Below are 72089 nucleotides of genomic sequence, written 5' to 3' on the forward strand. Positions count from 1 at the left end.
TGACTCACTGCATTTTGGGACAACATTTTACAGCATTGGACAGTTCTACTCACCCAAAAGTCCTTTCTTATTTTGAACTTATATTTGCCTCCTGTGATTTCTGTTTACCAAGGAGATATTAAAGATGGTGAAGTAAGAAAAAAATGGGAGCATTGACCACGTGACAGCAGGCCACCGTGGAAGCCAAAGAGAGGCTGTGTGTCTGAGGCATACAGGAAATAAGCACAGGAAGCTGTTCTATTTTCTCCTCCTAAAATTGAATTTTCACTCTCTGATGGTGTGCAGGGTGGCAGTGTTTTAAGACTGGGGTGTTCTCTTATCCAGTCAGCAGGGGGAGCCCTGAACTTGAAGTGCCGCAGGGAGAGAAGGGCCATCCACTCTGCACAGTGGTTTGTAAGTAGGTGCTCTTATCCTGCCTGGCATTAATAGATTCCAATTACAAAAAATATTTCTTTTTTTCCATGCTGTTTACAGTTAATTAAGACACTGGACACCAAGAACAAGGCTGCACTAGGAAAACATACTCACCATAGTGGCCAAGTGCATTCTGTGTTTATGAATTTTTTTAAATATGTAGTGAATCGCAGCTTTAAGGATATCTTTCTAGAATCCATTAGGATTGTTAATTCTGGTCAAAATGATTTTTATATCTTGGGCTCAGAATAATAGCTCTGCTCTGCTTGGAAGCAGTTGGATGAGGAGATGACATTTGGTTCTATGAGGTGATTTGAGGGTCCCTGAAAAACATGTCCCAATTTTTGTCCTTTGACCCTTTTATGGTGACAGGAATTGCAATCCTTTTTATGTTAAAAGTTCTTTTTAAATATATATATATAACTAAATTATGCATATTTTACCCAAAAGAACCAACTCATGAATCGATCTCCCTTATTAAGTTGGTTCTTATTTGGAAAGGCTCTGGGCAGGTGCACGTTGATTGTGCGAGTGCAAGGCTGGCTCACCAAGTATCTGCACTGCCCTGTTACAGGATCAGACAGAGGCCCCATGGCAGGGAAGTGAGAGAATGAGAGACAAACCCCTTCAATCAGGGCTGGTGCTGGTTGGTTCTCCCAGGTCTTAGGCCAGGAGAAACAGCATATTCAGAGAAAATACTCAAGTCATAGCTCAGAAAAGTCCAGAGTTTAATGAAGTGGGTAATACTTTTTTAGGTTAGTAGCTCATAACATTATTATTTTTTTTTTTGGTCATGGACTTCTTGGAATGTCTGAAGAAAGTTGTGAGTCCTTTTCCAAGAAAAATGCACATATGCACAACACTTAACACTCTATCTCAGGACTTTGTTGATGTTCCGCCCTCCCCAGAAGTCCCTCACAAGTGGTCATTTAAGCAGCAGTCTCTAAAATAGGGGGTGGGGGGTACATGTGCCCCGGGTGTGTGCAAAATGATCCACTGGAGTATGGAATTTTCTATTGTATTTACTTTTTGCCTTGTGAAGTTTTTATCCCATGTAGGTTTTATAGTGTACATAGTGTGTTAGTACCATAGCACACACACAACATTTATATATAGATAGATCAACAAAATTAGTTGTAAGAGCTCACATTTTTACTGATAGGACAACACAACTCAAAACTGATAGACTACCAATTTAGAGAGTGGTATTAAATAAATTTAAATTATAGCCTCCTCTTTTCTTAAATTGGAGGACAGGGATAGAACTAATCAAGAGGTGACTATCAGTGGCTGGGAATTTTTGACCTTATGATGACAAGTAACATCCATCCACACTTCACTTAGGGCTTTCACACCTGTCCCATTCGATCCTCCCGCTGTGAGATAGGTACAGTAGGCATGCTAAGGGAAATCTCTGAGAGCAGGTATGTCAACCAAATTCTCAGATACCTTACAACACTTTCCAAGGGCCCTTGGCTAGCCAGCGGTGGAGATGGTGCCCATAACATTGGCTGCTGACCACAAATTATGTGCTTGTTTCACTGAACCGCAGGGATAAGTCAATCATAACGGGCTGTCTATGGCCCCTTTGCTGCAGTTACTGGTGCTCCCTGAGGACACTGAGTTGTCGAATCCCTGGCTGACCCAGGCGCCAGGATAGAAAACATATTTTAGCTACTTGATCAGAGGGCCAGGAAGCTGAGCTAACAATTCAGCATTAGCTCCCTCCTGTTGGTACTGTAATACCAACATATTTCAAAACAGATAGAGGGCTCTGGAAGGGTTTAGATGCATCTATGTACTAAAAAGATTTATAATGGGCTATTAAATGGGAGTTTTGAGGCTGGCTTCACGGGAAGTGCCAACCACTCTTTCTCTCAAATTTCCCCCGGTGCCACTGTCAAAGGCAAAGTACTCATCTAGATGAATTGTTGTTCTGACCCAAAATGACATTTCCAACTTTTCTTATATATAATCCAATTTCTGAACTTCCTTTTCAGTGATATTAAGTGGAATAGCATAAAAAAGACTTTTGGCATTAACGATAACAAATGTGTTCCACATTGCTCAGGTGTCTCTGCTCTTTGCCAGTGCATTAGCTGTATTGATTTTAGAATTTTAAATGACTCTTTTACCAGATTTGATTAATATCTCCTCCTTTCTTCTGGCTACCTTGCTCCTTCCCTTTCTCAGGCATGATCTTCCACAGCACACTGGCACAACTTAGAGACCCTTGGTTCACATAACCAAGGGTCAGGAGAGGTTGTGAAGAGGGTGTCTCAGGCCTGGTGATTAGCCCCTAAAGGGGGGGATGGCCATGTAAGGATGAAGCTTTCAGTACATTGCCCAGGCCCTGGGAACACTCCCAGGGTACCCCCTGGCTTGGTAAGCACTAGACTTCTGATACGTGGCTTCCAGAAGAAAAGCATTTAGCCAGACAGAGGGCTTGAAGTTGAAATGAGGTCTCTGGCAAGAGCTAGCTAGCTCCATCCAAATACCACTGTTGCTGCACAAGGCTCAGGCCAATTTCCTGAGCTTCCTTCACATTAATCAATAGTGTCCTCTGCCATCCTCAGAGAACGCCTTGTTTAAAATTGTGCACACGCATTATTTTATTCTCTCTGCTACAGAACTGTGAGGTCCCTGCGGATGCTGCTGCCCCTGAGGAGGTACAGCTTTGCACACCCCTCCCCAGGGTCCCCAGAGTGGTTGGGACGTGGTGAATGATGACTGTTTGGCTGGGGTTTTCCTTCTTTTTTAGAAAATGGGCGGGTGGGGATCGATGAACTGTTACCTGGAGCTTCCACTCCTCCACCAGGGTTGTTTTAATTTGTTGACTGCTTATTTCTTTTCATAATATTTTAAGAGTCAACTTGTTGTAAATGATAAAAGTGATATGACTACACTATACTTGGAAAATTTAGGCATGAGAATTATTCTTATTACCTACTCTAGCATTTTTATATGGGTTTTAATATATTTCTGAAAGTACACTTGAATATTATAGAGATTGTAACATTCCATTATAGGCATTTTTCTTTAGTTTAATCATCCTCACAAATGTAATTGGGGTACCAAAATGTATTTCACTATTTTTCGATTATTAGCTGTTAGATATACCATTGCTTATTCTCACTGGTGTATTTACTGGATGTACCATCACTTGTCTCTTCTTTGTTACCTACCGGATATACAGTTATTCACTTATCTATTTTCTCTCAGTCTCATACCAAAGATCAAGTGGCTTAAGAAGTCTACCCATTCAGATTCAGTTTGACAAATGTTATTATTATGGTCTTTTAGTGCAGTGTTTGTCTCATAGTTGGTATTCAATAAATGTTGGTTTTCTTCCTTCTTATCTCTCTCCCCTCTTCGTACAAACCTTATGGTTGTGTATTGTACTATGAGCTTGGGGGCATAGCATATGTTTAATCCCAAGATTTCTAACTGGTTATCATGTAAGTTCACCTTGGCTATTGTTAATGACTAATATATGGGGAGTTACTAGTATTCTGATCTCAGAGGTTTAATTTTCTTTATATTGTTTGGTCAAGTATATTGATTCAGTCTTACCAGACATAGAGTATGACAGCTATAAGATTGTGGAAATCACCATAACCAAAGGTTTTCCAATTACTGCACATCAGAATTTTGCAAGGTGCTCTTAGAACACCGATTCCTTGCAGGACTGACTTTGGTGGATGAGGACTGAGGTTCTGCATTTTACTCAACATCACAGCATTTGGTTCAGGTAGCAGAAGTACCATCATTTGAAGTTATAATTTGGTTTGTAGACCTTGCTAACTTCTTAGAGTTAATGTTAGATTTCCATCATGTTCAGTCTTTTGCCTTTAAAACTAATTGAATCTTGAGATGACTTATAACAGGAGGCAAATATTACAATCACAATTATGTTCTGCAACAGGAAATAAGCTCTAAATGAATCTTAACATTTTACTTGACACATCACTGTATTTAAGTGTATTGAAGATGTCACAGAAAGGTACAGGGAAGGAAAAGGAAATTGATTTGGCAGGTAGGTGTTCATGGTACTGTTACCCACAACTGTCTATGCTGATTGACAGCACACACATTACCTCTTTACAGGCATTGCACTCATTTGCATCAGATTTAAGTGTATGTCATTTTTACTGAATATTTGCAACTGTTTTAGTTAATAGGATTAATTGTGCATAGACCAAGTTTCAGCCACTGTTTCAAAGTGCTTAATGGAGAATAAACTAAAAGATTCTACGGCTCCCTGCTTGGAACTTTGGTCAACAATGCCATGTTGCTTAGGAATTATGCATTTTGAGTCAGAGAAGGCGTCTCCCCCACGTTATAGATACAGAAACTGAAACTCAGAAAGGCAGCGTGCTCAAGGTCAGTCAAAAGGAGCAGACTCAGCATTGGCACTCTGGTCTCTTGGGTCCTTGTTCTCTACTCTTTCTACCAAACCAAGTCTCTCATTTTGCACAGTCTCTCTAATGGGAAACACTTGGTCTAATGGCTGGTAGAGATGGCATAATCTATATTCATACTGCAAAGGGCATCAAAACAAGGAATTTTACTCAATATTTTCTTTTGGAAAACCAAACATGCTTTATTTCATTTTTTCACAATTTATTTAAACATCTCACATATACAAAATAGGTACAATTTAATTTTCCTGCTTGTCTGAGAAACAAGGCTTCTTTGGAACCATGGGAGAGGATGAAAATGAGACTGGCAGAGAACAAATGCTGAATTTAAAGAAGACGGCAATGTTGGGCAAAGGATCTGCATACTTTATTCAGGGATAAGATGTAAAATACTGATGCAAAATCAAATGAAAAAAAAACAATACAATTCAATAGAGAGGAGGATCTCTCTTCAAATTCTTCTAGCACCATCAACATTCTTCAAGTATCTGAAATACTATTAATTAGCACCTTTGTATTTTGAACAAAACAAAATAAGTACCTCAGCTCATGTCTGTCTGGTTCAGCACCTAATGGAATGGGTCACACTCACAGGAAAGTGTTTTGAGGTAGTTTAAACCATTGGAAGTTTGGGTTTTAAACTTCCCTCTGTGGAAGATATTCAAAAGCCACAAGTGGTGCAAATGTTCATGGTTTTTATTTTTCAATTTTTATTTTGGTTTTCTTACAGAGGTTGACATTTTCCACAACAGGTGTAAGAGTGTTGGAAAAAATTCCAAATCTTTTGGGGAGGGGAAAAGGGAGAGGGAATTAATTAAACCATATTGCACAATGCTCTGATCACCCTTCTCTTTTGCCCAAAATTTAAGCAAGTAGATGTGCAGAAGAAATGGAAAGATTCAGCTTTTAGTTAAAAAGAAGAAAAAGAAATGGCAAAGAGAGAAAGTTTTTTTTAGATTTCCTTTCTTTTAATTTAGGTTGAGTTCATTTATTTGAAACAGACTGGGCCAATGTCCAAACTGAATTCTTGGTCAGCACCACCGATGTCCAAAATTGCAATATCAAGGAAAGGCAGGCGAGATGGCTTGTTTGTTTTGTACTCAATGATTGTCTTTCCCCATTCATTTGTCTTTTTCTGTTTAAAAAAGAGAAGAAGAAATATACATAAAGCATCACTATTTTGGAATCTAACATCATCTGAACCTTAGATATTGTAAGAACTGCTCTTTGGCTTATGTCATTCTAAAGACATGTGTCCTGGATCCGCAAGTTCATCTTTGAAAGCGCAGCATCGAGGGTATCTTTAGGGGGAGAGGCTTCCTACCAGTATCATTAAAAAGATTATTGCAATACATGTTCCAAGTGATTTATAGCTACATTATCATTTTCAGAATGTGTACATATGTGTGTCTGATGGGGGGGGAGAGTTGGAGGGTATGCTGGATTGCTACCAGTGCGTTGAAATTTTCCTTCCATTTATAGCATGTGGTAGAGAAAGCATGAAGAAAAATTAAAGGTAGCCCATACTAATAAGTAAAATAAAATACATGTAATCATAAACTACAGCTTGGGTCCTTTTAACCTCAAGTAATTTTAAGTTATGGCCACCTATTACTATTTAAGAAGAGAAATGAAACTAATATAAAAGAAAAAGGGCTGTTAAATGAAAAACAACTAATATATGGACAGTATACATTTTAGTATTTTAGAAGGCAAGATCTGATAAGAATACTCTGAATTTACCACCTGAATTTAAATAAATCCATTCATGAAACAAGATTGGATAAGTTAGGTCACTCACTTATCTGTTCATTAACTGGTCTAAACTAGGACATGCCACCCCCAAGTAAGTGCTATTTCCATATTTCACCATTACTTACAGAGCAGCCGTCTACAAGAACACTGTAAGTGAACCTGCTGTTGCCCTCAGAAACAAGTTCAACATCATTGGAACCTTGCAGGATGACAGACTTTTTCAGGTTGCCAGTTTCATCATCCATGTATGCAATGCTGTTCTTGCAGTGGTAGGTGATGTTTTGAGAGGCATGGTTGGCCAGCAGGCGCATGAAGGCAAGCTGGGTAGCCATTTCCTTTGTAGTTACTCCTTCAACATTATATTCAAACTACAGAGAATAAGATAGGCATTGCAGTTAAGTGGAGAAGAACTTAGATACTGAGTCAAATGAAAAGAAAAAATCTGGTATAGGGCAAAATGATGGAGTCAGATCTGAACCTTAAGAAGAGGGTGCTTTTAAAAGAAACAAAATTCACTTGCCTTTGAAGTATTAGTTACCTAGAGGGGACATAGGAATGACCAGGCTGAGGCAAGGTCATCTCAAAAAGATACCTTTTCCAGGTAAGCCTTTTTGTGTGTATTTCTTATTTAGAATAAAGAAAGTAAGGAGATAGGAAATTTGGACCTATTTCTTTCCTTGTAATTCCCACCAGTAGGCATTCAATAAAGTTGGTGAGAAAGTTGACTAAACATTTAGAAAAGCTCATGTTCTGAAAATACATATGCATGGCAATACTCCTTCATGCTGATGACATTAGTCAGCTTCTCCAGTGATTATCAGTTAAGTCAAATTTGAATAATAACTTTGAGTTTTATGGATATGTCCAATCAACCCATCTTTAAAGTATAATCCAGTATAGAACCAGAACCCATTAAAAGAGCAGGTTCTTTTAATAAGCCTATTTAGATAAAGGATTAAAAAACCAACAATCCTAACAAAATATTGCCTATTAAGGGAGGGAATGTTTGTAGGATTCCTCCTCACCTGGGTACCACCATTGATAGTTTCTCCCAACCAGACGTGCTTCTTGGTCTTGGAACTTCTATACCAGTTCTTGGCTGGGATGTTTTCAGGTTGAGCCCGGATGCAGGTTTCACCAGTAGAGAAATCACAGTATACTTTGATAGCATCCATAGTGCATCCTTGGTTAGGGTCAATCCAGTAGTAACCTTTTATGAAAACAAGATCCCAACCATAAAAACCTCTCATTGAGTAGACTGTAAGTTCTAATAATTCCTAGTCAATGATTTTGATTCTTGTAAGTATCATTTTTGATTGCAGTGTTGTATTATCTACACCACATTTAACAGGCAGAAGGAGAGGATTACACAGAATTTTGAAGATTACACAATTCCTCCTTCCCTCTCCATGAAAAATCAAATCAGAGTATATATTAACATGAAAAGGGAAATATATATATGCATATATATATATTAAGAGAAGTTTGAAAATGGATAATGGCTGGGAGAAAAAAATGCTTCATTAATTGTGTATGCTTCACATAGTGAAGATTTTACCCAAAAACTTTTCACTCCAACTGTCAGGGGGAACTGATTTTGAAAAGCCCAATTTATGAGACAGGTCAGACCAGCCTGGACATCTTGACCTACCACTGCTCCACTCTGGGTGGCTGAGTCTCAAGTCACGGCATGTGCGAGCTGGGTTCTTCCTAGAGCCTTCAGGAGTAAGAAGGGTCTCAATCTGGTTGTTGAGAGATTTCAGAGTAGCATCAACTTCATAATCCTTGGGTCTGAGAGAAGGTGGTGAACGAGGCTGGTCAGCTCGGTAGAAGTCTCCATCAAAACCGAAGTCATAACCACCACCACTTATGCCGGGAGGCCCAGGGGGGCCAGGGGGACCAGGAGGGCCCTGCAAAGGTGAAAGTGAGAAAGAGGAAGCTTTGTATTTGGTGACACTGGGAGACATCAATGACAGCAGGTCTTCAGATGGGCATCACACAAAAGCATGTTTTAATAAGTAAAAAAGGATCAAGCTTCTATAAATAAAAAGCTTGCTCCCAGGCATACTTGCAGGGATGGGCTTAAGCAACTCATTATATAGAGAGAAGCCATGTTTACATATTGTAGAAAGCATGAGGAAGCAGGGGACCACTTTAATGTATTGCCATGATTCTCTTGGTTTAGTCTGAAGAAAACATTCCTTAGGTCAGTGATGCTCTTTATTCGTTCCCCAAATAATACTTACAGCAGGGCCTTGGCTACCCTGAGAGCCACGAAGGCCAGCAGGTCCAACTGTTCCAGGATGTCCGCTGCGACCATCTTTGCCGGGAGGGCCACTAGGACCAGCAGGGCCCTAGGGAAGAAGGACTGTGTGAACCAGAGAAAGTCTCATAAGGGAGAAGAGGCTGGGGGCTCACCGCCTGCTATAGGCTCTATCTCAGAGGCAAGCATCTTTGGGGCCCACCTACCCTAGGGCCAGCAGGACCCACGGGGCCAGAAGCACCTTGGTCGCCGTGATGACCCTTCAAAGAGAAAACAGGAAAATTACATTTTCAGAACGTGTGTCAAAAAGTAGATTTTTAAAAATTGAATGGAAAACTTCATTTTCAATAACTCTGGATTGAGAAAATTGGAACTGTAAAATGGGGCTCTTTTGTCCCATTATGTCTATTATATTCAATTATGTTTTTTCCTGCAAGCTACTTCAGCAATGCAGTATTAGTCATTCCTCTAATTATATTTATTTTAAATGGGGTTGAAGGACATTGTTACCAGGAGATTTTAATATATATGTATATTTTTTATCTCCCTTAACCCTCACCTTTTCTTGTTGAGATGAAATAGCATTATCTCCAAGAAATGAAGTTAGTCAGAAAATGGGAAATGAATAAGATATAGGACATTGTGGAACAATAGCAGTGAAAATCTGAGGAAGATCATTTTGAGTTGAAGACCTTTAAGATCTGCATATATGCTGGGTGTCCACATTTTACTTACAGCAAGACCAGGAAGACCTTGTAATCCATTATGTCCCTTTAAGCCAGGAAGACCTCTGGGACCCTTATCACCAGGCTCTCCCTTATCACCTCGAATGCCTTGTGGGCCCTGCAAAGAAAGAGAAGGACATATAGGATGTTTACCTTTTTAGACAAGTGATATTTTCTTTTCAACAAATACTGTGTAACCTGTTTACAAAGGTAACCCAAGACATGCAAAGGTCTAAAAGTCATGTGCAGGCTACTCTCCTCTTGATCTGCTTTAGCTGAGCTGTCTCTAATGTTGGCTAGATCTTCTTGATTATCTGATACAAACAGGCAGAAGAGATTTGACATAGAAGAGATTTAAAAGCTATTTTTAGCAGTTCTCAATGTGGACTAAATAGTTAAAAATATATCTATATAGTCTAGCCTATGTAATATTTATTTTTCTTAGTGGGCAGTGTAGACTACTCCTAAATGTTAATTTGTAAAAAAAAGTCATCATATACATACACTAGGACCTCTTGGACCAACAGGACCGGTGGGACCCACAGAACCAGCAGGACCCTGTGTATTGGAAGAGAAGAACATCAGTCATCAGTACAGCCAATCTCTTCCTCGCAGGTGCTCGCAAGTTCTCAAGTGTGGGTAAGTCAGAAGTGAAGCCAATAGGGATGACAACATTAAGGGACTTATATTTATGACTTACAGGTTCACCACGGTTTCCATGTTTGCCAGTGGGACCCACGGGGCCATGAGGACCAGGAGCACCCACAGCGCCAACGGGACCAGCGTTGCCAGGGTAACCACGTTCTCCCTACCAAAGGCAAAATGAAGCTTAGCATTAATCTGGCCTGTAGTTTAGTCAGTTTTAAATCAGAGGAAGATGAAGAGGTATACCAACCTTGTGTCCAGGTTGACCATCGCGGCCTGGGGGACCATCATTCCCAGGGTTCCCCTGTGAAGACACCATGCCGGTAAAGACACTGTGAGGCTCCGTAGCCCACAGCCCCCGTAGTTCAGCTGCTCTGCCTTCATCACTCCCAGAGCTCAATAATGAATCCCCTTTCAGACTGTTAAAAATAGGAACTTGCCAACCTAGATAATTTTAGAGGTGTTTTTAATATTTTGGCCAACTTTGGGGTATGCTTTTAAAGACCTATCCCCCATCCCAAGTTAATTTCTTCTTATTTTTAATACTAGGGGTGGTCAGGATTTGTAGATATTATAGAGAAACAGATACCACCTTTAGAAACTTGGAATAAGTGAACCTCAACTCAGGGTATAAAGTTGCCCACAATGAACTATCATCGCCAGGTGGTTTTTACAGACCAAGTGTTAGACTCACATCACGACCGGCTTCACCAGGGGCACCGTTGACTCCGGGATTACCCACACCACCAGAGGGACCGCGGGCCCCGGGTGGACCCGAAATGCCGAGGGGACCAGGTTCACCCTAAAAAGACAGAGAAGACAGAACAGTATTGCTGTCATTGGACAGAGTGCCAATCTCACCTTCCCAGAAAAAAAACAAGTCAGGAGTTTTCGGTTTGAAGAAAAAATGAAATTGAATAGGCCACAAAACGGTTAAGTACTGTCATTGGTATCATCCCCACCCTCCCCTTACACACTTTGGGTGGTCAGCTTTACACAGTTTTGGAATGTTCTCTGTATCAAGTGAGCCTAGTTTTATCCGATAGCCCAAGGAAATGAATTCCTAAAGTTGAGAGAGTTTTTGGAGATGAGATGGTTTCAGGTTGCTGTCACATATGAGGTTTAATGGAATGATTCAGAACCTGCAGAGTTTCGTTCTTCCTACAGGATAAATGATGCCAGCATTTCATATTGCAGAAGAGTAAATGCAATTAGGGCTTTATCATTCTTAAGCATGCAAAAGGACAAAAACCATTCTGCATAATGTTAACTGTGCCTATTGCGTGTGTCTAAGTAAGGTGACATGAAAGCTTCTCAGATAAGTGACATGTGATCTGTACAAAGACAATGCCATGAATAAAAAATCTTAAGTGGAGTTATTCAGTGATCAATCTGTCACATTTGAAATGGCAGCTTTCTAAATTCTTTATTGTGTTAATGAGAAGAATGGTGTCAGACACTCACCACTGCTCCAGAAGCACCTGGTAGACCACGTTCGCCTCGAGAGCCTGGGAGACCCAGGATACCAGGAGCACCAAGAATACCCTGAGGACCTGGGGTGCCAGGAGGTCCCTGAACAAGATGAAAAATACTGAGTGTTACGGGTAAAGACCATGGGTGATAACACAGGTTGGCTTGAGGATTGTGAAAATGAGCTGTGCTCAGTTTAAACAGAACTCCTATTGGCAGGTCATATCTTTGGGTGTCTTTTCTCTGGTGATGACGGTGAATTTCCATCTTGGCGTGTATATGTGTGTGCCTAGTTCCCTCTTGAGACCAATGGAGCAACATTTAAAAATATGTGGTTGAAATTAATGAAGCCATCTGGGATTATGGAATAGAATTTACACAGAATCTATGCCAGGAAGCAAATTTTGACTGTGGTGTCTAACTGAACCAGGCCTAACAAAGGCACGCTTCAGAGTAGCAATAATACCGGACAACGCAGGTATAAAGAACTGGTAGCTCACTGAGATCAGTTAATGTATAGTGGGATGACCACTGCCATGTGATTCTGTTCACATCCCCATACCAGCAAGGTGCTCTCAACTGCTTAAAGGGCTGTTTTGGTAAAATGGTGAGTTTTCTCACTTATTGCCATGCCCATCTAGTGCTTTAGAAGCATCTGCTGAAGCTATGACACCCCAATATCTGTTAGACAGATTTCCTGGCTCAACTGAGCTCTGCTTGAGAGCCTGTAGCACTGGTCAACAAACACATACTCTTTAATGATTTATGCAAGGGCTTGCCTTTCACTCAACACGAAGGATTAAGAAAGAGGAGTTAAGATCACTTACAGCAGCACCAGTCTCTCCAGAAGGACCCTTTTCACCAGTAAATCCAGGGGGGCCACCTGCACCTGTTTCTCCAGTTCGGCCAACTGGACCTTGGTCACCACGAGGCCCACGAATTCCTTCTTTACCAGCAGCACCAGTGGGACCAGGAGGGCCAGTGATACCCTGTGGGCAAATGTACAAGGTCATTCCATTTTTGTTCCTCATCATGGGCCTGGAAGAGAGCAGCTGAGGTTCTTGATGTTAAGATGCAGGGTGAAGCAACAAAATAGTATCCTGGCCATGTGGGGGAAAGGTTTAGACTTTTTAACATTCTTTCTTATAGAAAGAAGCAACTCCCATCTTCCTTCTCCTGCGGCTGTAACAGTGAACAGAGGCAGAAGCTGAGGCAAATGTCTGTGAGGGAAGCACGGCTGTAGCACCAGCAGCCTGGCTGATGGGAACTGTGTGAAGTTCCAAAAGTTCGCTGTAAATGAACGGGACTTTGGAGGACTCCAGCCATTTCTTTCTGAAGAAAACTGATACTGGCATTTTGTTCATAAATGAGGAATCACATATGCTCTCAACTAGCTTTAATTAAATGCCTACAGGGAATGAAGGTTTTTCTGTTATGAACCTATAAAAGGATTCCAAGAAATCAACATCTTCGCTATTTTCCCCCCCTGAAACCTTAACCGGAAGACTTAAGCCTTGGTAATTAATTAAATTCTCTTGAGTCCTGACAGGAGAGCCTGAATCTGAATTAAATTAGAGGCCAAACCACCTTTAAATTCAGGAAAAATTATACCTTAACTATGAAGGCAGAATGTTGGCCATAAAGGGTAATTAGATAAAGAACTACCTGATACGTGAGTAAAACTGTTCTGTTTTTTTTTTGTTTTAATTTTTAACAAAAAAACCCCCATGCCCCTAAAAGAAGACTTGTGTTCATATGAATAAAATCCTCCTAAACTGTTATTATAAAATATAACTTGTGAAGATTTTGCTTTAATGGCTCAGAAAAACTGATTTCAGACAGGGAAGGTAGTAGCTAAACCTCTGTAGCATATTTTTACAGAGTTTTCCACCGTCCCCCGGCAGAGGCCAGGCGAGAGCACGTGGAGACCCCCTGGGAAGTGATTTACTTACGGCGGGTCCAGGAGGGCCAGTGCGTCCGGCAGCACCAGGGAAACCAGTCATGCCCTGAGGACCAAGGACATTAAAATTCCATATTAAAAGTCTACAATCAACACCAACTTCAGAGATTTCAGTAAAAATGGAAATTTCTCCTCTGACAAATCTCTAAAACATATGACAAGGGATGGACGAAGGGGGAGGCGGTGGCAGTGTCACATGGAGTGTTATTTCATGAGGACCCCAAGACCCTCCATCTCTTCCATCTTCCTCGCTGGCGTGCCCCCAGTTGCATTAAAGTTCTGAGGATCCTTTTCAAAATGTTAACATATCTGATGATTGTGAGAGCAAGAAGTTGACACACTATGCCACATTGCCTGTCAATTGTCACACATTGATGTGTGTGTATTAATAACAATCTTAACCATTTGGCTGAGTGCTTGGGGAATGGACACTGAACAAGTAATTTTGTTTACAGAGTAAGATACTACAAAAGACCGAGTATTAATTGTTGTCTGGTGAAAGAAGGAAGGCATCAATGGAGGTCGTTCTTGGGGAGCTCTGGGTCTCTGGGGAGGGGGTGGGCTAGCACCGGGTGCCAAGGGAAAGGACCTGGTCAGGCAAAGGAAGGGAGGCATCAACTGGGAGATAAAGGGTACCAAACATGTTTTACCCATTTCACAACTCAACTACCAGGGCTTAATATTGGTCATTACTTCAAGTGAGGTGGTAGTAATATACATGACACTGGGATTAAGTTCACATCCCATGAACCTGACCTTAACTTCAATATCAGAACTTCTCTGAATGAGCTGACTCAAATCTCAAGCATCTCCTTATTTTAGTCCAAATGTACCAAAAAATTCCAAACTTTCAAGTTGTCCCTATTGGATTTTGAAGAAATAAAAGTTATTAGAGTCCATTTTAAATACTCACAGGGGGGCCACCATCACCTCGACCTCCAGCAGGACCAGGGGCACCATTTGGACCCTACATGGAAACAGACAAACAAAAAGATAGGGTTAAATCACAAAACAATTCTTACAAATGTCTTTCTTTTCTTCAAAGGGATCATTCCCACATCTACTAGAAGCAAATCCAGGAATTAAAAATAATTATCTGCATCAAATAAAATAATCTAAATGTTCTTGCCTCAATATTACCACCCTATGGGATTATTGAAAAGGTAAGGTAATACAATGAGATTTTTACAAATTGTAAAGCCAGTATACAAACATTAATTCTTATTTTTAGAATCATCTTCTATCTGGCATATTCCCTGGTGTGTACAGTAGGCACTTGATTGATGTATGTGGAATTAGAATATTTCGGGGGCAGCTACACAGCCCATATTGACCACCAGGGAATCCAACTTACAGATGGTCCAGCAGCTCCAGCGGGGCCTGTGGGGCCGACAGGACCGTTTTCACCCTTGGGCCCTCTGGTTCCTCTCTCTCCTTTAGCACCAGGTTGACCAGCAGCGCCCTGGTGGAAAGGAACAGTTTTATCATTCAGGTGTTCCAACTCACTCACTTGCCAACTTGGGATCTTTTCAGATTAACCTTCATTATATAATACTCACAGCAGGGCCAGCAAATCCATTGGGACCGGCGGGACCAACCTCTCCACGTTCACCCTAGGTGGGAGGAGGGATTTAAAAATGTCTTAACAATCTTAGGTTCATCAATTCTATAAGTTATGAGTATCCAAAATGACCCAGGTTTCTACTTACAGGGCTACCACGAGGACCGGCAGGACCAGCAGGACCAGCAGCGCCAGCCTCTCCCTGTGATGGGACAGAAGAGGAATTAGTTAATGTGCCTCCCACAAGTGCTCACGGAGGTGGAAGGAGAGTAGCAAGGGTACAGCTGTTCCTCCTCAGAGCCTGCAGTTGCATCGGGAGAGATAACTAATGTACCTCTCTCTCGCAGAGTAAAATGAAGTGGATTCTTACTCTGCTTAATGTTTGTATTCGTCTGGGAGGTTGAGTGGATTCGGTCATACACTTGCAAAACCTCTATGATCAGTGCCTACAATACTAGGAGGAGGACTTCATAATTTTTAGATTAACACAGGGCCGATCCATTTGCTGAAGTCTGTGCAATACAGTAAATAAGGTCTGTTTTCAGAGTTCGATATGAAATGAGCACACTATGTATTTTATTCATTTTTAAAAAACAATTGAAGTCTTTGAGAAGGCTCAGTGCGTTAGAATATTTTTAATGGGCACAGAGTGAGACTTTAAAACAAATCCTAGGGATTAAGCGTAGATCGGATAGCTGGCCTATCCATAGGAAAGGAAAGAGAACTTTAAACACAGTGTTTGTTTCTGGCTGCCCCGTCACAACCTGTAAGTTTTTAAATCAGTGGGTTTAAAACCAAGCTGTAAAAAAGAATTGCTGGGACTTTGGAGGCTAAGGCAGGTAGGGAATTTTAGATATTGCTATTGGCTCAGGGAGTTGCAGCTTAGTGGAAAATGCATGCTTACCCGGTCACCAGTGGCTCCAGAAGGACCGGGGGCACCCACAGCACCAGGAGCACCCTAGTACCAAAAAGGAAACAAGTCTTAGTAATAACACTCCCATACCATCAAAAGTGACCCTTGCTCTTCCCTCTCGTTGTGCTTAAACAGTGACTGAGCACTTTCACTGCACACTCTGGGGGCATATCACCAAAGCCTTTGATGCATTTCAGTTCTAATTACCAAGACTATGAGAAGCCACTCTCAGGAGGAGAGTACTGCAGTGGTAAAGGTTATGGAAGAGTGTAAAGCATGGGCAGATTAGGAATTGGGGAGATCTGAACTCTCTGCTGTTGTTGAATCCCCTGGAGAGCAGTGGGTAGCCTTGTTTGGAACTGTTAGCACTGTGTGATTCAGAGAAAGGACTGTTATGAACGTGCCACAGCGAGTTACCAGCTCTGAGAGAGAGTGAAGAAGGGACCAAGGTAGCTTATGGCCTGGAAGAGCCACGATGCGATGCCGACACTGTGGGTGTGGTTGTTACACCTCTCTGGGATTATCTTTGGCAGCTCTATGGCACTGACAGCTAATCTTGGGCGCTGCTCTTTGAGTGATAACTTTTTAAGACAAACATGTAAACAAACAGGATCTTGTTAGGGATTCTGGCTTCTTAAGATGTATTTTTTCCCCCTAAAGCACTATAATAACTTCAGAAATCCTGTAAAGTTCCATTAACCCCAGAGTTTTGGGGTTGTAGTTTTTACTTGGTACAGTTAACAATGAAGAAGATAGAAAATTCAGGCTATGATTTTTAAAGGAGAAAGTCCTGTTGAATTTTTCTTCTGGAACATGTAAAATATCATCAATCATAGATCCAGGAAGGCATGCAATACTCTTTTACTAGACTTGAATCCTTTTGTCAGTTCTATTTTGGAAAGCTTCTCCACTGAGTGAGAGGTCAAGAGGTAGAAAAGAGATCATCTAAGTACAAACAGACACAAACAAAAGTTTACTCACACGAGCACCGTCTCTGCCTGCGCTCCCAATTTCACCTCTGAGGCCAGTTTCACCCTGAAAATAAGAAGCAGGAGCAACTTTTTGTTTTCTGACCGAACTTTTTAGTCAGAAGTGTTTTCCCAGAACATGCTACAATACTTCAGTCATTTAAAGTCTTCAGTAACGCCTTGATTCTCTACCATTCTACAGGATGTTGAATGAGGAATTTCAAACAAAGAAAAAATAATCAAGGACTTTTCTAGATTATCATTAGATATCCTTTTTATGTAATTTTTATAACCCCACTGAAGCATAATCAAGCAAAGTCCAAATGCATGTGGAGAGCATTTTAAGGCAATGCCACAATGGCTCTGGTGCCCAATCACTCCTGTGGCATAACTAATGCGGCCGCACGGTTGACAGCTGTTCAATATAGCTTCTTGCCATTAATTAGGGCAGGATGAGGCATTATTGTTCGTGGCATTAAAATGAGCCTCATGTATTACTCAACACCATCTGTTTGTGTGAAATTCCATGGTAGCAAGGAATTTTGCCAGATCAGTGAGTTTAGAAATGCGTGGGTGCTCGGTGGCAGAGGGGGACGCACAGACATAGGTTTCAGAGCGCTACCAGACCACCGGCCAAGGATTGTAAAAACTGGACAGCCCCGTGCAGTCTTCTTGCCAGAGTTCCTCAGCAACATGCATTAAAGTTCAACATGGAAAGGGGATACCTTTTCTCCTTTGCCCCCAGGCATGCCAGCAGCGCCCCTCTCTCCAGGGAGTCCACCAGGACCAGGTGCACCAGCCGTGCCCGGAGTACCGATGGCACCAGGTTCACCCTTGGATCAAACACATGTGAAATCAATTATTTCAGTGGCAAGAGAAGAAAATGAGAATGCAAACTCTTGAAGGATTCCAATGTGTTAGACATTTATTAGAACGTTTCTTAGAAAACATTTCTTAGAAAGCATCATTGCCTCCTCAGAGACACAAGGAGGACTCTGAAAGGAGAGAGAAGGTCACGGAGGAAGGTGCTGTTGTGACACGGTGACTGAGAGAAGAAGGTAGTGAGAGTGGCGCTGGGATTTTTCCGTCACCTGCTCCTCATCCTCTTAAAGGAGGCAGGCAGGGGAAGGGAAGGGACAGGATAATGGAAGGCAGACAGGGAAAAATACTTGCCCACCAATTTTTGAGAATGTCTCTTAGCCTAGAAGGAAATACGGAAAGAGACCTTAGGAACTGAGGATATGTTGACATTTTAATCTCCTTAAGCATGGGCACTATAGCTTCCATTTTTAACAGAAAGCTTTACAGTTCCACAGACTTGAAACCTGTTGACTAGCTTCTGAAGTACTACCTCACAGAACCAAGTTTACTTCTTGTTTTCTACTCTCTTTCTTAGCTGGTGTTTATTTTTTTTTTCCAAAATCCTTTCACACACCAAACTAGATTTTGCAGTAAATCTTTACATTTTTTTCCCTTAGAGGTAAGAATCAGAAGTAATATCAGTTACTTTCTCTTCATTGTGGTTGAAGTGATCTGTTTTTCAGAAATGTATCGTTTCACGTATTTTAAAATCTGAACCACAGATTCTATTTTGAAACACAAATTTTCAGGTTTATGTTTTTGAGGTGAGTATACTGTCCAATTAATTTTCATCATTATAAATTCTCTTATTAAAATTTAGACTACTTTTTGAAATTTTACTTTATGAGCAGGATAGTGAGAAGGTAAGAGTTTGTTCTCTAAAAATAGTGTCTAAATGTATCTGATTTTTCTAGATTAAAACAGAAGCATAAACAGTGTGATGAAAAAAGAGTGAAAACCCATAGTAATTCATTTGTGTGTGTAGACCACTGGGATTCCGTGTTTTAGAATAATTCAGGTCCCCTGGAATTGGGTTGTCAGACACTGAGATGGACATCATCATAGGACTGGAAATAAGTAAGTACTCTGAAAGAACAGTTAGTTTACTACTTAAAGGATCTACTTATTCTGGAGAATAGTGGGCCAAACCAGCAACATGTAACACAAAAGTTACCTTGTTTCCCTCAGGCCCTGGGGGTCCAGAAGCACCTCGGCTTCCAATAGGACCGGTGGGACCGACAGCACCACTTTCACCTGGAGGACCGCGCTCTCCCTGTGAAAGGGATCAGAAGAGGAGTTGCATTGTTTGTGCTTTTCAGAGACACTGTTTTACATACCAGAGTTCATACTTGCTCAGCTTTTGCATCCTGCTTCTGCCACTGATAAGCAAATTAGAACTATTGTTCTCTAATTTCTCCACTAGTAAAATGAAGGGATGGGATTACATAATCTTGAAAGTCTCATTCAGCTCTAGCATTCTGTGACTACAACTCCAAAACTTGTTGCTCCTAGAGTATAGAATTCAACCTTTGGAATTAATTTACTTTTTCTGTTTGTTTCCTTTTTTTTTTTTCTTCCTGGTCATGGATCCATAGGCAAAAAGAGATGCCAGGTATGCATAGCATTCAAAGGGAAATATTGTGTCATTTTAGGTGAATAACAATGGGAGGTGTAAAGAAGATTACATATTATCATATCTATGCTCCCTTTTTGCAATTGCATGCAATAAGGTGTAGCAGTTACAGTATTTAACAGAGGAGACATACATATGTACATGCATATGTATTTGTGTATATATCTATCTATTTAAATATCTCTCAATTTGCATGTAAATATCATTATGAAATAATATTCCACGGTCCAGAATATTTAACAGATAAGTCCACACTGCAATTGTTTCAAAGCCCCTTATTCTAACTTGGTCCTATGCTACGTTAATTCTATGATATTGAATTTGTTTGGATATCCTACATATGCAGCAACTAGTCACATAACAGGTCACTTTAGGGGCAAGCTAATCATTCCAGATATTCTAATGACCACAGACAAACTAAATGCACTTGTTTATTCCTTTATTTGTAAGAGTAAACTCATGATTTCAGCTTTAGACTTTGAATATCAGCACACACTGCAAAAATTGACTTTAAGTCTTAGTAAGATATTACTTTCCCTTGGCTAAGTGTGAGCCACTATCATAAATACATCATGTTTGTCTATATAAATTACTGAATATAATACATATATTAGTTCATTTATATTTCTTATAAGTGTGGTTTTTCAGTAGGAAATATGATCAATCAAATTTAAAAAATTTGTTGTCAATTTCCAAATCCAATGCTGTCTACAGATTACGTTTGACGACAGAAGAGGGTCAGGAACTTGTTGCAAGGCCATCAGTATTTTGCAGGAGAAAACAGTACTTGTTTTAAAGAAGCACACCCAGATGTTTATGAAAGGTTTGTTATGTAATACTTACTCTAGGGCCAGCAGGACCAGGGAGACCAAATTCACCAGGGAGACCCTAGCGAAACCAGAAAATAAATAAATCATGAGATTTATGTACGTTCTTTGAATCTACTTATGAATATGATATTTAGACATGTCATAATGAGTAAAATAAAACCAGATAGGCCCTACCTATATGAGTATGTAAGTACATGGGCTGTTAGAAAAAGTGAAACTCTCGCTGATCAAAGCTTTATTTATCCTAGAACTTGGTATCCGGAAATTTAAGTTTCTCATTATTTAGTTCATTGCTTTTAAAAAAGTGACCAAACAGACTCTCTGCTTTGGTAACATGATACATAATGATGAACAGTATCAGACATTGCCTACTTTTAGCTATATAACAGACTGTTTTTCTTAATTGAAATGACCGTATTATACACATTACCTAGTTAAATTGCATACCCAAGTGTATCTCCTTTATTATTGGCCAGCTGTCTCCTTAATGTGCCCCACTGTTGACAGAGGAGACCAGGCCACATAATGTAGCTGAACTGAGAAACATCCATCACAATCACAAAGAAAATGACTCAGAGCTCATGCTCTGACTGTGGATAGCAGCATCATGTGCGAATGCCAAGAAAAACATTAAACGTGATTTTTCAGGGTCTACTTTGATGAAAAATCAGTGCATTTACCGTTTCACTACAGAGAAGGACATAATTTATATTTTAACATTACCAAGAGCAACACAAAAAATAAGGCTATTAAGTGGAATGTTCATCGATTCATTTTATTTCCGTAGTGTGATGTTTCACTCAACCCTTAAAACAAAGTAATTTGATCAAAATTGGGTAACTTGGCTCATTCTCTTTATCAGTATTGACATATGCAGAACACTATCATTAACGTATGAAATATGAAGCTTCCTTTTGCATATTGCATATTATAATTATCCTGCAGTAGGGTACTAAACAGGGGTACTAAAGTACTAAAGTACAGGTACTAAAGTCCCGAGTTTAGGTGAATTTACTCTAGCTTGTTTACTCACCCTTTCTCCTGGCTTGCCAAGCTCACCAGCTGTACCTGCGGGGCCAGGCAGTCCCTAGAGGAAAGAAATACCACTTTCAATCTCATGGCTATCTTCAGGGGATGTGCTGATAATTAGGTTTCGGGGGAAACTATCTAATATCAATATGGTCACTAACTATTGTGTGTTATTAAAGCATTAGACAAAAGTTGGCCTTGAAAAAAATGCAGCTTCTTCGCGTTGGTTCTGAAATCATGTGCTCTGTGGTGGTGAAGAGCAGTGTGGAGATCTATGCTGGGGACTCTGACCCAAGGCAGTGTTCTGCAGGCCTTAGATGACTTACCTGGAAGCCTGGAGGACCAGCTGGGCCTTGTTCACCTTTTCCACCTTGGACACCCTGAAGTGATAGGAAAGACAGCATAAATAATGGTATGTGCCACCATGACTATCTAGTGACATTGCTTTTGGACTGGAAAAAGAAGATGGTTCTTTTGCAGGACTAGATTTATTTTAGGGAAGAAAAGAACAAGAGTGGGGGAAATACTCACTTGTAGTCCAGGAGGCCCCTGAGCACCATTGTTTCCATCAGGACCTGGAGCGCCCTAAAATGTTTAACAGAAGGGTTCAGAGTTACCCTGGAGTTGGGCACTTTAGGATGTCTCAAAGCTTCCCGCATCACTTGCTCAAAATAAAGCTTGTCATTTGGGCATGAACTAAACTCACGGTGGGTCCCCTGCCAAGGCCCAAATACCAGCTACTAACTTTTGATGTGGTTCATGGGAAGTCCACAGATGGAGGGCAATTAATGACAGCTAGGGAATGCATTAAATAAAATCTGAGTGCATCATCTTTTAGACTTAATATATTCTGTTTTGTTATAGCTCACTTCCTTCCGAGTGTGGTTTGAAAAGAAAAACATTCTTTTTAATGGTAACATCAGCCTGGGGGCTGTCACCTTGGAAAGAAAGTGACGGCCTCCCAGGGAGTGTTTCCTGGGTGAATACTATGTGAATAGATTGCTTGGAAGTTAGCACCTACCCGAGCACCAGGGAGACCAGCGTGTCCTTTTTCGCCAACTTTGCCAGGTTCACCCTATAATAAATATTTAAAAAATTATACATTTACTGTCAAATTAATCATGATAATTTTGAAATGTTAGTTTCTCGCTTTTTTTTTTTCCAGATGCTTAGGGTGTGAATTTTGCTATCTAACGTAGGAACCATCATTCTGTAGCTCCAAATACAACAAGGTGCAGCTGTGTCTGCAAAGCGTGACTCAGGAGATGGGTTTTCGGCAGTGTACAGTGCTACACCAGAGTTCAGCTTTTAATTTGGTCAGTGGCCTGCAATTTTCCCATGTTGGGAGGAACCCCCCTGAAGTGGGGCAAACTAAGACAAGGGAGAAATATTAGAGTTTTGGTGAAATGTGGCCAAAAAAAAAAGTGCCAAGGGAGAAGAGATTGTGGTGATTCTTACACTGGGGCCTTTGGGTCCAGGGAACCCGATGTTGCCAGGCTCTCCTCGTGCTCCAGCTGGGCCGATGGGTCCGGGCCTGCCGTCGATGCCAGGGAGGCCCTGAAACCAGAGTTTATTTAAATGTTACTCAGCATCAACAGGGTCTCACGACCTCGAGCTTGTGATGCTGCCATGGGATGAAGCAATAGATTTCTGAATGAATGGAACTTCCTGTATAAAGTGTCGATGAATTATGAATCCCTTTTCCTTTTCTAAATAGGAAGCCAGTACACACACAGCCAGTCAATTTCATATATACACAGTTCCCTCTCTCCTCTCTTTTCGAACCCTTGTCACCTGCTTCAATTTTCTCTGCCATGTTTTTCTTTTTCCTTTTCCCCTTTCAGCACTGCATTCATTTGGATTCAGTAATTATAATCCATTACTCTGTGTTCCCAGATGATGTATGTGGCTGATATTTATTTCCAACGTGTTCATGTATAAACAAGCCACAGAACAGACTTGATGAGAGTACAATGAGTGTCCTTGAAAATATAATGGCAAATGAATGACACTTACCACGGGACCTTCTTTACCAGCTGGGCCAACACTTCCAGGGGCACCGGGAAAACCCTATGAAGCAAATGGAGATGTTTTCATATTGACAATTTTATGCACACACTCCAATTAGTATGTGCATGAGGCTCCAATTAATTGTAATCTCACAAAAGCACTTCCCCCCACTTTTTGTTTGTTGTCTAGGGTAAATCATTAGGAGTATTAGCCACTAGCTGGGAAATATGTAAAGAGCCCTGAATTCATTTTCTCTCTATTTGTTTGTGCCTTTCCTTTTACTGAATTTTAGTACAACTGATCTGTTTGTAGATCTCTCAAGAAATTGTTAAGAACATATTATATGGGCAAAATATATCATGTTATTTGCCCATACTAGGAAAACAAATACTTTTAGTAAACCATTTTCAAGATGAATTTTTATTGCTGTACTTGGTGTCTTTATTACTTGTTTATGGAATAATTACAGTTGATATTTATCCATACGAGATAATGGAGGCAAAAAATCACTCTATTGCTATGGATTAGCGTGTCTACAGATCTAAAGGTCATTTCTTCACAGCAAGTGTGATGCTGAATACATTATAGCACTTTGTGATTGCTGGAAGAATGATTTCACTATGAATCACATAAAATGATAATGTATAGTCCTAATACGTTTCATGAACACCTTATATAAAACTCACAAATTGAGATAAAAGATTCATGCTGATAGAAGAACCAACCTAATTTGGATATATTAAAATAAATCTATTCTTCCCCAAACCTTATAGCCATTGTATCAAGTAATAAATAGGAAATTTTTAAGCTAACCAAATTTGTAAAAATATTTAGTAGGCTTTGATGAAGTTAAATTTAAAAAAAGCAACTATCAGCAAGCCTACTAATGAATTTACTTTTGTTTTTTTATTGTCTCCTGCAAATATTCATTTCTTTAAAGAAGGAAATAATGCCATGTGTGATTTGCTTGGAATCAATGTGACACTTACTCGGGGTCCCATGAGGCCAGGCTCTCCAGGGCGACCAGAATCTCCATTGGGACCTCGGGCACCAGCAGGACCGGATGGACCACGACTACCAGCAGGGCCCTATTAAAAAGAAGGGAGAGGGGCAGGGCTAAAGTGAATAACACACTACCACCAGAAGCTTCAAGTTCTTTCCCAGGAAACGAGTGATAGACTACCTACCATGACACCAGCTCTGCCATCAGCTCCAGGAAGACCACGACTACCGGGATTACCCTGTAAGAAAATACATGAAACAGAAGAGAATTGGAGACAATCCTTTAATAAGGTAGGACTTATTAAAACATGGCATGATGCAAAAAAGCTAGATTCCCTTAAGGGGGGGATATGAACACAGACCATGTCAAAACCTTTACCCAAACCCCAAAGGAATGCATGGAGGAAGCATTTTGCAAAAGTAGGTCAACATTGTTTCCAGACCAATTTTATAACATACCAAAATGAGGGTCACTGATTTAATAAAGCATATGGAAAGCAGATGCTTCCTTCGTCTGGAAAATGCACTCAATAATTCTGACCAATTCCCAATGAAAGGATGTCATCATCTGCCTCTGGTGTGTTTGGGTGACAAGAGCATTTGGAACCTACTCTCAGCCCAGCAGGTCCTGGGGGGCCAGCGGGACCAGCTTCGCCATTGGTGCCTCTCTTTCCTTCTTCACCACTGGGACCAGGAGGACCTTGGGCCCCAGCAGAGCCCTATTTAATGAAAAAACAAACAAACAAAACACAGAGGAGGGGGGAATAGAAAAAAAAAACAAAGGAGGGGGAATAGGAAAAAAAATTTATGTTATATCCAGGTAGGGAAAAAGTGGTAACTTTTTAAAAAAGTCCAAGTATGACTTTTTGTTTTGTAAAAGTAATAATTTCATAAAATTGTGATCATAGAACTACTTACGGGCTCACCCTTGTTACCACTGTCTCCTTTGGAACCAGGGGGACCGGGCTCACCCTAGGGTGGAATACAAGACAGTGATCAAAAGACAAGCATTTGTCACAACCCTCTTGCAGATAGATGCTTTGCAATGCTTTTGGATTAAGGTAAAGAGAAACTCAGGTTCTCTAAGAAATGTGTCCGGTTCATATTTAAATGGCTCACAGGGGAATAGAGTTGGAAGGGCAAGACTGCTCACGTAGAAATGTGGCTCGCTGACCTTTAGGCAGCAATCCGGGAGAGCAGGGGAGGCGTGTCTGTGTGTGTTTGTGAGAGAGAGAGAGAGAGGGAGACACTGAGCACATGTGCATATGTACTTAGAAAAGAAATACAAACTAAAAATTCTAAGGCAGAAAATATAAGAATCATAACACTATAAGAGGAAGTTCAGATGGTGGTGAGATGATGGTAGAGATAGTATTTCAGGAGGATGAAAGCTGCAGCCCGACCACTTACAACGAGTCCTCTAGCACCAGTAGCACCAACAGCACCAGGAGGGCCAGGAAGACCACGGGGTCCGGGGAGGCCAGGAGCCCCAGCAACACCGGGCAGGCCCTGTGAAGGAAAATGCAGAGTGGTCAATCATGAGGCCACTGACAGGAGAGGCAGCTCTCACTAAAATGCCTTGGAAACCACAGCAGTGAACCTCGGCCATCCTCCCCTCTCTCCCCTCCTCCGCCCACCCCTACCAAACACTCACAGCAGCACCCTTAGCACCGGTCAGGCCATTAGCTCCAGGGTTACCCTACAAGAAAAGGGAAGGGAGAAAGACATCAGTTAATAGGAATATTTCTCTTCTGTTTTGACCCCACCTTCGCCCTTTTTTCCTTCCACTCAGTGAAGTTAATGACAACGGTTACTTACAGGAGGTCCAACGGGGCCAGAAAGACCTGGGAGACCCACTTCACCACGGGGACCCGCGGGACCAGAAGGACCAGGGTTACCGACAGGTCCAATTTCACCCTAAAAGAGGGAACGACACTGGGGCATTAGCCAGCAAAAACTGAAACAGCATGTCTCTATTTTTAGGACACCAATTTTATGAATTTTCTTCAGAATTGCAATCATTTTCCTTATCTGGTCTGGTACCACAAAATTTGGGGCTGGGTTCTTATTTTCCTGGCCTGGGTCTGCCATCCTGGCTACCACTGCTGCCTTCACCTACCTTTGTCTCCTCGTGGTGGAGACTCTGGATCTCTGCTAGTCAATCCCAACTGGTTGGGAGGGTATCTCAGAGGGCCCCATGGAATCCCTTTCCTTGTTGCTATCTCTGTCTATGCTCTTAGTGCCCAAGGGCAGAGAGATGATGTACTTTCAAGTTGGAGTGAGAAAACTGGTCATTCCACATCTTGTCAAGGTATTTGTTCTGGAATTAACTATCTGCAAGCACAGGGTCTATCTTGCTCATCACAATAAAGAGTTTATTGAGGTAATGACAGTGGTCACCCGGTTTTTACCTTGGGGCCAGGAGCACCTGGGAAGCCTGGAGGGCCAGCAGACCCAAGGGGACCCTGAAATCAAAGCAGAGGGTGGTAAGAAATTTCCTTTCAGTAAATTAGCAGCACAACAACAGAATATGGAAGAGTTTAGAGGGGCTCAACCTTATTTAATATTGGCAAAGAAAAAACTGACAGCTAGTCTGCTGTCATTGGTATCTTAGCAAAAAAGACATTGAAGGTATCCAAGGTCGAGTAGATTTTGCTTTATATATCATTCAAAAGTCCCAGGGAGAGTATGTATGACTGGAATCTCCAAAAGACCCACTGAACACCTGGCGAGCTACCTAACATAGTTCATAGGGGACCAAGCAAGAAGACACCTCCCACCACACACTCTTCAATGTCAAGACTTACAGCAGGACCCACAGGACCCACACTTCCATCACTTCCACGGGCACCCTAGGAAGAAAAAAAAGAGAGAAAAAGTCAAGTGGAAAGTTAAATAGCAATTACTGGAAAATCTTTTAAAAAGATAAACATGAGGAAAAAGGGAAGCACTCACAACTGGGCCAGGGGCACCAACTCGTCCTCGTTCGCCAGGCAGCCCACGGGCTCCCTAAAAGCAGAAACATTTTCAGTAAAATCCAGAATGCTAACTCGAAAAAAGCCACGAGCATTATTTGCTCTGTCCAATTTCCAACATGCGCAAGAATCCACTAGAAATAAATAGGTCTCATTCTAATTCCAACTACGAGGTAATAGATTTCAATTAAGTAGGCAGAAGGCTATTACGGCTATTAGAAAACTACCAAAGAATACAATGCCGAGGGAAATAGTAATTACCAAAAACATTAAGGAAGTTCCAGCTTGCAAGGGGTATGCAGATTTATATTTACAACCAAGTAGTTATTACTTACTGCTTGGCCTGGTGTTCCATTTTCACCGGGGGCACCAGGTTCACCCTACACGAAAAATGATTGAGGTTTTGTTTTATAATTTATATACATTGAAAGTTACACATATAAAAATTATATCTATAGACATATATTAAGTTATACACATGAATATGTATACATATGAATATATAAAATTATATTTATAAACATATTCAGTTATACATTTGAATATATTAAATTTTATATACATTTCCATAAATATGCTAATTTTTACCCTATTATTGAACCATTCACATATTCTGCAACATTTCTTAGACATATATAGACTTTCTTAATTATGACGAACACATCGATTTTAAATATTTCTAAAATATGGGGTTTTATTTGTATGATACCAAATATCATAGTACTAGGGAGATGTGCTTGAGTGTTACCTCCCCCTCCCCAATTTCCCCCTTGGGTCTTGGATATCATTTACACTGGGCTCATATATTTGGAATTATGTCATAAAAAGAGATAGCAGCAGATAAACTGGCTTTCAATATTACCATATTTACCCTCTCTACAGTTATTTTAACACTCAATATTTTTATTTTTGTGAAATACACATGAAAATTTGAATTTCATGTATTTCTTTGGAGCTGTCTTATTTATTTCCAATCTATATCCTTATCTTGAGTAAAATCTTGGTGGTGACGGTAGTGGTGGTTTAATGTGATACCATGGTACATGCAAAAAGAAATTCCCTTCAAGATAATCTGACTTAGATATGGAAGAAACAGGGTTGGAGAGATGAGTTAAGGACCCTTCATTTCTAGGATTCTACGTGCTGTCACATTCTTTGGAAATAGGCACTAGAGCAGGAGTCAGGAATTCTAGCCTGTGTGCTTCTAACCATTAGATGTGACTCTGGGCAAGTCATTCATTCCCTTTCAGCCTCAGTTTCCCTCATCTGCAGAATGAAGAAGTCTCCAGAGCTCCTTGCAAGCTTGAACATTTTATGATGCTGTGATTAGTAGTTTGAGCTATTATATTAGGCTCCAGGGAGAATGAGCTTGACCTTATCCATTTGTGTGGCAGCTGGAAAGTTAGAACAGATTCTCCATATTCATGTTCATTTCTGGTCCCGCTAGTGTTCGTTACTCATTAATTTGTAATTACGTTGGTATTCACTTTAATATCACATTATCTCTTTAATAGGAGAGAGAACATTTTATAGTTGAAAATGCTGTCAGAGAGGAGCCTAGCCAAGAGATAACACACTTCTGAGACTTTAATTACCTAATTAAAACATTTTTGAGTGTGCACAGATAAATCACAGGAAAGAGGTTGAAAAGTGTATTGTGACATGAATGTACCTACCTAATTAGTGCATGACAAAGGAGATTCACAGTTTAAAGTAATGTATAGTGTCCTAATATCTGACTGTGTGTTTATTTACTTTTATTTTGGCTGCAGAGATTGACTGAAAGGAAATGGAGGAAAAATTATTGACATTTTTATATCAATTGTATAACGGATATTTAATTGAATAAATATTATTAATAATTGGACTCTTGTCACAGAATCCCATAGCCTGTACCATTGAGGGATTGAAAGTATAAGAGAGGGAATAAGGTACTCTTTGGATTATGAGTAGCCCTCAGTCAAAATACACTTTCTGGTGGTGATGGGAAACTACAGTCCATTGCTTTAAAAACAACTTTTCTGATCTGGTATTTACCTTAATACCTGGAGCACCGGGCTGTCCCTTCAATCCATCCAGACCATTGTGTCCCTGTAAAGCAAATGCACATTATTGAAATGTCGTCCCATCAGAGTGCTTACTCAGATCCAACATCTGCTGTCTCTGCAGTTGCTGTCTCCGAGGGGAGCCCCATGACGGCCCCTGTGGAATGCAGTGCCGGGGCTCCAGGTCCCCGGCAAACTCCCTCCACGGCCCCAGGAAAGCTCCCTGCCTCGGAAAGGGAAGGATATAGCACTAGATGCTCTCTTTTATCCTTTCCATCTTTAATAATTTTACTGTCTTCAGATTGTTGTAAATACCTCTTACGCCATTTTGTACAATTTTCTCTGCAGGGATCCTTGTTTCTTGGAAGCTATGAACAGACTGAAACCCCCCCCCGCTCCACACTACATTACTTTCCAAAGATCCTTAACTCTTTGACTCTCTCTTCACTTTGGAAAATTCTAGGGCTTTGGATGCAAATATGTGTCACCCAGGAGTTTACATACAGTTGAGGTTTTTCCTAAAAAAAACAAATCAACATTTTCTCTCCTGGGGAAAATAAAGTGCTCACCCTAATGCCCTTGAAGCCAGGAAGTCCAGGAGTTCCAGGGAAACCACGAGCACCCTTGAATAAAAACACACAGAAGATAAATAACATTTTCATTTCAAGTTAAAAGACAATTATTTCTTCCCTCCAAAATATTTCTTCTTATCAAAATCCAAGCTCGGAATAAAAAACTAATATATATTTTAAGCACAGAACAGTACATTAATTTACTCTATTTGAGTAACTAATACTGTGGTGTTTGTAGAAAATACCATTTAGTTGTTCATAGTATGCTTGCTGTCATTGATATTACATTATTTGCATTAATAAAAACTCTATACATTCTTATTTGCCAGATGCCTTCAATGAGTGTGACAAGTATGCAGCCACTTAAGTTGTCATGTGGACTGCTTTTAGTTTTAGCATCTGTCTTATCTGTGAAATGCCTCTGGTGCTTGGACTGCATAACTGCTGTAAAAAGTCTTACCTGTGGGCCAACGACTCCTCTCTCTCCAGGCCGGCCGGGTTTGCCAGGGTGACCCTAAAACATGAGAGCATCACAGGGTTAATCTTTGTTGGCAAACTGTCAGATGAAAGTGGGGCATCTTGGTTTTCACAACAGCAGTAAAAGCCATCACATAAAAATGTGGATCCAAATATATATTTAATTAATAATTATATTTCCTTAAATAAGATCCAATTAATTACTATTTCATTAAAATACTCTTTTCCATATGGGAACAGTTATGTTGGGCATATCTGGCTCTTGGCAGAATACTTAATTTGAATCTAGAAACCCTCATTGAGGCAGGAGGATTTAAATGCCATTTGAAAATGCTTAAGAGTAAATACTTACATCCTCACCAGCTTTACCGGGAGGGCCAGGTGGACCACGAGCACCTGCAGGACCCTAGAGAATGGGAGATCCATCATTTTGTTAAGGACACATGAATACATTTTTTGAAAGACATACTTATCACAAATGGGGAGAAGGTACTCACAGTCTGACCAGGTTCACCAGGCTCACCAGCAGGTCCTTGGAACCCTTGAGGGCCCTAAAAGCAAACAATATGTCATATTCCAAGCCTTTATTTAATTTGATATTTTTACATAAGAGCAATTACAAGCTTTTGGTACTTACAGGGGCTCCAGCTGCACCAGGAGGGCCTCTGGGGCCCATCAGACCCTGTGAAGAGGACAGATAGAATCAGCACCGGCAAGGTGTCATGGCCTTGGTTCGGGTTAGAGGGAACTAGTTTAGCAGTGCCATAGACATCTTGTGATGGACAGTTGAACAGAATTGTCTTGGTTTTATTTCACAGTTTTTGTCCTTCCCAGAGGAAGCGTTTAAGGACCTGACTGTCCTCCACTATTATTCTGTCTTTGCCTTTTGTCTTCTACCAACCCAAATCAGTAGGACTGAATGCGAATTAGATGGCATGGCCACAAGGCCCCTGAGGTTGTGCTTCAGGGGACATCCTGAGGTGGTTCGAATGCAGTGGAGTGGATCAGTCCCTGCACAGTCGGGATACACAGCTGCCTTTCATGCAGTTGACCAAACATTTCCCTTTGGATTCCCTTGATCATATGGCATCTCCCCATGTGATCCTTAGCTAGGAAGTTGGTATTTTTGTTGCCACGGGGACATACATTGAAAAGGATAAAAAAAAAACCTCCTTAATGATTAGAAGAAGGTTTATTATAACCTTATGAGAGTATAGCTCCTTTAAGGGCTTTGGGTGATGGATGAAAATGTCAAACAAAAGTGGATGTAATGAGGGGTAAAGGAAAAGTAAAAGATGACTGAAACATCCTACTATTATTGAAAATATGGCCCAAATGACAGCCAATTGTTCTCCCCTTTGTTCTTTACTCCGTAGCACATAGAGTAAAGCAGAGTGTTCCTAGTCTGCAAGCTGACTCTCCACTCCTGACTCCCCTCTGTAGTAATCAGTGCCTGTGCGCGCTCTCCTGCCGGGCCGCTCCTCTGCCGCTGAGAACATCACACAGACACGTCTCGGGCAATTTGCTCCTGACACAGGGCACTCTGCTGTCAGTCTGCCCCATTGTATTAGTGCCTCGAGTGAAATAATATGAATTTGATTAAAAAGCACATCATCTTAATTATAAGAATTATTTATTTGGTTTTGGAAATCGCATCGACACTAAAAGAAACTGTCACTTTTCAATCCAAATAATTTTTAGGTATACATTAAAAAATAATTTTCTCTGACAGCATGCATTTTTAATTATATTTATTCATTTTTCCTTGTATTTGCAACAATTTCATTTACATAAAAAGTAGTTTGTTTGGTAGAGGCTGTGAGGCAGACAATGCTTACTCATTAATTCAGAGGAGAGCCCTGTGGGGTTTTACAGTTATTGATTTTCCAAGATGGGAAATTATTTTAATACTTTATTGCTGCCTATATTTCCTATTTGTGAAACACGTAACTGCTGATTACATGTGTCTGCGAATGTGAGTGGATGTGCAAGTCTAAATTATATTTTATTGATATTTAAAAGTAAAACAATCTGCTTTATGCCCCCCAGAGAGGGGTTCCAAAGTCAGGGGAACTGAAATCCATATTAATTTTCTAGGCTTATTTAGCCTTTTTTAAATTCGTGCTTTATTTTTCCCTTTTAGCTTCTTGAAATGTAGGTACTGATTTAAAACTGACTAATGTCCAGCCTTAACTGAAATGGCTAATTTCAAATACCCAACATAAACAAAGCCAAAGAAAATCTCTAATTCTTCATTTCCTATATGAATGTTTTAAATTACCAGGAAAAGCCAGGAAATTGCAAGTCATCAATTAAAGGCACATTACTTTCAAGTGAGAGTTTTAATTTACAGAAAATATTATCTTGCCCTTATAGTATATTAGTTTATTATGGTCCATTACTTCCAGCGAAACATCTTCTTTCGAAGATAGAGCACCAAACACATTGTCCAGTAAGATTTATTTTTCAAAGACTGTGTTAACTTTGGGCAGATAAATACCTTTGTTTGGAAACAATTAATTAAAATCACTAAGCTGTATGTGCGTCTTAAGCTACAGTGTTAATCAACTTAATGTTTTTACATCAATGTATTTTCCTTCAATTTTATACATACTAGTATAAATTTTGCATGCTCACGTCAGTTTTTTTCCTTAACCCCTCTCCCTGATGCTGGTTATATTGCTCACGTATTAAAGATAGACCATTGTTTCCATAATCATATAGGACATTTTCTAAATGTTACTCAAATTATAGGATATATTAAATATTTGTGCTGAGTGACGTGCTAAATTTTACTCACTTTGTCTCCTATACTGATTTGTAATGAATAGACTTAAAAAGGAATTTTTATCAAGATGAATAAAAGGAAAGATCCCCTACATTTCCATCTCCCTGAGGGAGGGTAAGAACCTATCACATTCACTTTTCTATCCCCAGTGCATGATACAGTTTGGAGTTCATCGAAAGCAGCTGATAACCATTTGTTGAATGAATTAACATTTTATTCAAGTACTAGATGCATGATACTGTCCAATACCAGACGTCTGTCTGGAGGTGATTCCTAGTCTGTCACAACCACTTGCATGACCTTGGGAAAGGGCTTACATCCTTTAGTTATAAAACTTAATAGTTCTATGTCTCTAAGTGTTGCTTAAAATTCTAAATGATGTTCAAGTATGTAAAAAATGATTACTCAGAGTGATCACTCTCTTGAATTAAATTGATTTACCTGAGTTATGATTACTGTGTCCAGAGATTATTTCTTAGGTATAAATATCTGATCTATTCTGTGGAGGCAAGTTTGTAGAGAAAATTGAACCCCCTTAAACTAGGCTTAAATTTTTTAAAAATTTTCTTAAAGATTTTATTTATTTAATTTTAGAGAAAGGAAGAAGGAGTGAGAAAGAGAGGGAGAGAAATATCAGTGTGTGGTTGCCTCTCACATGGCCCCCACTGGAGACCTGGCCCACAATTCAGGCATGTGCCCTGACTGGGAATCAAACTGGCAACCTTTTGGTTCGCAGGTGGGCATTCAATCCACTGAGCTACACCATCCAGGGATGCTAGGCTTAAATTTTTATAGTTTTGAATACAAAAAGTTGCTTCTTTTATCTGATTTAAGAATTGACTGCTAACCTAAGTAGCTAAATAAATGGCAATGTGAACTTTAATATGAAAGAAATTCTCTGTTCAGTAATTTTTTTGGCTAAAATAAAAAGAAAGAAGCATACCATTGGTCCAGGGCCACCTCCAACTCCTTTCCCATCAAACTGAGCAGCAAAATTCTAGAGGGAAGGAAAACATATATATAACATTAAACATAAGCATATAAATAACGTAATTACTAGCCATGTAGTTCATTTTCTTATTTTACTGGTGAAGGTTTTTCTGTTGTTGTTTAAAAGAGAGCAATATTTTTGCTACAGTTAGTTTAGAACATTTTAATGCTTTAAGAAACTTTCAGAAAATATTCCATTCACTTATTTTTAACTTTTTAAGTTAAATGGGAGGATAGGTTCAAATTATCTAGTCCATCATTATGAGGGAGAAAGTCTAGGATTTTGTTGGCGATATATTAAATTAGTAGGTTATTTTGTGAGAATTAGTTTATTTATTATGCTGGGCTCTCATCCATGAACATGAGACCTGTATTTATTTAACATTGTTTAATAAAATTTTCTGGTTACCCCCCCCCAAAAAAAAAAGAATTCCATATCAAGCTAAACTCCTACAAAGTCAGGGAAATACAAGTTAAAAATTTAGTCTGCACTTAGTTTGAAATGGGAGCTTCTTTACCTTATTTTTCAAATCTTTTCCTAACCTGTGAACCCTCTCTCTCCAGCCCCAACCTCTACACTGAGGAAGGGGGGCTTTTGAAGCTTTAAAAAGTCACTGAAGGACCCTGATCAAATAAGCAGAGACCAACTCTGCATATTCCACTTGTTGCCCCACTTCTTCAGAACTACACAATATGACAAAGAGAACTTTTTCTTGCTTGACTTTCAAGAAAGCTATACAGAGTTCTCAAGTCGAGAGGAAAATGAAATTAAAATGCCCCTTAAAGATTAAACGTTAAAAAAATAGGTCACAGTAATAACTTTACCATTAAAGATCTCTCTTACAGTGGTAGATCTATTAAAGAAGGTGCTCTTTAATACACTCAATAGATAAGCAATCATAATAAGATCTTTGGGGGAGAAAGGTCTTATTTTACTGGCATACAGTTGAGTATTGGAATCAGGCTTCTGATTCATATTGCTAACCAATTAAGCAAATATGTTTTCCTTCCTGCAGTGTGGCCATTTGGCACTCATTCCATTGTTAAAGACATAAAGCTAAAAGAAGATATTAATGAAAAAGGAAAATGTACTTTTCTCAAATTAGTTTCAAGCAAATTAAACCTAAAAATGCTTGAATATTGGTTCAGTAGACTTCAAGCCAAGGAGAATAAAAAGAGTAGGATGTTTGCAAAATTGCTTAAGAGCAAGAATTTCAGTTATAATTCAATCTAATCAAGCTCTTTAATAATGCAACACCTCTTATTTGTGCCCTACTGATAAAAGATATTAAATTCTCAAATTAAGTAATGGTCGCGAGGGCTGCAGCTACCTTCAGTGCACACAAAGACCAGCCCTGTAATTGGCATGAGCTCACAAAGGGAACAGGCACAGCTGAATCTCGAGTGCAGAAACTGAAGAAATGCAGTGAAATATACTCATAGCCACAGAGCAAATTTAACAGCTAAAAATAAATTCCACAATTAGCCTTCTTCCAATAGAGGTATAAGCAATCAAAGTTAGTTAAAAGTTAACAATACTTAAGACACCTTACCCCGCCAAGCCCAGGGGGGCCAGGAGGACCAGGGGGGCCAGGAGGGCCTGGGATACCATCATCACCATCTTTGCCTGGTGGGCCTGGTGGACCCTGTTATGTAGAAAGTGAATTAGGCTGGGATTAGATAGAGCCTATAAGAACTTATACATAGAAAAGGATACCTAAGAACACACGTGGTAAAATCAGCTGTTCAGATCTTTCAATGTGCAAGTGGTGTGGAAATTTAATATGCCATATTTGCCACTGATTGGAATTGACTTATAAGGAAAAAAAAGAAATTAACTTATAAGATGGGTCTATTTTAGAAGGAGGTTTAGTGACATATATGAAGGAGAGATAACACAGGGCAGTTTCTCCATGAGGAGGAACTCGGCCACTGAATATTAATTCACAGTGGAGCTCCAGTATTCAAATAAAGATAGAAATTGTAGCTAACATTTATGATTCTGTAAATTTCACGTGGGTAACAGTGCGCAGTGATGAGCTGTGTATATTGATTGTCAGTTTCTGACTGTGATGAGCTTATTCATTTGTTTTGGTAAGTTATGTGTGAATAGTAGATTAGTTAATATGATAATTAATAAAGTAATTTTATCACAGGGTAGAAAATGCTGCAGGTTTCCTACCATTAACACTATTTATGTCATTAAAGTAATATACTGACATAATGCTACCTCTAATAAATTGTCTGAGTGGAATGCATTTAAGTCTGCACTTATAACAGATAGAAGATACAGGTACTTATATTGGCAAAAGTGTCATATAATGCAAAGCCGTGCATGCCAAATAAGCATAGCAGGGAGATCTAAGCAAACCATGAATACAGTGTAAGCCTAATTTGCACATTTATGACAGGCTGACTGCTATTTCACTAGTATTCCCAGGCTACATAATATATCTTACTTGAAAAGCAAACAAATGCATTAAAAAGATAAGGACTATATAGTGGTAGGGGGATACATTTCCATTACGTCTGCGTTGAGCAGGTCAACTAAAAACAAAGAAAGATAGATCATGCACAAAATATGGCTGTCTGTAATAGTTTTTGCTTTTCTGAGGGATAATCTTGACCTGAAAAGAGTATTGATTAGATATAATAATGCTCATTCGCCTCTTTTTCTGTAGGGCATTATCTGTTTAAAAGGTGGTACAATTATCTGGATATATAATACTTTTATAAATTGTTAGTATCCTGTAGTTCTAAAATGTAATTATTCAATTACAGACAAAGCCCTTTAATAATTCAAAAATTGCATACCCTTTCTCCGCGTGGTCCTCTATCTCCAGTTGGACCCTACGAGGAAGACACAAATAGCATCATTCTAAATGTCTAAGCAATTTCCAGTGAACAAGCAAAGTGGTCTTGATAAAAATTACTTTGTTAGACTGATCTAACCACAGTGTTACTGGATAATAGCTATAAAAATAGCACAATGCAGTAGATAAGAGTATATTGTTTTTATTATAATTACATGTAATTTTTTCAAATTGGGACATTGGAGGCTATAGTCTCCAGTCATTAGGCCAATATGATAACTACTGTTTTTAGAAAGATGATGTCTGTGGATAAAATTACCATTTTGTTCCATCATTAACAGGATATTTTTATAGTTAAAGCCTTTTACAATAAACTTTCATCTATTACCCATAATTAACATAATAGTCATTTCATCTCCAGAATAAAAACAAGTCTCTTTTCCTTTAGTACGAAGATCACCAGTTTATATAATGTAAATGTAATTAGAAATGATTCTGGAAGATCAGACTTTATTTTAAACATCAAAGCTACTTTATTCTATGGTTTAGCTACTGCATATTTATGTGGATAAATCTTGACAAAGTATTTTTCTTTTATAGTCTACTATAAATTTGGTAAAATTAAAAGTTATCACTGATCATTTCAGATATTATGGAGAAGTACTGGACCCTTACCTTTCTTGCAGTTCCCTAGAAAAGAATAAGTACAAGATCATTATGCGGAAAATTGCACACATGTATTTTAAAATGGATCTCATTTTCATGTAGTATACAAATATAGTTATGGAGTATATATATTGTGCATTACTATTATCTTAATATCTCAAAGTACAACTATACATTTTACAAATAAATAAAATATGTAAAGAACCAAAATATATACTTATCTAAAATTAGGCCTCAAATTCAATTCATGAACTAAGAATTTGTTCATAATTTTCTTGCAAATGATTCCAGGGGAATGCCAAGATTCTCTAGCTATGGAGTCTTCTGCTTTGTAGTAGATGATGCTAAAACCCAAACTTCCACTAGATTATTTACTCTCTGTTTCTTATGGGTGTTCTTATGAGACTGGTCTTATTCAGTAGTCCCGCCCATTTTAGAAATTGGGGTGGGTACTTTCTAAGGCTGCCAGAAAGGTTTGACCACATGTAACTCCTGGTGATTTTCTTGGGAACCCAGGTTAGTCAATGTAGCCTCCCCTTCCTTCCCCACAGAGGACATTACTGTGGCTAAGGCAAAGTATAAAAAAACAGATTTTCAAAATAATTTTACGTACCTCTTGTAGAGCTGTAGAGGAAAGGGAAAAGTAGGAAACAATTATTAGTATTATTTCATTGACCAGTAGCAGTGATTACCAACCAGATATATTAGTCTATAAAATTCACTTACCTAACTAAAGACCCAAGTGTATTTTTTATTAAGCATATTCTAATGACTTGGAAATTATGTGGGTCAAAAGTATGGTAGGGACTAGCAGGGTGATTTGCATGCAATATTAACGTGTAACTATTTTGAATTAAATAGTTAATTATTTACTGATTTATAAATCTGTGAAATAATAATGTCTGAAGGATATTTATAATGTTTAGTAATTAAGGTGGTAAATTGCACATGTAGCCAGACCAGTAGGTTGATGAGGAAATAATTTATGGTTTAGATAATTTTTGATACAAAAAAATATTTCAAAGAAAGAAAAATTTAGGAAAGTGTGTTACCTAAACAGAGTCTGGTTCTTATAAAACACTAAAGTTACTTAGTGTTTCACTGAGTTTATACCATTCTTAATGTCCTTTTTCAAAAGGTCTAACTGGCAAACTAGTCACTATGAAAATGGATTCATTTAGACATCTGGAATTTTGCTTTAAATTGGTTCACTTAAATTAGCTAAGTTCATTTTACCAATATCTGTCACTTGTTTCCCCTTGGAAGGAATCGTTCTGTATAAATGGAAAAAGTGTGGATTAAAAATCTTCAAAAATAATGGGGAAAATACACTAAACTAATATCCCCTCCTTAACCATAATTGCTGTAAATTCTTAAGACTGAATCCCTTCCCTACAGTATAAAAATGATAGGTTAATGCAGGATATAAGTGTGGCCAAGCTGGCAATAAGATGAATCACCCCTAAAAATTGCTTTAATTAGGTGGCCAAGAAGTGTGTCATTTGGAGTGAGAACATCTGTTGCAATAGTCACAATTCAGGAGGGTGGACCACATCCACCACTGACATTTAAGGGCAATTTATGAAAATTACATTTAAATTAGATAAACGATATGTTTATTAGGTCCATCAGCAGGAAGAATAATTATGTCTGGATTTGATTAATGGAAGCCCTTATGATTTTGGAAATTTGACTTTTAATTACTCAGAATAAGCCATTTTAAAGCATGTGTGTTTGGTAACATTTATCTAGACTGCAGTTGGCTGTGGATCAGAAGGTGAGTGGCCTTTTGTATCTTCAAACTTCCCCAGGTCTGTTTTCATCTTTTCTCTAGGATCAAACTCCCCCCTTCCCCCTGGCAAGATCTCATAATAAAAATTGGCAATGTGAATTTTGTTGAGTGCAATTACTCCTTAGTATCCACAGTATGTATACTAAAAGTGGATGGAGGGAGAGAACACAGAAAAGATCTGTGTCAGTAGTGATGCGGTTACAGACATGGTGGCAGGTGGATGGACAAATGTTTTGGGGTGTTGGGTTTGAACAGAACCCCTCAAATCCCCATCAGGTCAGTATCTTTGGTAATTGGGCAGCCATTTTCGAGACAGAAACGGACTGATTTTCTTCATTCTGTCTTGACATGGCAGTCAGGTCATAAAACCTACAGCTGGAAAGTGGCCTTAGGGTCCATCTAATCTCTCTCCTGCATTTTAGAAAAGTTTGATTTGCCCAAGGTCACATGGTAACTAGGGGCAGAGTCATGGGAAAATCCCCAGTCTCTTGACCCTCAGATCAACGTTGGTATTTCCCAGCTTTCTGTGTCCAGAATGTCTGCTTGTTACTGGAAATACGTTGAAGAGGTAACTCTCAGGCTCAACAAAATACAGAGCAGATTCTGGTTAAATAATGTTACCATTTCCATGACCAGATAATGAATGGAGAAGCTAATATTACTTTTCAGAATGTATCCATTCCAAGCAGCATCCACGTTCCTTCCCAGAATCCACTGACTGGCGGTACTGGGAATGGCTTCCATCAGAAAGGCAGATAACCTCTCTGGGTTAGCCTAAGGCCTGGTCCCATGCACTTTCATGGTTCTCCCTCCAGAGGGCGCCTCTTTCCCTGCCTCCTCCTCCCCAACATCCAGACAAATCTTAAAAAACCGGAAGAGAAAAACCCGTGGAGGGTTAGTTTTATATTACTAAATCGGAGGGCTTTCTAAAGCAGGCCTCAAGTTTTACAAAGAGGGCACAGGGCAGTAATGGGCCTATTAGGGCCTCGACTTCCTTAATCACACCAGTTGTTAATACCCCATCCTCAGGGAGAAGACCTGTTGCCTTTGAACTTCCCTAACCTGAGGATTCAGATCAATTTAACAGTCTCACTCTGAGTTCAGAGAGAAGTTCCCTAACTTTTGGTGAGTCGGGCCTTGTACGTTTTCATTTCTAAGATAAGTTAAATGTTTCTTATCAATGCCGGCCTTCCTCCAAATGCCAGAGGGCCTTCCCTCCAAGCTGCACCTCGAACTTAGCTCGGGTTTTCCTTTTCCTTGTTGCCCAGCCGGCTAACCTCTCTCCACCCCTGCCCCAAACAAGCTGAAGTCACTTACATTGGCATGTTGCTAGGCACGAAGTTACTGCAAGCAGCAACAAAGTCCGCGTATCCACAAAGCTGAGCATGTCTACCACTTAGACATGCAGACTCCTTGTGTCGCAGAGCCCCTGGGTCACCGGCGGAGGTATCACCTGGCGGGCGCAGGCATGCAGTCGTGGCCAGTACCTCCAACTTAGCAGAAACCTCCTGCCGCCTTGGTGCTAAAATAATAAAGCCCGGATCTGCTCTATTTATACGGCCAAAGTTTCCCTGGCCCGAGGGTGCCTCCAAAAGCGCTTCCACCAATGGGAAGGCTGGGGCTGGGGGCCCGGGCAGCCACAGCTGGGAGGAGACTGCGGGGGCGCAGAGGAGGGAGCAAAGGGGGGAGGGACGTGGCCACGGGGCTGGCTTCTTAAATTGGTTCCATTCTTTTTGAGGACGTGGACACTTTTGAGGCTTTCAAGGGGAAACTCTGACTCGCAGTCTGCATACCTCCGCCCTCCCCATCCCCCCGCCCTCCCCCGCCCTTTCCAAGTTTGGAAACACTTTTGGACACGTCGGAGCGCTCTGCAGACCCAGACGTGGGCAGACTTTGCAGATCTCCGGGCACTGGGGCAGCAGTAGAGGGGACGGGAGGCGGTAGATCAAAGCAGGAGCTGTCCAGCCGGCCTCACCTTGTGCCCTGCGGGGCACCGGCAGTGTGGAGAAAGCCCGGAGGACGCGTAGAGGGCAGGGGAGGAGGGCCCCGCAACGTGGCACAGCCGGGGGGCCGCCCTTCTCCACCCCCTCCAGTCGTCCCTCGCCCCTCCCCAGCCCCCGCCCAGGTTTTCTCCCGCTTTGGGGAGTGTGTAAACCCACTTTTTCAGCAGTAACTCTCTGTCTCTCTGTCTCTGTCTGTCTCTGTCTCTCTTTCTCTCTCTCTCTCTGTTCTGGCCCCAAGAGGGTGACAGGAGTTTCTGTTACTGGAGGATTGGGCTGGAGCCGGAGGACGCCTACCGTTGGGGGTGGGGTGGGGAGCAGGCTGGAGCGGCGTGGCACCCAGCACTGGGGGAGATATGCTTTGCGCGCAAGCGTTGAACACACCAGACTAGACCAAGCTGTCGGGAAGTCTTTGCACTTCGCACCCTCTGCTGAAGCTAATTTTAAAACTAGACTTTGGGGATCATCTGGCCCTGAGAAATGACTGCAGCAGATGGACCAGGACACCTCTCTTATGCGGTCTCCTTTCTGAGGTTGTGTTGGAGAACCCATGCCCTCCCGTTCAGGTTTCCATTCTCCCCCTCCTCTTTTTCGCAGGCTCCTTGTCTGCGTTTACTAGCTCCATCCTGAGTCTGGATTCAGATAGCCTTCTGGTGAGACCCTCCCAATCCCTCTTGTCCTCGCTGTCTGTTCACTGACCCCACTCTTAGAGGCAATCAATGCCCATGCACGTACCTTCCGCCCAGCTCCTTCCACAGCCTGGAGGAACCGCCTAGCCCTTCTTCAAGGGCTTCTAATTCGAATTTGGGGTCTTGACCTTGAGACACTTACTGGGGTTGGAGACCAGAACTCCTGAGAATTATGAAATACTGAATGCAGTCAACTTCAGTAGGTGGCCCCTTCCCCAACCCTCTTGGATGTCATTCCAGGCCCAGAGGACACGCCAGGGGTGTGGGGTTGTGCCTCTGCCTGCCCAGCACCCCAAGGAGGCAACTGAGGATTACTGAGGGTGCCATCCTCTTCCAGACGTCAGCATCATCACACACGGGGCATCTTTAGGCCGATTCCATCTCCACCAAAGAGAAATGGAGTGGGCTATAGCTCCTTTCTAATCTTTTTTTTCCTTTTTTCCCCCTTCTCTGCCCTCTCTCCCTTTTTGGGCTGTCCTTTAAGGAAGAATTTCTACTTAATTCATCAGCCGCTGCTTATAAAGCAGAGGATCGAATGTTCTTAAACGTTTTGCTTCCTTAAATGGTTAATGGAAATAAAAGAGAACAACCAAAAAAAAAAAAAAAAACCTACACTAAATGCTTCTTTTATTCTAAGTAAGGACATTGACTTGGGAGATAAGTTTGGAAGACTTTTAAAATAACTTGGTGTGAGGGAATTTGAAGGGTGGCAGGTCTGTTCTAGGAAAATGTTTACAAAGAAGAATGAACGCACAGTCAGTCTGATCATTTAAATTGTAGAACAGTTTCTGGAAGTGCATACAAGTGCTCAGCTAGTTTTTGAGAATTAGAGAACTACGAGTTCCAGCACACATGTATAAACTTAAAGGAAAAACTGCTCTGCACAGTGAACTGATAACTTGAAAAGCATTCCTGGAAACACTGATGCAAATACCAAATGCCCTCCCTGCTGATGTGGCAGGGTTTGAAGCAGGCAGTCCTCAGCGATTGGTGGGAGGCGCTGGCTCGACAGGGAACAATGAAAATGGAGAAAACTGAAGGGGAATTTTTCTTTTTAAAGTGGGAGACAGATCGCAGTTCTAGCAGTTTTTACACATTATTTTTGACCCTTTCTTTCTCTTCCTCATCACCCTATGGGAAAGAGAGTAAATCAAGTGTTTGTGTTATAGGAGGAATTCTTTAATGCTTACATTAAGATCTCTTTAATATTCTGTGCCTCCAAACAGCCAGAGGCTTTTTGTGTGGATGGGGCTGGGGCTGGGAAGAGAGCTGACCCAAAGCCTAAAGGGAATGTGCTGGGTGGCTGTGCATGTGTGTCCGTGTAGGGGAAGCCTGGCGACTGGGTGGGAGGAGCAGGCAGTAGGGAGGGAGTGGGGGCTGAGTGTGGGGGATGGAAGTAGGGCAGCAGAGATCAAAGACTTCTACATTTTGCTGCTAGACAGTTGACACCTGAGTTCCTATTTGTGTTGCCAAAGTTCCTGAGTTCTCTTGCAAAAAAGATTTCTTCCACTCCCTGTGACTTTCAGATGACAAACTGGGAGACACTTTAAAGTTTGGTAAAAGAATAGCAGGGTACCTGACCGCTAAGGGGATTTGGAATAGACTGAGGCCATATTGCCTCATACTTTGATTCTTTTCTCTGATCAGAGTAAGCATCTGACTGACGTCTCCTTTCAAACACTTACTAAGGATCCACTCTGCAAAAAGCATTATTACTACACTCTCTCATTCTAGTTCTAGCCCTAGCTGAGTTGGTTGTCAGACAACTACTGAGTAGGTATACACTGACAATTAAGACAGTAGTTGAAAAGTTTTGAGGGCTGACCTGACTTGTGTGATAGTTTTTTTGAAAACTACTGAAGTTTCTACCAATTATATCAGTTAGGTTATTCAGTGTTTGCTAATAATTTAAATGAGACCACATATTGTGAATTGCCCTCAGGGGGATAGAGAAGAATGTGGGGAATACTGAGATGGGGAGCACAGAGAGCTTTTGTGTTTATGGGACGATTCAAGGTGAACAACTAATCTAAGTTTAGGAAGGTGGAATCAAGAAGGGCTTCCTGGAGGATGCATCAAGCTCAAGCCTTACATGTGAACAGGATTTAGAAGAGATGGGCACAGGCTGGGGCACAGAGGTGTGAGAAGATTTGGTAGTTCTAAGGAATGGAAGTTGTTCAGCATATGGCCTTGTGGAGGGATGGGGGAAAATAGAGTGAGGAACTAGAGATGAGATTGGTAGGTTAACAGGGGCCACACCAAACAGCACCTTTTAAGCTGTATCCTGGTGTTTGTGTTTTTTCTTAACTATTCCGTGGGGAGTGTCTGGATGATTTTAAGCACAGACGTTATGTAGCGAGTGAGTGCTTTTGAAAAGATGCCTTCGGCTTCAGTGTAAAGAACCGATCAGAAGGGGAATCCAGCAGAGACAGAAACCAGGTAAGAGACCACAGCGGTAATTCAGAAGGCAAACGATGGCGGCTTGGTGGTCTGAACTAGGGCAGTGCTGGCGGAGTTGGAGAGAGGTGAGTGGGCTTTAGAAATATTTTTGAAGTAGAAGAAAAAGACTCTGCAGTTTGGTTGTGGCAATTGATGGGGAAAGGCTGGAGGAGCATCACCAGGTTCCTGGCCATAGCGACTGGCTGCTTGCAGGTGTTAGTGTCCATCTAGTTGGGAGATGTTTGAGGAGGAGAAGTCTTGGGGTAAGGGAGGGGAGGAAAACAGATCAAATCTGGGTATGTTCAGTTTTGGGTGCTTGCAGACAATTAGGTGGATAGGTCTCGTCGATCATTAGCTATTTAAGCTTGAAGCCCCAAACTTATATTTGGCTTACATTTATGGATAAGAGAGTCATCAGATTACTGAAGTCATTCGAGTGGAAGAAATCCTTCAAGTTTTATGTGTGTATGGAAATAGACAATAATAAAACCTAGGACAAAACCCTGAAAAGCTCTATCATGTCAGCAATGAATAGTAGAAGAAAGTTTGTAAAGGTGATTAAGAAGCAGCAGCCACATGGGGTGGAAGAAAATCAATGTGTCATCACAGAGGGCAAGGAAAAGGTTGTTTGGGGGAGGAGAGCATAGCATTTTGTGTTTCCGAGAGGTCAAGTAAAGGCTAAAAAGATGACATAAATTATCAACTTGGAAGTCACTGGTAACCTTGGCAAGGATGGTTTCAATGGAATGGAATCCAGCTTAAAGAAGGTGGAAGAGGGAGGTAATAAACACATCTGAGAAATGCATTGTTAGGTGATTTCATTGCGTGTGGACATCATGGATAGCGCTTGCACAAACCTCGATGGCAGAGGTTACCGTTGCAATGGCATGTGCTGGACTTTCATACAACAGGCAGCATGGTGGGTTTGCTTCCACTGGCGTCCCCACAAACATATTCAGTGACACGTTGCATTACATGTTGCATCAGCTACATCACTAGGTGATAGGAAATTTTTAGGTCCAGTATAAGCTTTTTTCTTAAATTAAATTTATTCAGATAACATTGGTTACTAATGTATGAATTTCAAGTATACAACAATGTAATTTAATATCTGTACTCTGTTCTGTGCTCACCACCCAAAATCTAGTTTTGATTATACTCTGTGGGACCATGTTGTGCATAGCATCAGTTGTGGATCAAACATTGTTATTTGGCACAAGGCCATATAGCGGAAGTCAACAGAGAGCTGGCATGTAGTTTAAGGAGGATGTTAGGCTTAATGTGGAAGAGAATTTTGCATGTTAGAATTAAACATGCAAAGCAGATGTTTAATCTCACCTTATTTTAAAGACTTCCATTGCAATGTTCTCCTTCTTGAAGTTTCTTTCATTATACCCCTCCTCATTTGCTTTGAAGTGTTAAAGCAAGGAACACTTAACTGCTTGCAACTTTTTTTTGACTTGGTAATGAATGATCAGTTTTTTGGGAGGTCCTTTAAAATGTGTAGACAGAGTCAATTTATCTCCTAGTTTATGAATCCCAGTTTGATCTGGGGAATTAACCTGGGATTTAGTGACCCATTTTTCAAGTTTAAAAATATGAAATAACCACTTGAGTATTCTTGTACTCATACTGATTGGATAGATATAGTTGCTTTGTGATATCTTATTATTGACTATTCCATTATTGATAGTCCATATTTCAGAGGGATCTATTAGCTCAAACAAATTCCAGCTTTAAATTAAGTCCTCCAGAGTGATTTGTCTAATGGTTCCTAGATATCCTAGAATGGCTCAAGTCCACCTGTTATATATTTTCAAAATGCTTAGCACTCCTAATATCTAGTATCTATCACAATGATAATTGATTAATTAATTAAAGGAGTCAGTTGTTCATTGACTGACTTCACTTGAATGTAAGGTCTTTAATAGCGGAGATGACACCAATTTTATTCACACTTCCAACTCTTGATCTGGGCATAGTGCCTGCCAAACAATAGATACTTCACAAGAATTTACTCAACAAATGAAGACTGATTTGTCATGGCACAATTGGAGACTATGGAGGTTAAATGTAAATTCTGGTTATTTTTTTCATTGATGGTTTACCATTTCACCCACATACTTTATATTTTCTTTTTATTGATAGGTAAGAGTGGCAACGGACACATGAAATTGACTTGAATGATATGTGAATGCATTTTAGCCAACTCACCCAATAGTAGAATAGTTGTTCCTTGATATATCACAAACATTTTGTAATTAAGTCAGTTTTATGAAGAACAAAGTAATCGAAGAATAGGAAAAAAAGCCAATTTTATTAACTATAAATTAACAAAATTTTAGAGCTGGAAGACAATGTAGACATCATCCAAATCATCATTGTAAGTGTGTGGAATCATAATTTGTTTTTCTATCATATTTTTTATGCCTGGCTAATGTCAGGCACACAGCAGATATTCAATAAACTTTAGTTCATTAATCAATGTTGCATGAATGAGTAAACATCCCTACAGAAGTTATGTAATGAACTAACTTATGGTAGACTTGTAACCAGGGGATCTCCTGATTCCCAGTCTCTTGCTCTTTCCTTTAAATTAAAATAACATCTAACATGTGTTGGGAATACTTTGCAATATTTAACCTGTATAACATTCTGAAGACTAATTATTATTTTCCAGAGGAGAAAACTGAAGCTCAGAAAAGTTAAAAGTTTTCTGCAGATCAGTGGTTCTCAAAGTGTGGTCCCTGGACCTGTAACACTAGCATCATTTGGGGACCTGCTAGAAATACAAACCATATGGCGCATCTCAGACCTACTAACTCAAACACCCTGTGGGTTGGCAGCAGTCTGTGTGTTAACAGCCCTCCAGGTGATTTAGATTGAGGACTGGTTAAACTTGAGATAGAACTAAATTTAACATCATGGAGAATAGATGTGAGCATGGTTCAATGAAAAAGTAGGAGAGTCCAGGTAAGAAAATAGTGACTCCCTTTCTTTATTCTTCATTCCAAAAAGCCCCCTTTAAGATCCTTTTCTGCTCTCTCTCTAATGTATATGTTGACTTCTTTTCTTGATTCTCCTTGTTTCAAGGGGATAGGTAGCTAAATATTCTGAAGGACTATTAATTGTTCATTATTTACAGTATTTGTAACAGCAAAGGAAGACTTTTAATCTCTTTTTGTTGATTCAAATTCTATTTAAGTTTATTTGGGCAGCATAACATTTACAGTAGAAAAATGTGTTCCAAAGGACATACATTAACTTTTCAAGAAAATTCGGTGTGATTGGCCCAATGGTTAGAAGTCAGTGCTAAGGAAGTCTGGACTGTAGCCTCAGTTCCTCTACAGACCAATTAACTTCTCCCTGTTACAGTACTTAGAACTTCACCACTCTGTGGACCTGGCACGTAATTCCCCAGTTTAGGTGAGACAGGAAAGATTCATGGTTTACTGCAGATCTATTCATTACTCATTCTAGAAAATGCCCTCTGCCCCCAAGGCTCAGAGGATGCTTATTTATATATTGGCACCACAGACACAAGCTTCTACTCCCTGTAGTTCCCATGTCATGTTTTGGTACCTGAATAAAAATGGCCTCTGGAACCTTAAAAGATGGCCTTTCCTCCTGAAGCACCCAAGAGGCTAAATAAGAGAACAGATCTTCCTGTTTCAGAATGTGCAAGATGCTGGACTAAAACAGTCAGAAAAGTCATTGCTTCTGCCACGAGTCCCTGCCTGGTTTTCTTACAGGGTCCTGTTGTACCACTGTGCCTCCTAGGCATGCCTACACGCCCAGTCCTGCATGGACTCTGGAAATAGTCCTGTCTTTGTATACAATTAATTTAAGAAGCTCCAATTGGAGCATTTCCTAGTTGCCATTCACTGAATTTCACTCTGTGGCACTGCTCTTTTTCTGGGCTTCATATATCTGAAACCCAATCTAAATATTGTGTCCATTCTTATGGTATACCTTCTATATTCTTATACCTGAGTTCCTTTTTTGATAATGTGCCTCTTTCCTCTGTGATTGGCTTTATTCACTTTATTCACTCATTTATTCGTTCATTCACTCAGCAAATCTACTGCTGCCTATGCAAAGTACAATGTTGGAAACTAGACCTGAAACCTGATCTCGTTGAGCTTCCCTTTACCACCCTTTGCGAACACCCTGGAGCCCAGATCCCTGCCTCTAAACTTCAGCACCGTGTCTCCTTGTTCTTGTCGGTCACTGTCACAGACCTGCCTGCTTGGATCTGCAGTAGTGTTTTGCTGGGCCTCTGTATTTCAGCACCTGTTGTAACACCTGCATTCCTTCTTGCAGAACCTAACTGATGGCGGTCTTGGTTCAGCCCAGCACACACTGGTTAGCTCCATGCTTTCTCTGCTTCTGTCTTCCAGCTATTGACTAAAGCTGCATCCATTTCTGTGGTACCTGCTCTCAGTCTCCCCTTTTCTCTCAGAATCTCAGAGGGAAGAGGATGAGTTTGCCAGTTCCTCTAGCCACACCTATATGCTCAATTGGATTGTATGCCCAGTAGGCAATGGCATCTCTATTATGTGCCAGGTGCAGATGCGGGGGTAGATAGAGGGATAAGATATAGAATCCAAAGGCATCACGAATATAGTAGATCCTTCCCAATTGTGAGGGTAAGGAGATATTTCAGTTTGAGGTACTTAAGATTTCAGGGGGGAAATAAGGTGATAGAGGGACTAAGTGCACACCCTTATAAACCTCTGTATAATCTCTAAAGCAGAACTGTCAAGATGACATGCTAAATAAGGAGAGCATCATGACATTCTTCATGTCTTAAATTACTAATAATGGTTATGGTTCAATTGCTTTCCATTTACCATCTTTTGCTCAGTAGACATATCTCAGGGCCTTTCTCCCCTGCCATTTCCATGAAGTGCCCATAAATTTGCTTTGCTGAAGATAATATACATATGAAAGGATTTCTGCCCCCATATCTGGTTCTCCATCCAGCTTCGCAATGCCTTTCTGACTTCATGATTTGGAATTGTTGACTCCTGCATGCTGAATCCCAGATATAACTCCCCAGAGTGCATGCCATCAGGCTCCTCTTACATGAGTGTCACTTCTGTCCTTCCTTGACGCTGCAGGAGTGCCATTTTCAGGTCCTGGCTTATGTCTCCTCAAATTCCCTTATTGCCTAAAGCCTCAAGGTGAAAACCTCTGTTACCGCCATGCCATCTGCTTTACTTGACTTTTTTATTCCTAACAGCCAATTTTTTCTTCTGATTATTCCCAACAGGAGTGACTCATAATTCTTATATACTGAAATTAAGATTCTTATGGTTGGAAAATAGGTATATAAAACTAAATCTGTCTGTACTGGAATCTCTTGTTTACCAGAATTTGAAGTAGGGGCAATTCACTAATGGGGAAGGGTTACTTTACCTCACAGGAGAAAATGGTGCATTGGCTCATTAAAACAAAGGCATTCTGATCTCTGTTTCTGTTTTGTTTGTTTTGTTTTTTTCAGATTCACATGTAAGTGGAACCTAGAAGGCAAGGGTTATAGAGATAAGTGAAAAGGAGAAGAAGAATACAGTCAATGATATTTTGATAAGATTACATGGTGACAGATGATTTCTAGAATTTGTTAGGTGATCACATTGTAAGGTATAAAAATGTCAGATCACTATATTGTACACCTGAAACTAATATAACCAATATAAGATTGTATACCAGTTGTACTTAAATTTAAAAAGGTAATACAATATTAATATAAAAACATATGATGCTTTCAAGATTATAGAAATAACTCCCTAGGGTTTTTGAGATAAGTATTATACACACACTACAGGTCTCAGGTTGATGGACAAGTAAAGGGACAGAATAAAGATATTTGACCTCAAACCAAACCAAACCAAACCAAACCAAACCAAAGATGTTTTGCATTTATCCAGTGAACAATGTATTAAGAAGGTCCAAGGGAGCCCACAGGGAGGATCAATGAGCAAGAACTGCCTGATTCTCCTTGGGAAGATTCAGCAGGGGAAGGGAACATTGCAACTGAATCCTGGAGGAATTCACTAGCCACATAGGAAAGGAAAACCTTTTCTTTGGAAATGGTATAACATGTGAAGAGGCAGGTGACATTAATAATAATTTCTAATTAAAAATAATTTTGGTCTAAAGTAGTCATTCTCAACTCAGGATGATTTTGCCTCTGGAGGACATTTGGTAATATCTGGAGACACTTTTTTTTTCCTGTCACAACTGGAGCAGGCGTGGTATGTTACTAGATTGATAGAGGTCAGAGGTGCTGCTAAATATCCTACATACACAGGACACATAATTACCCACCTCAAATGTCAACATTGTCACTGCTCTATCAGGTATGTCTCATGAAGACCTGGACCTCACCAGTCCTGTTTACCTCTGTGTCAGCAGGACCTAGCATGGTTGGAGGCAGGGTTGGCACTCATTCAACATTTGTGGAGTGAATAAAGATATGAAAGAGAGTGGGAAATGTTTGAGGAGGGGAAATACAGCATCCTCAAATAATGTCTTTTCATTCAATGTCATTTTATTATAATGTTAATGAAAGAAAAATGGATTCCTGATCATTGCATCTGTCTATATGGAGTTTGCCATTCTCCCCATGTCTACATGGGTTGTTTCTGGGCACTCTGGTTTCCGCCCACATCCCAAAGATGTGCATGTGAGATGAACTGGTGAGTCTCAATTGCCCCAGTCTGTGTGTGCATGTGTATGTGTGTGTGAGTGTGTGTGAGTGTGCCCTACAATGGAAGAATGTGCTGTCCAGAGTGGGTTCCCACCTGGCACCCCAAGCTGCTGCAACAGGGTCTGGCCACCCTTGACCCTGAAACTAGAATAAGCAGGTTGGAAAAGAACTCATTTATGTACTTGTTTTTTTATTCATCTTTCTTAAATGTGTGTATAGCTCACATTTATGTCAATGTTTAATATTAGTAGTTTTTGTTTTGTTTGTTTGTGGTTTTTTGGAGACTTTATTTAGAAATTTGGTGTTTTTGTGACCAGAAATATGCCCTAGAAACTTAATTCTAAGTTATATCAATCAGCCTATGGTAATATTGGTTTTATTTTACATCTTTTCACTTAAAAGTCACAATTTCCAAGAACCTATCAAAGAGTTTAAGTGAGAACTTACAATACACATTCAGAGTTAGCAGTTAGGGTGTAATTAAAAAGCAGTGGGGAAATAAGGCTATTGGCAAGATAAAGAGAAGTTATAAAGGGTATCTTGTGCTATATTAAGGAGTTTTCCTTTAATATATAGTCCATGGATAGAACTACTGGATGGTTTCAAGCAGAAGAATGATCCCATCTGAATCATGTTTTAGTAAAAGCAGCGTTGCCAAGACCTGGAGGTTGAGCAGTCATGTAGAAAGTATCGTAATAGTACAGGGATGATGAGGGCCTAATATCGGGCTAAGGCAGTAAAGATAAAGAGAAGAGGGCTGATCTGAGAGCTGTTTAAGACTTAGAATGGATAGAACTTGGTGATCAATTAAATCTGGGAAATGGAGAAGTTTCTGCCTTGGAGCACTAAGTGGATGTTGATGTTATTGTTTGAGATAAGAAAGATAGGAGAAACAAGATGTTTGTGTGTGTGTGAGAGCTAGTTTTGTATATTCATTAAAACCTGAACATATATCATTATATTCAAAAGGCCTTTCATTAGCCAGTTATATAGGCACTGAGGATATCAAGATGTATAACTCTGGTCCTTAAGAAGCTGATATATTGGACTTCTGCCCAAGATGGAGGCATAGGTGGACACACTTTGCCTCCTTGCACAACCAAGATAGGGACAACAACAATTTAGAAATAGAATAACATCCAGAACTGACAGAAAATTGATCTGAATGGAAGTCAGACAACCAAGAAGTTGAAATTGACTCATTTATCCAGACAGGTAGGAGGGGCAGAGTCGGGCAGCCAGGCGTGGGTCTCGGTGTGGAGGGTAGAGAGCATTGGGACCAGCTTGTAAGGCATCCAGGGGTGTGTAAGGCATCCGAAGCGCACAAGACTGCAGCGGGTGAACCCTGAGTGCGAAACTGGCAGCTGGCAGACCCCAGCCGAGGGGTGGCAACTGGCAGACCCAGTGAGGCGGCGATTGTGAAGCAAGGCACTGCGAGCAACCCAGGATCCCTCAGGAGGTAGAGCCTCGGGACACTGACTGGGGACACCTTTGGGAGTTGAGGCACACAGAGAGACACCCAGCCTCACAGGAGAGGTCCTTGGAGGGTCCCACAGTGTGCACAGGCCCACTCACATGGGAGTTGGCACCAGGGGGGACCAGTTTGCTTGGGGGAAGCAGCAGAAGGGACTGAGGTCCCACGGAGAACAGAGCAAGTGCCATTGTTCCCTCTCGACCCTGCCCCCACATACGTCACAACCCAGTGACTGGGGTGCCCAGCCCTGCTGAACACCTAAGGCTCCACCCCTCATGGTAACAGGCACCACCAGACCAGGAAAAAAAAAAGAGAGAGAGAGAGATGGCTCAAATAGAAGAACAAATCAAAGCCCCAGAACCCATCATTTTAAGTGACTGAGAGATAGCCAACCTATCAGATGCACAGTTCAAAACACTGGTGATCAGGAAGCTCACAGAACTCGTTGATTCTGGTCGCAAATTAGATGAACAAATGCAGGCTACAATAAGTGAAATGAAGAAAAATACACAGGGAACCAATAGTGATGGAAAGAAAGCTGGGTCTCACATCAATAGAGTGGACCAGAAGGAAGAAAGACACAACCACACAGAAAAGAATGAACAAATAAGAATTCAAAAAAATGAGGAGAGGCTTAGGAATCTCTGGGACATGTTTAAATGTTCCAACATCCGAATTATAGGGGTACCAGAAGGAGAAGAGGAAGAGCAAAGTTATTTGAACAAATAATAAAGGAGAACTTCCCCATTCTGGCAAAGGAAATCCAGGAAGTCCAGGATGCTCAGAGAGTCCCAAAGAAGTTGGACCCAAGAGGAACACACCAAGGCACATCATAATTACATTAGCCAAGGTGAAAATGAAAGAGAAAATCCTAGAAGCAGCAAGAGATAAGGAGACAGTAACCTACAAAGGAGTTCCCATCAACCTGTCAGCTGATTTCTCAACAGAGACCTTACAGGCAAGAAGGGGCTGGAAAGAAGTATTCCAAGTCATGAAAGGAAAGGACCTACATCCCAGATTGCTCTATCCAGTAAAGCTTTCATTTAGAATGGAAGGGCAGATAAAGTGCTTCTCAGATAAGGTCAAGTTAAAGGTGTTCATCATCACCAAGCCCTTATTTTATGAAATGTTAAAGGGACTTATCTAAGAAAAAGAAGATAAAAAACATGTATAGTAAAATGACAGCAAACTCACAATTATTAACAACCACACCTAAAACAAAAACAAAAACAAACTAAGCAAACAACTAGTACAGGAACAGAACCACAGAAATGCAGATCAAACAGAGGGTTAGCAACAAGGGAGTGGGAGGAGGAAAGAGGGGGAAAAGGTGCAGAGAATAAGTAGCATAGATGGTAGGTAGAAAATAGACAGGGGGAGGGCAAGAATAGTATGGGAAATGTAGAAGCTAAAGAACTTATGACACATGGACATGAACTAAAGGAGGGGAATGTGGGTGGGAGAGGGTGTGCAGGGTGGAGGGGAGTGAAGGGGGGGATGGGACAACTGCAATAGCATAATCCATAAAATATATTTTTTTTAAAAAAGAAGCTGACCCTGGCTGGTGTAGCTCAGTGGATTGAGCGCGGGATGCGAACCAAAGCATCGCAGGTTCTATTCCCAGTCAGGGCATATTCCTGGGTTGCAGGCCACGGCCCCCAGCAACCACACATTGATGTTTTTTTTCTCTCTCTTTTTCTCCCTCCCTTCCTTCTCTAAAAATAAATAAATAAAATCTTAAAAAATAAACAAAATTCAACCAAATAAATGCAAAGATCAAATTCGCTTTATAAAAAAAAAAAGAAGCTGATATATTCAAAGCAGCACTATTCCAGAGAGCCAAAAGGTAGAAACAATTCAAATGAATGAATGGATAAATGCAATGCAGCATATCTATATAATGAAATTTTATTTAGTGATTGAAAGAAATTAAATACTGATACATGTTTCAACATAGATGAACCTCGACAGTATTATGTTAAGTGAAGGAAGCCAGACAAAAAAGGTCACATAATATATTATTCCATTCATTTGAAATACTCAGAATAGATCAATCCAGAGAGGCAGAAAACATATTAGTTGTGACCAAAGGGCTGGGGGGAAGGGGCAATAAGAATGACTGCTTAATGGGCATGGGGTCTTTGATGATAATAAAAATGTTCTGAACTCTGTAGCAGGTAATGGTTGTACAACACTGTGGATGTACTAAATGACACAATATTACACTTTATAACTTTATATTAGGGAATTCATATATATTTGCTGAGAATATGTCCACACTAATTCTGTGGTTCCCTGTCTCAAGGACTGCTTTGTTAAAAACCTCTTTTTAAAAAATATTGTTTTGATTGTGCTGTTACAGTTGTCCCAATTTTTATCCATTTGCTACCCCCAGTACTCCCTACTCCCCTCTGGCCATCCTCCTACCTTTGTTCAAATCCATGGGTCATGCATATAAATTCTTTGGCTACTCCATTTCCTATGTTATGCTTTACATCCCTATGGCTATTCTGTAACTACCTATTTGTACTTCTTAATCCCCTCATCTCTTCACCCATTCTCCCACACCCTCTTCCCATATGGTAACCATCAAAATGCTCTCTGTATCCATGATTCTGTCTCTGTTCTTCTTGTTTGCTTGGTTTGTTTTTTTTTTTAGATTCAATTGTTGATAAGTATCTGTTTACTGACATTTTATTATTCATAGTTTTGACCCCCTTCTTTTTCTTAAACAAATCCCTTTAACACTTCATATAATAATGGCTTGTTGATAATGAACTCCTGTAGTTTTTTCTCCTCTGGGACACTCTTTATCTACCCTTTGATCTTTGCTTAGTAGAGCAATCTTGGTTATAGGTTCCTGCTTGCCACGGCTTTGAATATTTCTTGCTGATCTATTCTAGCCTGCAAAGTTTCTTTTGAGAAATCAGCTGACAGTGTTACGGGAATGCCCCTGTAGGTAACTAACTGCATTTCTCTAGCTGCTTTAAAGATTCTCTCTTTATTTTTAACCTTTGGTATTTTAATTATGATGTTCCTTGATGTGGACTTCTTTACATCTATCTTGTTTGGGACTCTCTGTGCTTCCTGGACTTGCATGTCTATTTCCTTCACCAACTCAGAGAAGTTTTCCTTCATTATTTTACCAAATAGAACTGCAATTTATTGCTCTTTTTTTCTCCTTCTGCCACTGCTATGAAGTGAATGGTTCATTTGAAGTTGTTCCAGAGGCTTCTTAACACTATCCTAATTTTGGAGGAATTTTTTCTCTTGTTCTTCTGCTTGGTTGTTTTTTTGTTTCCTTATATTCCAAATCATTGATTTGATTCTTGACTTCTTCCACTCTACTGTTGATCCCCTGTAAATTTTTCTTTATTTCACTTAGTGTATCTTTTGTTTCACTTCATTTGAGTCATTACAGAGACACAAAGTGGTTCCATCAATGTCTTGTAGACCAGTCAATGGCAAAGGTCTGAAATAGTACAGTTCACTGATTCTTAGGTCTTTAATATTTTCCTTTTATAGACTTCATCCCCAAAGTACTTGTACAAAATACAGTCAGAGGATGATAGTGATAATTCAAAGAATTACAAAGTGAAAAATAATTGTTTAAGAAAGAATAGGGGAAACTCATTACACAACTTAACATTGTATGTCCTTTAATGCTTTACATGGATTTTCCAAAGAGCATTAAGAAATCTGCACTGTTTAAAAATTGTTTGTAAAAATAAAAAATGGGCTAAAATATGTACTGCAGTAAACAATAAGGAATTAGAAGAATGGTTTCATGCTTAACTGAAGATATTTTCCTAATGTAAAATGTAAAATGACTATATTTATACCTTTATTTTCTGTACCTCTTTAAAAATAGAATATTGTTTCTGGTATGTTTATAATACTATTCAAACATGGTAATGAACAACTGAAATTATTGAACAGTTAGGATGCTCTATTTCTCAATATTGGAAGAAATATTACTTTAACCTCCCTCCTTTTCAAGTGAATCATTTATTCATTTATTCAGCAAACATGTATCGAATCATGGCCATTGAAGAGAAGAATATTTTAGATGATAGTTGCCTTCAAGTTGCTCATAATTTAATGGGGAGGTATGTGAAAGAAGCAAAACAGTGTGATAAAGGTCCTTCTGTGGAAAACAAAACAGAGGTCTCTAACTTTGCCTGAGAATATTAAGGGAGGTCCCCAAGAGAAGATGATAAGTCTTGATGGTTGAGGATTTGTTAGATTGACATTGCAAAAAATGCACAAGAATGTGCAAAGGCATAGCAGCATGGTAGAATAAAGTTATTCATTTATTAAACATTTATTTTGTGCCTAGTATGTCTCAGGCATGGTGATAGGCATTGATAGTCTAAGGTGAGGGTGTTCCTGCCCTCTTGGTCTTAAAGCCTAGCAGAAGAGACAGGTATGAAACAAGTCTGCACCATAAACTGTGGTTCATCATCTGACAGGGAATCTGTGGGGTGCTATGGGAGTCCATGGCAGGGGCTGTAGCCATGGGACACAGGAAAGGACTCTGAGGAAATGACAAACCCAGAACTAGAATGGTATCTCAGGCAGCGTGAACTCCCATAACATAGTGCCATGGACTGGGTGGCTTAAACAACAGACATTTAATTCTCACAGTTCTGGAGGCCAGGAAATCTAAGACCAAAGGAGCCCACAGATCTGGTTCCTGGTGACATCCTTCCTCTTGGCTTATAGACCGCTGCCTTCTTGTTGTGTCATCACATGGAAAAGAGAGAGAGAGGCAGAGATCCCTGGTCTCTCTTCCTCTTCCTAGAAAGACATGAATTCCGTCATGGAAGCCTCACCCTCATGATATCATCTGAACCTAATTATCTCCCCCAAACCCACCTCTAATACTATCACATTTGAATTTGGAATATGGAGGGGGATGGAAACATTCAGTTCATAACAAATAGTGCCATTTAGGCAAAGGAAGGGAATCGGTGAGGTAGGGGTTGAATGCATGGAGGTATGTTTCAGGTTAGCCAGAGGACAATTGGTGAGGGCCTTGAATGGCAATCCTAAGAAACAGCAGCAGTGAGAACCTACCAAAGAGGGTTAAACCCTAACCCAAACATTAACCCACACTTTCCAAATCTAACTCTAACTCTAACCATAACCAGGTTTTGTTTAGAAAGATAACTCTGTTTGTTGTGTAGAGAATGAATTGAAGAGGGGTGAGTGGAACACGACCTTTTAAAAAATGTTTTAATCCTCACTTGAGAATATGTTTGTTGATTTTGTTTAGAGAGAGAGGAAGGAGGGGGGAGAGAGAGAGAGAGAGAGATGAAATAGAGAGAGAGAGAAAGAGAAATTGATGTGAGAGAGAAACATTGATCCATTGCCTCTTTCATGCACCTGGACCAGGATCAAACCTGCAACATTTTGGCATATAGGATGACTCCCCAACTGACTGAGCCACCTGGCTAGGGTGGGACATGACTCTTTAAGAAACTTTTTCAGATGAGAGATGAAGTTAGTGGAACTTGGAGTGATAACATTGTGGTAACATTTCTGAGGTAGAGAATCCTAGCTGAAGAGTATATTTGAATTTGAAAAAAATACCTAATTCATTTTCAGGCATGTTGTGTTTGAAATACCTAATTCATTTTCAGGCATGTTGTGTTTGAAACACCAGCATATAATTTCCCATGGCTGGAACATGGTGGATGCCAATGGTAAAGAATCAGAAAAGAAGTGGAGAAGTAGGCAGAATCCATGTCATGGAGGATAACGGTTTATCTGGTAAGGGATAGAAAATCTTTGAGGGATTCCCAGTAGGGCATTTCTGTGCTTTAATTTGTGTTTTAGAACATTGATTGTGGCAGTGAGAAGGATTGATCACAAGGAGTTGGGATTGGATGCAGACAGTTACAAAGCAGTTGCATCCCATAACATAGTGGTGGTGGGTTGGACAGGAAAAGGAGGAGGGCACTTATATATTTCAAGAATAGGTTATAGAATTTGTCAAGAGAATATCAGGTTAAGGAAAAAAATGTGAATGATTCCTAAGTGTCCATTGGAACACTGAGAAGAAGGTGGTGTCATTAACAGAGATGGAAAAAGCAGGGGAAAGGCAGACTTGTGAATTTGAACTCAGGTTTACACATTGTATGTTGGAGATGATGGAGGACATCCATTTGTTGCTGACTAGCCAGCCACTGCTGCTGGCTTCTGTGATGTCACCATTGGTAGTCTTAATAATGACCTACTACAGTTTCCCTCTCTAACTGCTTTCTTTCTCTTGGTCCCTAAAGATGAGCCTCCTCTTCTCTCTGTACACTATTCCTCTGTAAAGACCTTTAATTAAAGAGATAATGGAATATCACTACCACTAAATATTGACTCTTGTTCTATGAACTTGGTGTGAGCCTTATATAGGCAAGTAATTCTGGATGTTTCTATTTGGATGTTTTGCCATTTTCTCAATTCAACATACTCACATCTAGGCTTCCCCAAATTCCTCCATTATATTCAGAATCCTTATGATTTTTCCTGAGTCTCTTTGTGTAATAATATTCTTTAGCCATCTACATCTGAAACCTCAGGATTATCTGACTCTCCCAGAATCTTTGTTGTTTAAATTTAGTTAACATAAAGTCCTATTTTTTCCCATCAAGATGCCACTTATTTTGGTTCTTCTTACATAGCTATCCTTGATGTCCCAGTTGATAAAAAGAAAATAAAAACATTTATTAAGACCCTACTGTGTGTGCCAGGTAATCAAAGTTGCTCAGGATGTAGTACCAACAAAAGTTTACAAGAGAAACAAAATCCTAGCTGAATCTTGAAAGATAATTGGGATGATATAGTAGATGAGAAGAGAGATACCTAGAAGAAGGGTCACACACAGCAAGAGCAAGACTGTTGGGGCTTAGAAAGGTATGGCATATTTCAGTCACTCTCTGTTGTTAGCAGAATATGGCTGAAATAAGGGTAGAGAGGAACCAAATCAATTATCCTAAATAAGGGATGTGTTACACTCTACCCAGATTACTGTCCCAGCTTTCTAGATATGTTTTAAATTTATTTTTATTGTATTTTTTTCCAATTACCATTTGTCCCTTTTATGCTCCCTTACTCCACCACAATCACCACCCTATTGTCCATGTATTCTGGTGCCTCTGATCTAAATACTATATTTTATATGGTATTTACAAGGTTTTCAAAGTGCTGTCACATACGCGACCCATTTAGCCATCACAACAATCCCTTGAGTCAGCAGCAAGCTCAAGTTAATAACTTTCTCAATATTGACAAAGCCAAGGTCATCTATGTCAAATTGCCAAAAGCTTGGCATTTGTCTATGAATTTTGTGTATTTCTCCCAAACTATCTTTCATACAATGCTATGATTATAATTCTACTGCCCCAAAACTTTCATTAGTTCTCTATTATCATGTATCAGCAAGAAGAGCCTCTCTGCTTGATGTTTTCAAGGCTCTCCGTAATTGGGAACCATCCATTGTATTTAATCTTGTTTCCTACTCCACAACAAAATTTGCCTTTGTGCTTTGGTTATATGTTGCTGCCTAACAAACTAGCCCAAAACTTATTGGCTTAAAACAACAAGTTTTTGATTTATGAATCAGGAGGAATTCAAATAGGGCTTAACTGGGTGATAATTCTATTCCCCTTTGCATTAACTGAGGTCACTCTGGGTTCAGCTGTCAGCTGGTCTTGTCCAACTGACCTAAGATGGCTTTGTTCATGTATTTCTTGCCTTAGCAGCAATGACTAAAAGGTGATTTCAGTCAGGACCGATGACAGAAGTGCCTCCATGTGGCATCTCTAGCACAGCAGTCGAATTTCCTATTTGGCTCCTGCAGTGTATTCTAAGAGACTAAAGCAGAAGCTGCAAGACTTCTGTTGTCTTAGCCATGGAAGTCATGCAGTGACACCCCCATGACATTCTATAATCATAGAGAGAGCTTCAGTGGTGACAGAGATTCAAGAGGATGGGATTACCCGAGGGTATGGTTACCTAGAAGTGTTGTTGATTAGGGAGTCACTCTTGGAGAATAATAAACACATTTGGCTTTAGTTAAATACATTCTCATTGCACACGCACAAGCCTTGCTTATTCCTGCATCTAGACCACTCCCCATGTTGCTCTTTCCATCCCATCTCTCCTTTGACTCACTCAAATTCTTCCTGTCTCTCAAGGATTGTTCAAATCTCATCTTGAGTGTTTTGAATTTTTCTCTGAATACTCTTGTTGCCCCCCAAAAATCTTTCCTGTATTAAAAAATAGCATTTTATAGTCTGGCAATAGGACCAGCAAGGAAGAGACCAAATTGGAAACATTTGGATGGAAGAATTAACATTGAGCTACTATTTACAGAATCACAGAGCACCGGATGAGCAGTGGGTTCGGGAGGAAAGATTAATTCCCCTCTGAACATATTGCTTTGGAGTGGAGTGGAAGAGCCAGATGGACTCTTGCAAACAATACAGGGAGAGGAATGGTGATTGGGAGAGGGATCTGGGAATCTCCTGGTGAGGAGGTGCTAGTGGAAGCTGTGGGGTTAAATAAGCTTGCCAGAGGAGAATCTGTGGAAATGAAGAACGAAAGAGCCAAGGGAAGATTTGGGGGGATTTTTTTGTAGCAGAAAGAACATGAAGATCCAGAGAAAGGGAAAGATCTGAGGGAGTGCAGAGCTCCTTAATCTAAAGGAGGAGGGGCATCGAGTAGGTAAAGATAGTCAAGTATTAAGGCTTGAAATATGTTTAAGAAGCAGGAGACTGAAGAAGACCATTGGATTTTATAATTAAGAGGTCACTGGCCACTGATCTAAGAATCATTAGAAGGAAAGCTAGATTACAGTCAGTACAAGTGGGAGGCAGGGTTAAGAGGCAGGAGTACTAAGGGCAGACTGGCCAGTTTTTCAAGAAGTTTAGCAATAGAGAAAAAATAGGATATCCTCTGCAGGAGAATAACAAATAAAACTCTTAATGAGGACTGTCCTTCTCTGATGGAGTCAGTAAGTCGGAGTAATGTGTGCATCTGTGTGTGGGGGCAGGTGGGCATACACCGTGTAGCAGTGTTTTTCAAGCCAAGCTCAGCATTAAAATTACTGGTGGACTAATTATACTTTCTAAGGCCCCAACCAGACTTACTGAATGGGAATTTTTAACGGTGGGCCTCAGGCATCTGTAAGATGGAAAAAGCTCACAGACACTGACGGAAGGGTTTTGGTACATCCAGGGACCTTGGGTTTCACGAAAGGGTTGGTGTCTTCATGGAGTTAGGGCAAAAATGGAATGAAGTTGTTAAATTGGAAAATTGGAAAATAAAAACTACAGTAAGAATTCAAGATGTAACAAAGTAAACGTAGAAGACAAATATCTCCAAATGAAGACAAACATTTTAGCAGGTACAGAAGAAGTCATATACTTTAGATAGATTTTTTTTTTGCCTTAGCAAGCAACGTGGACAATTTTAAGCAAGTCTATCATCAGAACTCCAAGCTATTTTCCTTTTCCTCATTTTTTTTTCTTTTTCTTTTTAAACTGGGCTGGGGGAGGAGGGTAAAAAGAATGTGGTTTGTGAGGCAAACTAAACCTCAGGAATTATTTCAAACCAAACACTCTTTCTAACTATTTGAAGTCTGGAAGTCTGGATATTGGGGGCAGGGGAGTGAGCCAAACTTTGTGGAACCATTTGTCATTTCCTGGGAGGTGCCCTGTGCTTAACCCTTAAGGGCAGCACATCTGAATAGTCTGAGATTTGACCAAGGGCAGGTCCAACCCTAGCCTTTTCCTTTATCTATTTTAGATTGTTGTCTCCCTAACCTACACGTCAGCGGGAAAGAGGTGGTATGCTGTGTGCATGTTTTCACAGCAAAATCTTTATTGAAACGCAAAGCCTGGCTTTTGTTTTGTGTTAGTGGGCCAGGAAAGGGTTACAGGAGCCTGTCTGTTCTTGATGTATAACAGCTGGTAAAAAGCACAGCCCTTCCCTCAGCAGTACTAACTCACAGCCATCACCATCCCCCACTGCTCTCCACTTAGCAAAACCCTTGCAAAGTTGAAATCCAGTGGTGAGCAAAGGAAGCAGATTTAGTTCTTCCATTTGGAGAGGACCAAAAATGAGATTGTTGTAGTTAAAAAGGAGATTTTAAGTGTAACAACTGGTATGCAGTCTTCAAGGTGCATGGTTAGAGTGTTGTTTCTGAAAGGACTAGTTCAGGATAAAGAGCAGTCTTGGTTTTATTGAGAGCCTGAGCTAGAATTGGAAGCTACAAACCAAAATCACAATCAAGCCTGAAAGCTTGGCGTCTTCAATTATGTGAACTCTAGTTGGAGCTTTTTGCTGTATGCAACGTCCAGTAGATAACAGCTTCTATTGTCCCTCTAATCAGTGTCTTACAGAGCTGAGCTTGCTCGCTCCAAATAAACAGGGACACAAAGATGAAGTGTCCACAGAATGGCACACCCTTGGGTCAGCATAATAACCACTTAGGTTGTGGAGAAATCCACATGATTCATGAGGTCCTTAACTTAAACACATTAAGGAACTATCTATTACATTTTCTCCGAGTCAGAATAAGTGCTTTAAACAGCAATCAGGAGGGAACGGTGGAAATGTTGGTCTCAGAATGGCCTCTCTCTCCCTCTCTCTCTTTCTCTCGGTCTTTCTCTTGGTGTCTTGGTCTTGGTCTCTCTTGTTATTGCTCTCTCTCTCTCTCATGAAGATAAAGTGTCAGGGTATAACCCTCATCTCTGGAGTAAAATTAAGTCCCCAAGGAAATAAAAGCAACTTATTTTTCATTTAAATACAAGGATAGCCTGGGTGGACCCAATACATTAAATTGCTCACGTGATAGCCACAAAACTGATTTAAAAGATAGGATTTGGGGAGGGGAGGGGAGGGGAGGGGAGAGAGAGAGAGAGAGAGAGAGAGACAGAGAGAGAGAGAGGAAACACAAGCCACAGTTTTATAAATACATAAATTCCGCTCTAGCAGGGGATGGCTGGTTTCTCAGACGGAGGCTGTGCAAACGCTCTCTCAGGCCCCTCTGTTCGGCCACGCTGGCTTCTCTCTGGAGGGGAGGGCTGTGGGTGCAGCTGGGCTGGGCTCCAGCAGGTCAGCTATGTGGCACTGATGCTATTGTTGAACAAAATTCTTTCCTTATTACACATCTCTTCTCAAGTCAATAGAAAGTACAGTTCTCTGGATTTTCTTTTCCTGAGCTTGAAGGAAACCAGAAAAATGAAGTTTATTTTCTTTTCATTTGCTGATTCTGTAGCTGGAAGCCACTTTATATAAAGTTAGTTCTAAGAACACAGATAAAAGAAAGAGAAGTTTAACCAATTCTATAAGATGAATATTCAAGCAGAATCCATAATTTACCAATAGACAAGTAAGTTGGGCTGATTGGCTGTTTTTAATGGACTTCAATCATGTGGCGATTTGCTTTAAATTGTTTGTGTGAATTTAATGATCACTGTAATATTGTTCATATCATACGTGTTAAGGGAAACTTCTGGAGCTGGAACATTAATCTTTTTTTGAAAATTATTAAAATCTTGGTAGGAACAGAAATGAGACAAGAGTCTCTTCGAGGCTCTTTTTATCTGCACATTGAGGGTAATATTTTCTCAGCCCACAGAGACAGATTGATGAACAGAACCATTATTTGTGAATTCACCAATTGCTCTTGAAAATCAAGTGGAAAGGTTTTGCAAATTATAAATCAGTGATTCTCCATTGTGGTGGGGAAGCTGGAGGAAGAAGAGCGGTAGCCACCGAGGTTTTCAACTTCAAGACTGGTTTTAGGGCAGCAATTCAGGATTCTTTCTTATAGTTTTTGGTTCTGAGGCTTCCAGTTCCTGGTTAATGTGGCCTGAAAGAAGACAGAAGTTTACGTGATCAATTATCATTGACTTGGCACTCTTGTGTATTTAATAGCTTGACAATTTCAGGACAAAACACACTGACAAGCAAAGTTAGACCCTGTTTTTTGCTAACAGCCAAACTTAGAAAAGATTTTTAAAAAGTAGGACTGGTGGCCCAGATTCTTTAGAGCATGGTAGCTGTGACAGCCTAGCCCAGTATTCCCAAAGTGTGGTCCCTAAATCAATAGAATCAGCTTCACTTAGGAAATCTGCTAGAAATAGAAATTCTGGTCCTCTTCCCCAGACCTTCTGAACCACACCAGAGTCCCGGGAGGTGGGGCCCGGCAAACTGTTTGTTTTGACAAGCCTTCCAAGCAGTTCTGGCACACACTCAAGGGTGAGAACCATTGACCTAGTCTAATTCTGTTGACTACTTGGGTACATTGTCTGTTCGACCATTCAAATTGTTTGTCAGCCTTTACTTTTCTCTCCTCATCTCTTCTTCGCATTTTCACTAATTACCTTTCTAAAGCATTGTTTTCATTATTCCATTCCTTCTGTCAAAGTGTCTTAGTGGATCCTGTTACCTACCACATACGTTTATATAGAAGCAGAAGGGGGTCCTCACTATTGAATGGAACCAGCTAGTTTTACAAAGGAAACTATTCTGGGCCAGGCAGGTAAGGTATGGAAGCCTGGGCAAATCAGATGCTAAATCCATGACATCAAATCAGTTTATTTCCATCTGGCTAAGATAAGCAATCCTGGGGAGTGATAGGATATGTGAGAAGAGGAAGAGGCCACAAGGGGAAATTCCAGTCTGGGGTGTGTGTTTAGAAAGGGTAAGAGCTCTAGGGTCTAAGCCTACTGCTTTTTGTTCTTTGGGATAGTTAGACCCCCTTTTTATTTTCTTGGGACTAGGTAGGTTATAGGGTGTGTTAGTTCGCTAGGACTACTGTAACAAAGTATCACAAACTGCATGTCTTTTAAAAAATATATCTTATTGATTATGCTATTATAGTTGTCCCATTTCCCTCCTTCATTCCCCTCCACCTTGCACACCCTCTCCCACCCACATTTCCCTCCTTTAGTTCATGTCCATGTGTCATAAGCTCTTTAGCTTCTACATTTCCCATACTATTCTTGCCCTCCCCTGTCTATTTTCTACCTACCATCTATGCTACTTATTCTCTGTACCTTTTCCCCCTCTTTCCTCCTCCCACTCCCTTGTTGCTAACCCTCTGTGTGATCTGCATTTCTGTGGTTCTGTTCCTGTTCTAGTTGTTTACTTAGTTTGTTTTTGTTTTTGTTTTAGGTGTGGTTGTTAATAATTGTGAGTTTGCTGTCATTTTACTATACATGTTTCTTTATCTTCTTTTTCTTAGATAAGTCCCTTTAACATTTCATAAAATAAGGGCTTGGTGATGATGAACTCCTTTAACTTGACCTTATCTGAGAAGCACTTTATCTGCCCTACCATTCTAAATGAAAGCTTTGCTGGATAGAGCAATCTTGGATGTATGTCCTTTCCTTTCATGACTTGAATACTTCTTTTCAGCCCCTTCTTGCCTGTAAAGTCTCTGTTGAGAAATCAGCTGACAGGTTGATGGGAACTCCTTTGTAGGTTACTGTCTCCTTGTCTCTTGCTGCTTCTAGGATTTTCTCTTTCATTGTCACCTTGGCTAATGTAATTATGATGTGCCTTGGTGTGTTCCTCTTGGGTCCAACTTCTTTGGGACTCTCTGAGCTTCCTAGACTTCCTGGAAGTCTATTTCCTTTGCCAGATTGGGGAAGTTTTCCTTTATTATTTGTTCAAATAACTTTCCCACTTGTTTCTCTTCCTCTTCTCCTTCTGGTACCCCTATAATTCAGATGTTGGAACGTTTAAAGATGTCCTGGAGGTTCCTGAGCCTCTCCTCATTTTTTTTTTTGAATTCTTGTTTCTTCATTCTTTTCTGTTTGGTTGTTTCTTTCTTCCTTCTGGTCCACTCCATTGCTTTGAGTCCCAGTTTTCTTCCCATCACTATTGGTTCCCTGTGCATTTTCCTTCATTTCACTTAGCATAGCCTTCATTTTTTCATCTAATTTGTGACCACATTCAACCAATTCTGTGAGCATCCTGATCACCAGTGTTTTGAACTGTGCATCTGATAGGTTGGCTATCTCTTAGTCGCTTAGTTATACTTGCTGTGGAGCTTTGATCTGTTCTTCCATTTGGGTCATTTTTTTTTTTTTTGGTCTTGTTGCATCTGTTATGTTTGAGGGCAGAGCCTTAGGTGTTCACCAGGGTGGGACAACCCAGTAACTGGGTTATGACACTGTATGTGGGGGCAGGGTCCAAGATGGAACAATGGTGCTGGGTCTGCTCTCTATTGAATTTCAGTCACTTTCCCCACTTCCCCCAAGCAAACTGGGTCTTTCTGGTGCTGATTCATGTGTGGGTGGGCTTGTGCATGTTCTACGACCTGGTGGGTCTCTCCAACAAACTCTTCTGTGAGGCTGGGAGTCTCTCCTTGCGTCTTAACCCCCACAGGTGTTTTCAATCAGTGTCCTGGGGCTCTTTTTCCCAGCGCTGGGACCCTGGGCTGCGCAGTTTGTCTTGCTCCCCAATTTTGCCTGGATTATCTGTGCGTGAATGTGGGACCTCCTGGTCAGCCAGCCACCTTGTGTGCCATGCCCTGCTTCACAATCTCTGCTTTGCGGGGTCTGTCCATTGCCACCCTGTGCCCCTGGGGTCTGCCAGCTGCCACCTGCGCACCCAGGGTCCACCCACTGCTGTCTTGCTCCCAGGATCCCTTGTATGCCCAGTGCCACTGCTTTTTGTGCCTCGACCCCTCTCTGCCTGGCTGTCTGTCTCCACTGCAACTACCAGTCTGGATGAATGTGTCTATTTTAACTCCTTGGTTGTCTGACTTCCATACAGTTTATTTTCTGTCAGTTCTGGTTGTTATCTTGTTTCTAAATTGTTGTCCCTATCTTGGTTGTGGGAGGAGGCACAGTGTGTCTACCTACGCCTCTATCTTGGCTGGAAGTCCCACAAACTGTGTGTTTTAAACAACAGAAAAGGATCATCTCATTTCTGGAGGTTGGGAGTCTGAGTTCAAGGTTATGGCAGTACTGATTCCTTCTTTGGGCTGTGAGGGAAGACCTGTTCCACACCTCTTTCCTGGCTCGTAGATGGCTGTCTTCTCCTTGTGCTTTCATATTCTCTCCTCTGTATGTAGCTGTGTCCAAATTTCCCCTTTTGATAAAAAGACACCAGTCATCTCAGTCATCTTGGGTTAGAACCCACCCTAATGACTTCATTTTCACTTGACTGACTCTTTGAAAACCCTATCGTCAAATAAGGTCACATTCGGAAGTGCTGGGGGTTGGGATTCAATACTCAAATTGGGACAGTACTACCTTCTCCTTTGCCTTGGGTGGTCTACTTTAGTGTCCTGAAAAGGTGTGGTATGGAGGAGAGTGGTGACTGGGACAGACCTATTTGGGTTTGGGACTGTTTTTTTTTTTAATTTTCCAGTTGGGAAACAACTCTGGTATTCCTTTTAACGCTAGAAATGAAGAATGCTAACACTGGAGTTTTTTTAAAAGTTAAGTTTATTGGGGTGACATGGGTTAATAACATTACATAGGTTTCAAGAATACAGTTCCATAATACATCATCTGTACATTGCACTGTGTGCTCACCACCCAAAGTTTAGTCTCCCTCCATCACTGTATATTTGACCCTGTTTATCCTTCTCATCCTCCCTCCACCCCTGCCCCCTCTGGTAACTATCCTTCTACTGTGTGTCTGTAAGTTTGTTTTTGTTTTTTCATTTGTTGCTTTCTGTTTTATGTCCCACATATAAGTGCAATCATACAGTTGTCTCTTTCCATCTGACTTCTTTCACCTGGCATGATATTCTCAAGATCCATCCATGTTGTCACAAATGGCATTATTTCATCCTTTCCTGTGGTGTCCTTTTTGAGAACTTCTGGTTTGACCTCCCCATTTTGACAGAAGAGCCCATGTTGGGAGCACTCTGCCCACAGTCACAGGTCAAATCAGCCTCTGATTTCAACTCCTGTGCTTTGGAGTATCCCACACTCATGAGACAGGAGGCGACTGGCCTGAGGTCAGGGCAGAGGTGGGACCTTGGGGTCCTTTCTTCTCCCAGGCCTCCATGTCCTTTATGGCTAGTGTACCATGCTGAGGGGGTCAGATGTGTTTCTGAGCACCATACGCTATACAACGTTTGCATGCTTCACTTCCAAAGTCATCTCACCACCCAAGACAACTTGTGAACTGTTGGAGGTTTCAACTTCTTTTCATTGAAGTGTGTTTTCCCCACAATTTTTGCTTTGCTTGACTTCATATATTTCTCTTAACTTGTTGTTTGTTACAATTTTTGTAAAATGTTACAGCAGAAAAAAACTTACCTCAGCAGTCATTTCCAATCAAAAGTCATCTATTTCCTGTAAATTATTACAGAAAAAGGGAATAGATCCATATAGCTTTTAATCTGTTTATATGTTAACACAACACAGATGCAGAAAAAGGTTTTGCTCTTGAAAAAAATCAGGAAAACCCTTTTTAATTTAGACTTAATTTTGAGTTTGTGATTATACAAATACATGAAATAATAAAAATAAGGGCATAAGGGAAAAGCTTAATTAAAGTTTTTTCCCTCCAACTTTACAAAAAGCAAGCAGGTGAAGAAGTCAATTCTCTCCTATTCATCATCTGTCCCTAGCATCTAGCATAGTTCTCAGCAAATAATATGTGCTCAATAAATTCATGTTGAAAGAATGAATGAATAAATGAGTAAGATAGTATTCTTACAATATAAGCAGACATTGAGAATACTTGGGCTGGCAGCTGGATATGATAATTTAATTGCAAATCTTGCTTCTTTATTTATTAAATTTGAATCTCAATGAAGCAATTCTCAGTCTAGTTTTAATTACCATAGATTCTTTAAAGCAATAAATCTGAATTTCATTAAAAGACTTATATTACCCAAACTTCATTAATTCATACTCTTCTTTTCCTTTATTTAGCCTGGCATGGTGAAGCCTAATTTCATTGAAATGGCCCAGAGGGAAGTCAGCAATACCAAATAGGAGATAAGAAAACTGATTAAATGCAAAACTCCAATGTTTACTGGAATCCCTGTCTTTCTTTATGAAGGTCAGCTTCACCTGTGTGTGTGTGTGTGTGTGTGTGTGTGTGTGTGTATGTGAGAGAGAGAGAGAGAGAGAATGAGAGGAGAAACAAAGTATACTTTGAGAAATATAGATAGATGAGTGTGGCTACCTTGGGGTGCCTAAGAAATAGTTTGGAAGTATAGGCAATAATCACTGCTTTAAAGATGAGAATCATAAACATCTCTTCTGGCAGAGTAAACACCATCACCCATATAGAAGAAGCAACCTTTAGATTCAGCTGGTTATGCATAGTCTATCAAAATAGTACAATCTATCTTACTCAACTTTGCTCGACTGCAGAAATGAAATAAACAACTAAAATGTCGGTGCCTTTCAAAATCTTGTTTAAATTATTGATTTTAAACTTCAGTCTTTTTTATGGTTATGATTGTGTGAGATGAGTCTAGATAAGGCCCTGTGCATAATTTTACTGCTCACTGGCAACACTAAACTTGACATTCTGGTGCAATTCCACTGAGTCCTCTCAAATGGTCCACTAAGACTGGCATTGGCCTTACCTGGCTGGAGTCTTCCTTTTCCCTTAAGTTAAAAGCCAAAGCTAATTATAAATAAGAAAATGGAGGAGAGAGATGGAGAATCGTTCCCGCTCCCCACCAACTGTGCCTGTTTTACTTAGGTCTACTCTCTAGATTTTTCCGTAGATAATCGCTGCTTTATGTTATTCCCGGCACCAGGACTTATTTTCATGCTTGTCAGTGTTGTGCTTTTCTCTGACAAGTTCAGCATGCTATTGCTTTTATAGCAACTTGTTTCTCTTTCCCAAACCGTGGCTCATTCTCTCTCATTAAGCAAATAACACTCCTGTGCCTTGGTAAGCTTTTGCATCCTTTCATAGTAGCAAGGACACTCTATTGGGCCTAATGGAAAACCTCTACGTAATAGATTTTTATAAAGTTTTTGTTTTGTAATTGCTGAGTGTGACCAGAATGTTGCATTTTGCTGCTACAAAACATTAAGAGCTACTCTTTATTGATATTTTACTTTTACCAGGTATTCAGCATGTATCTATAGTTAATCTTCACCAAAACCTAAAGTGTGTAGATTTTTTAAAAATCATGTAAATACAGATGAGAAAACCTAACATTCAGTTCAGATAGCCAATGGTATCAAAGTGAACTCTGCCTGCCTCTGAATCCCATTGTCTCTCATTTGAGAGGTACCTCTCAATATGGTCTCTAGTTCAGTAGTAAAAATAAATTTTCTACGCATTTAAGTCACTCTAAAATGCCTGTTTAAAATGTCATTTTCCAGAATATTAATAGAAGCCTCTACTCACTTGTGATTACTCCCAATTAAGTGAAAAAGGGATGGGGTGGGGGATCAACACAAAAAGGGCGCTTGGGAAAAGGGAAAATATTCTTTTTGACCATGTGCCTCCGTGGCACTTACAAACTTGCAGTTCTTTTTGAGTGCTGGCCAGAAAAGAATAGGGTAATAGACATGAAAGCAGAAACAGATGTGGGCAAGTCTAGGTGACCTGCCAAGTGGAAGATGATGTTCTATACAGATGCAGACACAAATATAGGGAATAAAAACCACCTTAAAAGACCAAGACATAGTTCTCTCTATTCACCAGGTACCAAACAATGAGAAAAATATACATCTTCTAGGGGCGACTCCTTAAAGCTAGGCTTTGAAGTTTGGCATATGGAATTCTATTTCAAATAGTCTTCAGCTTCCTTTGCTAAGCATTATGGGACCGACATCTTAACTGATTGCAAATGTTTCTGCGGTAAAGTTTTCCATGGGAGTCACCAGCTGCACTGGGCAGGGCTTCTTCTTTTGCAGGAAAACGTGGAAAGTGGTAGCAGGTAGCAACAAAGTCTTCCTGTAAAACATCATTGTAAACATTTGTCAATAAATGTTTTCTGTGTTTGCTAAATGTTGCATGCAGGGTGCTCAAGACGAGCAGGTAAATTTAAGTCATAAAAAAGTACTTGGACTCTAATTCCTTCTCAGCCAGACTACTTCCAGTGGTTTAGGAGTGGAACCCAGAAGAAGTATGAGTGATTTCCAGAAAAAACAGTGTAAATGGCCAAACCAAGCAATCTACTTAAAGTGGGCAAAGCAGAGCTGGAAGGCATTATGAGTTCGAAGCAAGAGACACAAC

The 72089-nt window shown here is 40.3% G+C and overlaps 1 protein-coding gene across 1 annotated transcript; it reads right to left on the minus strand.

Annotated features, from left to right (window-relative positions):
- Positions 1-5447: 5447 nt before the first annotated feature.
- Positions 5448-41384, minus strand: COL1A2 (collagen type I alpha 2 chain). Its single transcript, XM_028525178.2, has 52 exons — positions 40896-41384; positions 38400-38410; positions 37796-37810; positions 37122-37157; positions 35861-35953; positions 34261-34314; positions 31167-31211; positions 31027-31080; positions 30882-30935; positions 30513-30566; positions 30050-30103; positions 29473-29526; positions 27771-27815; positions 27416-27469; positions 27268-27312; positions 26872-26925; positions 26279-26377; positions 26115-26159; positions 25871-25969; positions 25379-25432; positions 25072-25179; positions 24646-24699; positions 24448-24546; positions 23465-23518; positions 22907-23005; positions 22470-22523; positions 21980-22033; positions 21775-21828; positions 21453-21506; positions 20433-20477; positions 19131-19229; positions 17821-17928; positions 17109-17162; positions 16119-16172; positions 15363-15416; positions 15213-15266; positions 15008-15115; positions 14567-14620; positions 13646-13699; positions 12521-12682; positions 11688-11795; positions 10918-11025; positions 10474-10527; positions 10279-10386; positions 10083-10136; positions 9589-9696; positions 9060-9113; positions 8837-8944; positions 8242-8500; positions 7616-7800; positions 6716-6958; positions 5448-5970 (listed from the first exon to the last, which is right to left on the minus strand). The coding sequence occupies exons 1-52, from the start codon at positions 40963-40965 to the stop codon at positions 5824-5826; spliced, it is 4101 nt and encodes a 1366-aa protein (XP_028380979.1). The 5' UTR covers positions 40966-41384; the 3' UTR covers positions 5448-5823.
- Positions 41385-72089: the final 30705 nt, after the last annotated feature.

The sequence above is a fragment of the Phyllostomus discolor genome, chromosome 10, assembly GCF_004126475.2.
Source record: "Phyllostomus discolor isolate MPI-MPIP mPhyDis1 chromosome 10, mPhyDis1.pri.v3, whole genome shotgun sequence".
Taxonomy (NCBI): domain Eukaryota; kingdom Metazoa; phylum Chordata; class Mammalia; order Chiroptera; family Phyllostomidae; genus Phyllostomus; species Phyllostomus discolor.

Excerpts from the sequence above, each read along its gene's own strand:
- COL1A2 (XM_028525178.2), bottom strand. The coding sequence starts at position 40,965 with ATGCTCAGCTTTGTGGATACGCGGACTTTGTTGCTGCTTGCAGTAACT. Across the intron at positions 14,621-15,007 it reads CTGGAGCTGCTGGACCATCT|GGTCCAAATGGTGCCCCTGG; the intron begins GTAAGTTGGATT and ends GTTTCCATGTAG. Across the intron at positions 11,026-11,687 it reads CAGGTGCTTCTGGAGCAGTG|GGTGAACCTGGTCCCCTCGG; the intron begins GTGAGTGTCTGA and ends CTGTCTTTTTAG.